A 72,089-nucleotide genomic window follows, 5' to 3' on the forward strand; every position below is an offset into this window, starting at 1 on the left:
ACCCCCTTTGAGCCATAAAAATTATTCTAATATGTCCCTAGGGGTCCTAGGGCCCCTAGGGAGATATGTCATCATTTAATGGGTTAAAGGGGGTAATATGTCAACCTATGACCCCCTTTGACCCATATGAAGCATTCTAATATGTTCCTAGGGGTCCTAAGATCCCTATAGACATATGTTATCAGGTAATGGGTCGAAGGGGGCCATAGGTCACCCTATGACTCCCTTTGACCCATTAGAAAGATTCTAATATGTCCCTAGGGGTCTTATTATTAGGATAAACCACAGACGAAAATAAAAAACTACATCCAGATATAACCAATAACAGAAAATAATAGATCACACAGAAATGAATATAAGGCACCAAGATTTAATGTGGTTCACCAAATCCTTGGGCTACGTCCAGCAAACAACAAGTCCGATCTTATTACAATCCAGTGATTACAACCTAATTACAATCCATAATCCCTTACAGCTAAATATCACCACAAGAACCAATTTCACATCACAACATAATGAAAATACCTAACCCTAAACCCTTTTATACAAGTATTAAACCGCTTTAGGGTTATACCATGTCAGCCATATGTCGGTTATAACATACTATTTATGAAGTATGTGCACTACTTTCCTGATCAGTCACCATAATCTAACAATCTCCCACTTGGGGACTGATCAAGCTCCACACTAAACAACAATCTCCCACTTGGAGACTAATCATGTACCAATATCACTACCACATGGGGCTCCCATTGGATCAAACCACCCTAGACTCTGTTGTTCTTTTATTCATGTTCAGTCTAAAAGACCAACCAAAGCTGAAGAGGAGTTCAGCTTCTCCCTTGTTACAACCTTTGTCAACATATCTATTGGATTGTCATTGGTATGTATCTTCTCTAGCTTTAATTGTCCATCCTCCAAAACTAATCGAATGAAATGGTACCGCAAATGTATGTGTTTAGTCTTAGAATGTAGAGCTAAATTCTTAGCAAGATGAATGGCACTCTGACTATTTGTGAACAAATAATTATCCTTCTGAGGATGTCCTAATTCTTCCAAGAAGAAGTACTTTCCTGATTAGTCACCATAATCTAAAACTTATTACCCTTAGGGTCATATTTTGTCATGTAATGGGTCAAAGGGGGTCATAGGTCAACTTATTACCTCCTTTAATCCATAAGAATGATTCTAATATGTCCTTAGGGGTCCTAGCACCCCTAGGGACAAATGTCATCATTTTATGAGTTGAAGGGGGCATAGGTCAACCTATGATCCCCGTTGATCCATAAGAACAATTCTAATATGTCCCTAGGGGTCCTAGGACCTGTAGGGACATATGTCATCATTTAATGGGTCAAAGGGGGTCATTCGTAAACCTATGACCCCCTTTGACTCATATGAACGATTCTAATATGTCCCTAAGGATCCTAGGACTCTTGGAGACGTATGTCATCATGTAATGGGTCAAACCTCATACGAATGATTCTAATATGTCCCTAGGGATCCTAGGACCCCTGGGGACATATGTCATCATGTAATGGGTCAAAGATTCTAATATGTCCCTAGGGGTCCTAGGATCCCTATGGATATATGTTGTCATTTAATGGGTTAAAGGGGGTCATAGGTCAACCTATGACCCCCTTTGACCCATATGAAGCATTCTAATATGTCCCTAAGGGTCCTAGGACCCCTAGGGACATATGTCATCATGTAATGGGTCAGAGGGGGTTATAGGTCAACTTGTGACCCCTTTTGACCCATAAGAATGATTATAATATGTCCTTAGGGGTCCTAGGACCCCTAGCTATTTATATCATCATTTAATGGGTCAAAGGGGGTCATAGGTCAACCTATGACACCCTTTAATCCATATGAAGCATTCTAATATGTCCCTAGGTGTCCTAGGACCCCTAGGGACATATGTCGTCATGTAATGTGTCGAAGTGGGTCATAAGTCAACCTAAGGACATATGTCATTGTGAAATGTGTCGAAGGTGGTCATAGGTCATCCTATGACCCCTTGCGACCCATATGAATGATTCTAATATGTCCCTAAGGGTCCTAGGACCCCTAGGGACAAATGTTGTCTTGTAATATGTCGAAAGGGTTCATAGGTCATCTTGTGACCCCCTTCGACCCATATAAACTATTCTAATATGTCCCTAGGGGTCTTAGGATCCCTTCGGGACATATGTCATCATGGAATGTGTCAAAAGGAGTCATAAGTCATCCTGTGAGCCCTTTTGACCCATATAAATGACTCCACTAGAAATAATATAGTAAAAATAATAATAATATAGTATAACAATCATATATATATATATATATATATATATATATATATATAGATAATAATAATAATAACATAATATATTATTATATATTAATAGATTATATATTATATCTTTACATATTTCATAACTCAAATTAGTTATATCACTTACAAATTTGTTTTTCCCTCTAATTTTTGTGCCTTTTCCCTCCAATTTTTATGCCGCCAATATCCGATATGAGATCTGATATCCGATCTCATATCGGATATCCTATCTCAAATTGGATATCCGATAAGGCTTGGGCCTTACTTTCTAGGTTTGGTACCTGGATAGGTGAAAAAAAGTCAAAGCAAAATTTGAAGCGCTTTTAGACGTGTTCAAACTCTTTTTTTTTCACATTGCCATTTTTTGGCACACCATGATCCTGCACATACCCTTAAGCATTTGCATGAAGAATAATGTTGGATGACTATCATTATTGGTTGAGTGATAGAGAATCTCAAGTGATTGTAATGACTAAGTTACATAGTGTAAACTTAGTAAGATTGTTTAGTGGTAACCTAGTGATCGAGTGATGACTGAGAAGAATAACATAGTTATGATCAAGTGTTAGCAAACTAATAGTTTGAGAGAGAACTAAGATTTATGGCTGACATAGTTGAATTTTAATAATAATCAAAATGTGTTGATGATAAGGATTAATGAGATGGATTATTTAATGCATGGAAAGATTAGTTAAGCAATCAAAGGCTAAGATTTGAGGGAATTTTTCTAGAAGTTTCAAGAAGGAATAAGAAGAATAGAAGATGGCTAGATCCATTGAATTTTTTGTGTCTAATCATAACCTTAAGATTAGATACTATCATGTTTAAACAACAAAAGATCTAAGCTACCCATGTAAAGAGGCATATGAGATGTTTTGTTGAGAGATTAGACTAGAATTTCTGGAGACAAGTGGAGAACATACTTAGAAAGGAGAAGTGTAAACATTTTGTTGTGGGAGAATACTTGAATATTTTCCATGAAGATCTTAGTTTTTGAGAGAGATGGAGTCTAGTTAATGAATGATGATTTTACTCAATGGAGATCTAAATTTTCATAGTGTGTTGTATGTTATTAGATCAAACCTAGCTATTACTCTCTAATCATTGTTGCACTAGTAAAATCCTTTTGATTAAGGTTGACCTAATAGACATTTGTAAATCCTTTAACAAGGTGACATTCTAAAGGAATGTTCTAAATTCCTCTAATAAAGCCACAACTAATAGGGTGAATAAATCCTTTAACATGGGCATGCCTAATGGTGTATTTAGTAACCTTTAACAATGTTGGCTCCTAGCATAGCTCACTTCAAAAGAATGAAAAGTGGTAGCATGTTACTTGGTGGTTTTTCTCAAATTGGGTATCCATATTAAATTCTTGTGTCAAAAATTTGTGTGGATGTTTTTTTATGTATTTATGCTACTTACTATTTTAAGTTTGAAGTTTATTGTTAACTTTGATATTATTCTACTAGTTAGAACATAATAAACAAAGAGAAAATAAAATGGAATGAGTAAGTTGATTGGTGATGAACTATTTTATTTGATATGTTTTTCACAAGTTTGATTAAGTTTTTTGAGTTGTTAAAAAGTGATTTTATACATATGGACCTAAGGATAATTTATTCAACCCCCCTTCTTAGTTATTCTAAATATTCTAACAATAGATATAGGAACATTGGTGCTTGTGTGAGAGTTTAAAGGACTTAAAACTAAATATCAAGATGTATAAGAAAGAGGTAACCAAGCATAGAAAGGAGAACTTCTCGACATGGAAAAGGTTGACAAAGTTGCATCTATCTAGTATTGGAGATTCTGTACCTTACTATCTAGTTAATGAGTATATTGAAATTCCTAGACCTATGTTAGTTGAGCAAATGAATGAAAACCAAGAGCATAACCGAATGATGATTGAACTCACATCCTCCTTGAGCTATTTTAAACTTGAAGAAGTGAAAGACTATGAGAATGCAAAGAATGTATGGGACAAGTTGACATTGATCCATGGAGGAGACATAATTATGCTAAGAGCCAGGCATAAAGCTTAAAAGGAAATTTTGATGACATGAAGATGAAGGAAGTTGAAAATGTGGCACAATATGTTGGTAGAATCAAAGAAGTGGTGAATGCAATCAGGAGTGTTGGTGGTATCATATCAGAGGAAATAGTTATCAACAAGGTGTTGAGAACTTTATTTCTTATCTATGCTATTAGAGTTTCTGCAATACAAGAACTTAGATGTACACCTGGTAATGATCTAACATTGGATAGTCTAGTTGGTAGGCTCATAGGTTTGTAGTTGGCTAATTTTGAGAATTATACACCTACTAATGCTGAAAATGCTTTCAAAGAAAAACTAGCTCTTTGTGAATCTAGGAAAGAATAAAAGAAAACATGTGAATGGTAAATTAGATGATGAATTTGATGAACTTGAGGCATTATTAGCTAAAAGTCTATGAAGAGGAAAAGAGAAAATACAAACTTAAACTCGTCATTATTTGTTTTACATGTAACAAGGTTCACCATATTGCAATAAGCTTTCTTGACAAAGAAGAAAAGGATGAGAGGAAGGACCCTAAATACCAAGGAAGGAGAGACAACAAATACAACTGAGGAAATAGAGATTACAAGGGAAAAGGTAAGATATCATGTTACATTGCTAAAGAAACTATTGATAGTGACACCGATGAAGAAATTATTTATATTGCCATGAAAGATGAATCTAACGATGAAATGTATGAGAAAACAGTTTTAATCTCACATATAAGCAATAATTATAGATGGATAATTGGTAGTGGATGTTCACATCACATGAATGGTGATGCAAGTAGGTTTGATAAGATGGTACATAAAGTGGAAGTAGTGTCAAGCTTGGAAATGATGCACCATGTTATGTAAGAGGTAAAGGATCAATAATATTGAATGATAGGATCAAATATGACAATTCGTATTGGGTTAAAGGTCTGAAATATAACTTATTGAGTGTGGCAAGTTGATCAATTTAGGTTATAGAGTTGAGTTTTAGAACATGAATTTTTTTATCTAGGATGCTACTAGTGAACTAGTTGGAAGTAGAGAGCAACCAAGAGGTAACTTGTTTTATCTAGACCTATCTATTGTGATGTCGAGCCTAATCAGACTCAAAGGTTTATTCAGCATAGTTTACCCCTAGATTATTTCTATGGGGGTTTTGGGGGGTATTTCCCTTGAAGCCAAAAAATATAGCTTATATTGTAAAAGACATTGGATACTATTTTCTATTGAACATCTTACTCTAGCCCTAATTTTGTAAGTGGAGAAATCTTGTATAAAAAGGCTTAGAGTTAGGGATTTCATTGTGTATGGTGATATTGTAGCTTCCTGCAATGGTATTGAGTTGTAAGGGATTGTGGATTGTAATCATTCTATAATAATAATATTGGACTTGTTGTTGGTGGATGTAGCCTAGGGATTGGGTGAAGCATGTTAAAACTTTGTGTCTTGCATTCTCTTCTATTTGATCTATTATTTTCTAATATTGGTTATATTTGCATGTAACTGTCATTTCTATCTATGGTTAATCTTAACAAGTGGTATTAGAGCCAAAATCTCATCATTTGTTTTAGCCAATCACTTGTCATTTCTTGTTTTAGTTATACTCTGTAGGAAGGTCTCATGGTTGAGTGAGAGTCATCACATATAAGGGTAAGTTGAAGGTTGACAAGTTTAATAGGTAGAACTTTCAGTTATGGAAAATGCAAATGGAGGACTATCTTTATCGGAAGGATTTATGGAAGCCATTGGAAAGAAAATCAAAGGAATAGGGAACTATGATAGAAGATGAATGAGAAATTTTAGATGTAAAGGTACTTGGAAGCATTTGATTAGACCTGACACCATTGGTGACATTTAACATTACAAAAGTGAAGACAATGAAAGAGATGATGTAAATGCTAGCAATGCTCTATGAAAAGCCCTCTTCTCCAAATAAGGTGTTTCTCATGAAAAGTTTATTTAATATAAAGATGGTAGAAGGTGGATCTATTGCAGATCATTTAAATGAGTTTAATATGGTTCCTAGTTAGTTATCTTCTTTGAATATTAATTTTGATGAAGAAATTAGGGCTCTCTTGATTTTGTGTTATTTGCTTGGAAGTTGGAATGGCTTAGTAATGGTTGTGAGTAATTTTGTTTCTAGATCTAATACCCTAAAATTTGATGATGTGATTGGTGTTATTCCAAGTGGGGAAATACATAGGAAAATCTCAGGTGCGTCTACATTAGTAAACTGTGTTTTGAATGCACAAAAAAAAGGTAGAACAACTAAGAGAGGAAATCATTTTGGAAACTGTGGAAAATCAAAGGGGAAGAGGTCTCAATCTAGAAAACCAAGAGATTGTTGGTATTCTGGTAAACTAGGGCATAAGAAGAAAGATTGTAACTCGAAAGAACAATGAAACAATGAAGGAGACAAACAAGATAGGAACAAGGAGGCAAATATGGTAAGTAACAAATCCAAAGAAGATATTTTACTTCTTTCTTTAGAAAGTGTTGATGATTCTTGGGTTTTATATTCCAAGGCTTCATTTTATGCTACACCCCATAGAGGTTATTTAATTAATTATGTCCAAGGGGATTTTGGGTTTGTTTATTTGAAAAATGATAACCCTGTTAGATTTTTGGAAATGGAAAAGTTAAGATTAAGTTGCAGGATGGGAATCATTAATTACTACATGAGGAACTTAATTTTAGAATGCCAACTTGGTGACGAGGGTTGCCTAGTTACTTTTAATAATAAAAATTGGAAGGTTTCAAAAGGTTCCCTTGTAGTAGAAAAAGGTATGGAAGTAGGTACCCTATATCTTTGTACAGGTCATATTGTTCCTTCTACTTTAATTGTTTCAGAAAAAATGAATGTTTAGGAACACTTGTTGTAGTTGAGCAGGGAGAACAAAAAATTGCTATAGATTTTGATATAAAGTTATGGAACAACATAATTGGGCACATGAGTGAGAAAGGTATGAAATTAATTCATTCAAAGAATGTTCTATCAAGTCTAAAATGTGTCAATATGGACTTCTATGAAATTTGTGTATGGAAAACAAAAGAGAGTGAGCTTTGTGAAGAGTGGGAAGGAAAAGAAAAGTGATAGATTAGAGCTTGTGCAAGTATAGATGTATAGGGATCAGATCAGGTATTTTCCCTCACCAGCTTTCATTATTATGATACATTTATTGATGATGCAACTAGAGAAGTATGGGTTTATTTTTGTAGACATAAATATGATGTATTTCAAACTTTTATGAAATGGAAATGTTTGATTAAAAGGTAAGAGATTAAAATATCTCAGATCTGATAATGGTGGTGAGTATTGCAGTCATGATTTGAAGATTATTTCTCGATCAACAATTTTTTTAGTGGTGAATCTTCTCCAATTGACCATTCCATCTCTTTGGAAAATCATGATTTGGCTAATAAAACCTACATATGGGATCAACCATGTCGCTAAGATATTAAATAATTTGGGTCAAAATCCAATGCTAATCGCTCATTAGTTTACGCATAATTGGTCTAAATCCTGGTCCAATCACCAATGTAATCTACATTTATAACATAAATATTTTAAAATTTTTGCTAGCATTTCCCTAATGTTTTCTTATTGGACAATGTTATTTTTCTCTTAAAATAAAATAATATTTTTCCTCAGGTTCAACATCGCCTACTATTTTACTGATGTGTGTCTCTAACTATCCTTGTTTAACCAACTACTTTATGTTTTGATCTTTGGGATACATGTCCTAATTTTGAGAAGATTTAGACTTTATGGTATGTCATTTAAAATTAGACCCAAAATAGAGCTGAAGCCATTGATCTTTATTACATCAACTATCCAAATTAATTCCTTTCACCATAAAAATGATAACATTAAATGTGATGATGATCAAGTTGGAAATAAAAAGGGCACATTTTTAATTGAATCTTAATGGATTGGTATACTACAAGTACATCATATAGTGTACACTTGGCATGTGGGCCATGGACCACTTGCGACTCTATAAATTCACCAAAAAATTAAATAATCTCTCTTTCAAAAATGACATATTATCCAACTATATTAATAGTTTGTGTTATATGAACTAATTAATTCACATCTTACATTACGAAAATGTTTATGAACAACAAAATAAATTGCCTACAATTATTTGCATACCAAAAAAAAAATTAATTCGCCATAGTTATTATTAAATTTTGATATAAAAGAAAAATTTCACCAATACAAAATAATTTTCTCCCTTGCCTCAAATGAAAAAATTGCCCTTCAGTAGAAATTTTTCTTGCATATTTAATGTTGAATTTGCTAGCATTTTACATATTTTTCTTGGGAGGGGTTTCTTAAAGTTAACCCTATTCTCTATTAATGGTATTCATAGATAGAAAATTGTTCCAAAGCCTCCATAGGAAAACATAGTGGTTAAATGCACGAACATCATAATAATGGAGAATGCAAGGAGCATGAGGCTATATGTTGGGCTGCCCTTAAACATGTGGATAAAGGCTATGAATACTAGTGTATATTTGATCCATAAAGATCCATCTATTCCTTTGGGTTGTGATATTCTAGAGGAAGCATGGATTGGTAAGAAGGCGAGTTATTATTTTCTCAGAACCTTTGGTTGTGAAGCATTTGCACATATTGATTGCAAAAATAGAACCAAGCTTGAAGCTAAGTCAAAGAAATGTGTATTTTTTGGATATAGAATTGATGAATTTGGTTATAGGCTTTGAGATTTTGAAAATTGTAAAATTATAAGAAGTAGGCATGTCATATTCAATGAGAAAGTGTTGTACAAAGATCCATTGCAACAACATGAGAAGAAAGAAAATGATTATGTAGTGTTGGATGATACTCCAAAAGATGGTGTTTCGGTAGTTCCTCATGATCTACAACAACCAAAAATACAAATACCACATACCCCATTAAATGTTAGACGGTCAACAAGGCTAAGTAGACCTCCAGAAAGATTTTCTCCCTCTTTGTACTCTATTTTATTAGCTGATGCTGGAGAACTTGAATGTTATGATGAAGTTGTGTAGGTGGATACAAAGATTCAGTGTGAGTTTGCAATAAAAGAAGAAATGGACTATTTGCTGAAAAATAAAAGTTGGGATTTATGTAAGTTGTCTACAAGTAAAAGGTTTTTACAAAATAAATGGGTTTACATATTGAAAGAAGAGGATGGAGGTAAAAAAATATTTAAAACCAAGTTAGTTGTAAAAAGATTTGCATTGTAAAAGGGCATTGATTTTGATAAGATATTCTCTCCTATTGTTAAAATGAGTTCTATTTGCATTGTTTTAAGTATTATAGCTATTGAAGATTTGCATTTGGAGTAGTTTGATGTTAAAATAGCCTTTCCTTATGGTGATTTGGATAAAGATATAAATATGGCACAACCACATGGATTTGAGGTTAAAGATAAGGGGAGCTTAGTGTACAAATTATAGAAAAGTTTATATGGCTTGAAACAAGCACCTTGGAAATGGTATCTTAGATATTTGAGGGGAACATCTAGTAAGTGTTTAGATTTTGGGGGCTCTACTACTAATGTATAGGGTCATGTTGACTCAGATTTGGTAGGGGATATTGATATCAAGCGGAGTACTACAGGTTATGTATTTACTATTGGTGAGACAACATTTCTTAGTTGTAGAAGGTTAATTCTTTATCCACTACAGATATAGAGTATGTTGCTACCACAAAGACAACTGGGGAGATGATATGGCTCCAATTCTTCATGGAAGAATTGGGACACCCATAGGGGGATAATTATTTGTTTACAAATAGCCAGAATGTCATTTATTTTGTGAACAATTCTGCTCTACATTCAAAGACAAAATCCATATAGTTTTGGTACAATTTCATTTGGTTAGTTTTGGATGACATAAAGTTAAAGCTAGAGAAGATACATATAGATGATAATCTAGTAGATATGTTTACCAAGGAAGTAACAAGGGAGAAGTTGAACTCCTCTTCAACTTTGGTTGGTCCTCTAGACTAACTATAATAAAAGAACAACAGAGTTTAGGGTGGTTTGATATTCGAGTGGGAGCTACAAGTTTAGTAGTGCTATGATCAGTTTCAAAGTGGAAGGTTATTATTCTGGAAACTTATCAATCTTGAAGTGGGATATTTTTTTGATGTGGATCTTAACTAGACTCAAAGGTTTAATTAGCATGGTTTCCCCCAAAATTATTTCTATGGGTTTTTTTAGGGGCAACACCCCCATAGCCAAAAAGTGACCTTACATTGTAAAAGATGTCAGTTGCTATTGTTCTATTGTATGACTTATTCTAGCCCTATTTTTGTAAGTGGAAAATTTTTGTATAAAAAGGCTTAGGTTAGGTATTTCATTGTGTATGGTGACATTGTAGCTTCTTGTAGTGGTATTAAGTTGCAAGGGATTGCAGATTGTAATCACTGGATAATAATAATATTGGACTTGTTATTGGTGGACAGAGCCTAGGGATTGGGTGAACCACGTTAAATATTTGTGTTTTGTGTTATCTTTTGTTTGATCTATATCTATTATTGGTTATATTTGCATGTACTTGTTATCTATATATGTGGTTGATCTTAACACTATCTGATGAAACATGTTTATTTCACAATTTGGAGATGTTTTGCTATGGCATAAGGGTTGTGTCATGTGAACTTGATAATCCTACCAAGATTAGTAAGAAGAAGAGAGTAAGAGGATTACCAAAATTGAGTAAGCCTTATAAGGTGACATGCAAAAAATGTTAATTGGGAAAAATGGAAAAGTCTAGTTTAAAGAGAAAAGTTTACTCTTCTAATGATGTTTTGAAATTAGTTCATACTAATTTTTGTGGTCCAATTGGAATGAAAATATACTATTGTGATAAGTACTTTATCTTATTTATTGATGACTACTCTAAGATGTTGAATTTTATTTTTCTTAAAGAAAAATCTAATGCTTTTCAAATGTCCAAGTTTTATTTGGCTAGAGTTGAGAAATAAATAGGTAAGAGTTTGAAATGCTTGAGATCTGATAGAGGAGGAGAATTTATATTTTTATAATTTAACATATTATGGAATGATAGAGGCTTCATAAGGAAGATGTTTGCACTTATAACTCCATGAAAAAATGGTATAGTTGAAAGAAGGAATAGATCTGTCATGGATTGTGCAAGAACGTCGATGATGGAAAAAGAATCTCATAATTTTTTTTGGAGAGAAGCTATAAGTAGTTTTATTTATACCTTGAGTTGAGTACAAGTCAAGAAAATGTTATATTCTAAAAAATACAAGGAAATGTAAACTTGATGCAAAAAGTGATGAAGGCATATTCTTAGGATATTCCACAAAGAGTAAGGCATATAAGTGTTTGAATTCTAATACTAACAAGATCAAGGAAAGTGCGAATATTAGAATTGACATGAATTTTCTAAAAATAATGAAGAGGAAGGAAAGAAGGAATCTAAAGATTACAAAAAAATTCTACATGTCTATAAAGGAGAACTTAGTACCATTCCTAAATGTGGGAGACTCATTGAAGTGATGCAGATTAAGGACATTGTCGACACTCAAAAAAGGATTGTTGTCAAGAAACAACAACTTGTTGATAGAGCATTAGATTGTTGAAGCTAAGCAATAGGAAGAGATTGCTTACCATCAGATGGATGAAGCTGTGATACAACCAGAGATACAATAAGAAGGACATGAAGAGATTGAAAATATAGAACCAACTAAACTACCACAAGAAGTAAGAAGCTATGAACCTATGCTAGAAAAATGTGTAAGAAGACATCATATAGCAGATAAAATTATTAGAGATAAAGATTCACAATTTATGAAAAGGAACATTGAAGAATGATATATATTTTTTGTGTGAGTTTGAACCTAGAACAGTTAAGGATGCACTTGAAAATGAAGTCTGGATAAGAGCTGTGAATGTGAAAATTGATCATATTGAAAAGAACAAGAATGTGATTTTAACAAAGTGGGTATTCAGAAACAAGGTGAATGAAATAGTTGAAGTCACAAAGAATAAAGAAAGACTAGTTTGTAAAGGATATGCACAAGAAGAAGGAATTGACTATGGAGAGACATTTTCTCTAGTTGCAAAATTGGAAGGTGTAAGAACTTTTCTTACATATACTTCCTACAAAGGTTTCATTATCAAATGGATATGAAGTTTTTATTTCTAAATAGAATATTTGAAGAAGTCTACATTGAATACCATAAATGATTTGTTGAAACTAAAAAGAAAAAAATGGTATGTAAGTTATGCAAATCTTTGTATGCTTTGAAGTAAACCCCTAGAGCATGGTATGAAAGGTTACATACTTATTTGGTAAAGATTGGTTTTGCAAGAACTAATGATAATAGAAACCTATACTTGAAGAGTGAATCTAAGAACAAGATATTGCTAGCTCAATTTTTTGCTGATGATATAATATTTGGAGGAAAAGATTCATTGTGTAAAAAAATTTGCAAATGAAATGAAGAAAGAGTTTGAGATGTCAATGTTTGGAGAGATTAAATTCTTTTTTGGTTTACAAGTCTACCAAAAGAAAGGAGGAATATATATTAGAAAATCAAAGTATATCAAGAAGATAATGAAAACCTTTGGTATGGAAAATTCAAGACTAGTTGGAACACCTATGAGCAATGGACATAAACTTTCAAAGAATGATGATTCTACAAAGATAAATTAGACATTGTATAGATCAATGATCAAGGAAAATTGTACCATGTTGTTCATCGATAAAATCAAGTTACATGTTATTGTAGATCTCTTTGTTAGCTATATAACCATATAATATATTTTGAATTCATACTATTTCAAGCCTTTCAACTATAGTTTATTTTGAAAGTATGTCCATTTTCTTTCAAAAACCAACATGTACTAGTTGGGATCTAGATTTTAGCTCCATCATCGAATTTTGCAAGTTAGTTTTTTAAAAACAAGACTACATTCTACACACTTTGAAAAAAAGAAGTTTTGATTTAGGATTAGTTTTCAATAATTTATAGGGGGAGAACATAGATATTTCACATTTTTAGGATGTGTCTACTAACGAAATTTATTAAAAAGAAATACACATTAAAAAATTACCTGAAAAATATGGGATAAACTATATGGTGTTAGTTAAATTTTGACAAAAGTGGTTAAATAATTTCAAAAAAAGAGTTAAAATTTTAGGGGGGCCACACTTTGCACTATGTTATGTTTATTTCTAAAAAATGTTTACCACTTTGAGTGGCCCCCTTTTTTGAGGGCCTAAAACTACACCATTTTAAAAAAAATTAGCAGTTTAGAAACTAGATTCAAAGGACTACTGCTTTTATTTTTGTCATATCTTAAAATTTTGAACCTAACTATCTTCAAATTCTTGTCGAAGTTCAAAAACTCTTCATTTCAAAATAACTAAATAAATAAATAAAATTAAAAATTTAAAAAGTGGCCACTTATACCCCCCTTTTGAAACTTCAACTTTGTGCACTTAGCCAACGCTAACATGAAGTGATGAAAATATATGAATATTCTCTTGAATTTGGAATGTAATTAAGTATGTAGATGCAATAGCCTTGACTCAACTTCAAAGACCCTAGGAAAGGGAATCAAAGTGAAATCAAAACCTTCAAGAATGAATGTTCTTGAAATCCACCTTAAGGAGGAATATAGATCTTGAAGAGGGTGGATGTAGAAAATATAATAAGGGATCTTGAATTTATGAAGTGAGATCTTCAATGTTGAAAATGTAATGGAATATTTAGCATAAACTTCTTCAATAGCCTAAATGCATGAATCCTTGATATTTAATGGAGAGATTTCTTGAATACCTTGAATGCTTGAAGAGTTCTTGAGAACTTGAGAGGTAGTATATGTGTTTGATCATTTAATGCTTGGATGAGAAATGGAACAAATTGATAGGTTTATAAAGGGCTCGAAATTGACTTACTCTCACAGGCTGACCCACCTAAAAGTTAACAACCCAAAACAATATGGACATGAGAACCAAGAAGTAGACCCAAAATAGGGCCCAAGAAGGGATGCATTGTGTCCTTGATTGTCCCAACATGGGTACACTCTATCCTTGATGGGAAAGGGTGTACTCCATCCATGTCAACCAGGGCCCAAAAGCTTTATGATTCCCTCAAGGTCCCAAAATAGGTACTAGATTCTAGAAATTAGGTAAATAACTCAAGATATAGCCATTTCAATTCATAAAAAGAGGCTCTAAGTGATTGGGTGAAGGAAAGAGAGGACCTAAGTGGTTAGATCCTACCTTAAGTGGTTAGATCCTACCTTAATCTTTATGCCATGAAAATAGGAACTTTAAAGAGGATTAATTAGGTCCTACCCCAATTCCTCTAAGGAGAAAGGAAAAGAAATGAGAAGAAGAGAGGATATATGCAAAGAGACAATGATCTTAAATTAAATAGGTTCTAAACCATCATTAGATTGAGGTTCTTCCAATTTAAGATGGTACACTTAGTAATGATCTTAGTAAATTATAATCACTCAACTATAGATTGTCCACAACCTAAAGCATCCACATCCTTGTGTACTAGTATGGAAATTTAAGGTCCCAAGAAGAGTACTATTCTTATTTAGGGTAAAATTGTTGACCCTGCTAATATTATCATCTTTCTTAGAGATAGAAGCAAGGTTTAGTTGTTGCACAGTTAGTTTGTTGGGAGGGATTAAATCAACAACCAGTTCTCACCAATAGGTTTATTTTTACACGCCTCTAGTTAATAATCATTAAGAGATTAAATCTTATCCCTAATTACAAAGTTTGAAACCACCTCAAACTCATCCTTTAAAAGAGGATTAATCAAACCGATAAATTTCTTTTTTATCATTTCCATTATCCATAAGGTTAGAATCAATAACAACCACATTTCTTTAAAGATGTGGGTTTATGTTTGACTACATGATAGACACATTAAAAATACCATATCTTCTTTACTTGAAATATCATTCTCTTTGGCTTTAGGTTTTACACTAAATGTGCATTTTTAAAGGTTCTTAAGAGATGGGCTATCCTTCTTAGCATGCCCATTTAATTTACAATGAAAATATACACCAAAATTACCCAACATGGAAAGCTCCCAAGAAAAGGAATCCTCTTCCAAATTTAGTGAAACAAGTTTTGGAAATTCAACTTTTAGGGATAGGGAAATAAATACCCTAGCATTAGGATGAGAGAGTGTGGCTTTGGACCCCTCAACTTGCATAACCAAACCTATCAATATCAAAATGTCTATGATAAAGGCCAAAGTTTTCATGTTGCAAACTTTTAATTTCAATCAAGTTTAGAGAGGAACGAGCAATAAATTTCTTGATATTTCCTTTTTAGTACCATTGATAAGACCTAAACAATCAATGTCCCACATTTTGAAAACTCTTTTTTAACACTTGCTCTTGCATATTGCGAGTTTTGAAGAAAACTACAAACAAACCCTTTTACACCATTCTACAAAAAGTAAGACAAATTCCCAAATTTCTCCCCAAATGTTAGCAATAATTCGTAAAAAAATTTACAAGATGGTAAAGCTTCTTTATCCATGCAAAAAAATATAAATTAGTAATATTTCTCAATTGAGACTCTTCAATCCTAATAGTGCTAAACATGTCCTTCTTAGGAGAGAGGGATATAGTTTCTAGACCATGAGAGATAGATTTTTCATCTCTACTTCCTTTGGATCCTCTACGGTCGTATGGCTCTATGTCACTGTATCACCTTCCATCAAATTCAAGTGTCTTCCCATTTTGATTGCATTCCTATAATTTTTTTTGTTAAACAATGCTAAAGGAAGACAAAGAGGTAGTAAATGTTTAGAAACCATAGTCTTATATGAAATATTCTCATTAATATCACCCTTCACATCTATATCCTTGAAAAAATTATTAGAATCCTTGCCACTTTCATATTGTAGATTGGGTCTTCATCATTACTCAGCGAGCTCATTCTTAGCATGAGTGAGACAAAGTTGGGGGATGAAAATGTCAAATACTAAGGTCATTCAAATAATAGATAAATCATGACCACTAGAAGAAAAAAAAAACACTCCCACCAAAATAGAGCTAAACAAGGAAGCATGGCATGAAGACACAAAAACCAAAAAAGGCATGAAAATCAAACAAAAAGAATAGAAGACCATGTAGAAGAAAAATGGGACACAACCAAACATAGGGAAGCCAACAATGAGTATAGGCTCCAAGGAAGGTGATAAGGCAACCCTTGAAGGAGCCATATAGGTTGTAGATCTCGATGTCCTTACATTCAAAAGAAACCTATCATCTAGATACATCTTCAACTAGTATTGGTTTAACCATATTGAAAAATAAAATTAAAGACTTCTTTTAGTTGGATGATAAGGGCAACAAAAGGAAGCATGTAATGAAATAAGCCAATTGTACTATAAGAAAGATCATGGGAGGATCGAGATTGAAATATCTAAGATTTCGAGGAATCTCCCTTGTAGCCAAATAGATCTTTAAGGTATGATAAGTTAATGAGTTGTAGAAGGCATCAATTAGGCATAACATGTCCAAAGATATTTCAAAAGAGAGACCTTATTGGTTTGGGTTACTTCTTAGTGATCTCTTTGTTAGGAAATTTCTAGTTAGGAAATCAAGATCAATCGTATTTAAGTTCTTCTGGAAGGCTTGGGAGTCTATGAGGAATCTCATTTCCTAGCATCAAATCATTGATAATAGTGATAGACTATGTGGGGAAATGTCTTTATGGTGGAATCTCAAGCATAAGCCTTGGATAAACTGCTATGTGTATTGGTAATTTTAATAAAGTGACTTAACTAATTAATTAAGAGGTCCTAAAATTCAATCAATTAAAGAAGAGTAAAAATAGGAGATTAAAAATAGCGAGAGAGGTAACTGTCAAATATAAATATCAATGGAAGGAGAGAAGTGGAAATATATAAATCGAAAATAGGTTAGCATAAAAGAAAAAGAAAGAAATATGAAAAAATTTATACGAAAATTGTAAAAAAAAATAAAAATAAAAAGTATTCAAACATAAGACTTGTAATGTCTAAACATAGAAATAACTGAATATGTTGAATAATTAAGTCATTTCATTTTAGTAACTATTTTTTATGTCACATCAAGAGTGTATTCCCTTATAACTATAAATTCTATATTTATGTTTAATATAAATATGTATATCAATAAATTTATAAATAATTATGTTAAAATATATTGGGTATATCACACTAGTATCTTATATATCTTATATCTATATAAAATAATATAATAAATATCCTTCTCGAGGCACCTATTATTAAAATACATGCCTCGAGAAGGATATCTCTTGGGTTATATATAATATGTATAAACTAGTAGTAGTCGACATTGATTAAAAGACATTATTATTGTTTTCTTATTATAGATAATCTATAATAGTAAATTGTAATTATTAATTATTCAAAATATTTATGACAATTAGCAGAGTCTAAATAGATGCTTTTCATTCAATTTATTGGGTGATTGTCCCAACCGTTTACAACTTTGATGAACAATTAAAAAAGGGTTTGGAGCTAACACCACCCAAACAACATTGAATTATAAAACTTTATAAATGGGTAAGTTAAAGATATTAAATATATTTTAAATTTAATAATATCAAGATTTAAAAAGTAATACTTCATTGTAGTGATGTAAGAACATGTCATATTTATTGCTAATAAGAATGGTGTTACAACCTTTATTTTTGCAATGATCATGACATACTTCTTTCATGAAACATAGAAATGTAACGGCTTTTGTATATTTCACTAAATAAATTTTTCGATAATATTTTTCATTTTCAATATTTTGAACTCTTCAATGTAATCAATTGCTTTGGTTATGCTTTTTAGCTCTTGAAGGATTTTGTGACAATAATCTATAATAGATCTTTCACACTTGTCAATATGTGGTTTGAAAAATTAATTTGAGTTAATAGAGCAATCTAGGCTTGGAATAATGACTTTTGATTCATTCTCTGAAATATCTATATTTTAAATTTTTTGATGAACAAGATAAAAAAATGGTTAGTGTTAAAAAGACCATGTAACCAAATCAAATTTAAATTGAAGAATAATTGAATTAAGTAATCAAAAGAGTGCATGAAAAAGAAAAAGACATAATAAGAGAAGAATTTTTAAAATAATTTAATCAATCATGTAATTCAATAGTAATTAAAGAAAAAATATCCATTATATTTTCTAACAGTAAGTCCACATTGAAATAGTATTGAAGATAAAAAGTGAAATACAAAAGATGGCTTTCTCATCAAAAAATGTGAATTCGTCTGTGAAATTTAAAAATCAAAATTCCTTCTTTGGGAAACAAGGTTCAATCTGTCTCAAAGCCTGATTGTGACTATGAACAAATTTGAGGTTTCAAGCAGTGTCTCTAAGCGACCTGACTCAAATACTATTGCGGCTATAAAATTGAAGACCTTCCCCTATGATACTATGACCAAAATAATCCATAAATCTCTGAATTTTGGGTAAATTTCAAAGTGAATGCTCAAGTCAAGAATCAATTATGCATGTATGCAAAAACAAATTATCCATTTTTAGCTACCTTTTTAACATTTGATTCTTACAAAGAAAATAAGTAGTTGGAATTTTTTACCTCATTGCAAGAAAAGGAAACTTGTTCATATAATCCCTAGTTTGATTGTGGATCATTACCCAAATGATCTAGTCTCTAATGAGTGGAAAGTTGTTCATAGTCGAAAGCAAAAGAGATTACCTCTAGAAATCCGTAATAATAGTGCCCCTAAATTCATAAAGGTTCTCTATCCTAATTTTTTATCGTAGGCAAACAATATCTCCTTTGGGATGAGAAGGCTCAACACCATCTATTTCAAGCTACCCATAAGGGCAATCTTACCTTAAAGGCTCTAGATAACACCGAGTCTCCTCCTCAAATTAAAGCCCTAACCATTGAATAATCAAATAGGGATGATGAAAGAGGAGGGTCAAACACATCTCCCAAACCTTTTGCTCCCTTTGATTCTTAGTAAACTCTAGAACTACCCTATTATTCTAAAGGATTGTTGGTGGCTCTTCTTCTATTTATATGCTCAAACTGCCTTTACTATTAAAGAGGACTAGAAGATCATATGTTGATAAAATTAATTAGTTATATTATTAACAAAGAATCTAGTTGATTCAAGTGCTACAATTATTCCAATGTATCTTATTATTGATTTCTTATGATTACAAGGATTTGGCAAATTCTCACACATATATAGATAAAAAATAAAAGATGTGCACATTAAACTTGAATAGTTGTTGCATCTCATTCAATTGGCCTAGTATAATAACAAAATTATTATGTATTAGCTATATAATAGAAAGTATCCATGGAAAATATCTATTGTTGAATTAGTTAGCCGTCTATATCAATAAGTTTCTATTTTAAAATGAATTTCAGAAGGCTTTTCAAAAATCCGTGCTCAATCATTATGGATGAACTTGATTTAAGACATGTTTTTATCAAACTTAGCTCCCTACTACAAATCGAAAATAGATCTTATTTCAATTTTGGTTCTCTAATTATTAGGGCAATGACTAGCATTATTTTTTATTCTTTTTTAATAGGCAAATTCGGCATTATATGAAAAAAGAAGAACAAAAATTTGCAACACAATCAATTACCACAAACTTTTCCAAGAAACAAGAATTCTCATTGTTCAAGAGTCCTGACTTTCCATCAAGAATAGTTGTACATGTTCCACTTATTCAACAACACAAAATATATTAGATAGTCATTACACTAAATGCTCCTTTCATTTCAATAATCACTTAGACTATATATTCTATAAAAAGGAGTTATTAATGACATTTCCTTGTACATCTTCATTTATAACAAGATCAAATGCAAGTGCCACTAGCATTGCTGTTACATACCACTTCATAACACAAATTAGTTGTGCAAGAAAGCAATTAGGACAATCTTTCAAGCCTCTAGACAACAGATAAACATTGTTGTCCTATGATCATAATTTGTAAATAAATCCATGCAACAACAAAACTGAAACTTCTATGGTGGGTTCCATCTACTATGCTATAATTCTTTTTATATCATTTTTATACATGAATATCTGGATTACAGAAAGACATCTCCATCACTTGTTAAAACACTAAAGACATCTCCATCACTTGTTAAAACACTGAAACTTTAGGGAATGGCTTAAACACCACAAACTAAACTTAATTCTTAAAACAAAAAGTGTAAAATAGTCAAAGTTGACTTTTTTTTCCAAACTTAATTCTTCCATTAGTGTGTGATATTTAAGGATGGCCGAATTTCAGACAACACAGCAATCAATAGATCTCAGCTCTCTGAAATCCAACATGAACGGTAGTCAAGCCTGCAACGAACATCTCAGCTCATAGTAAAATAAGAAACCCGCCCACTGAAAAAACCAAACAATACTGTCAATAATAAAAGGACAAAGCTCTGTTCTGAAAACAGAGCGCTCTGTTTTCAACGGAATTGGAATTTTTATTGCAATCTCAAAGATGAAATGAATTACATGACAGCTTAAATTATATAGATCCTGTTTATTTATTAACTTCACAACTTACAATATAACAGATAAAAATTACAGATAAAATTATGTTTTATATATTTTCTTAATCAAAACTACTGTCTAAATGAAGCTAATAAACCTACAAAACTCAAATAAAACTACAAAAGCTCCAACTTACACGAAGATCAAAGCATCAACAATCTATACACAGGCAGTCTGACACAAAATCAAATTTCTATTAAGTCCCATAAGCGGCATTAATTTTGCATAACTGCTGGATCTTCTCCCGTCACCATGAATCCTCTCTCCACTTCACCTTTGCCTTCACTTTCGTTTAAGACACCCAACTTGTACCTCTTTGATGCTTGCCACCCTGTGAAGATGTCGATCCATACCCATTTCCCCTCCTCCACCTCTGTTTCAATTATTGCATCATCCCATCCTTCCTTCTCTACGGTCAATGACATACGTGAAGTAAAACAATTGATAACAAAACATACAATAGTGCCATTCCCACTGGTGATCCTCTTCTTTACCAATTTAGCTGACTGGCTCTTATCAATTTTCAGGTTGCTGCAGGAGTCGACGACACAGAGAGAAGGGAAGGTCGAGGGGTTTACAAGCGAAGCTAAGGAGCTTACAAGTGAGGCCGCATTTTGGACTGCCCGCATACGTACTATTGTTTCGCCAGGCAATTTCTGCAAATAATTTGCACATGAAACGTTCAATCCAAAAGTACAATCACATGAAAATAATTACAACTCTAACTTTCTAGAAACTTTTTTTACCTGTGTGCTTTGGATGCAACCTTCAACAACTGGTTTCCTCATTGCTTGAAGATGCAGAGTACTCAACCTTTCCATTCGCTCCAAACTTGGTATATCTGGCACCTCCAGCCATGTGTATGCTTTCAACACCTTCAATCCTGTGCAATGTTCTAAACCTTGGACCTTCCTAGCTTGGTAGCAGCTTCTAAGTTCAATTTCTCGGAGAGAAGGTAATTGTGCAAAATTGGGAAGGGCATACAACTTATGGCAATGGATTATTTACAGTCTTTGGAGGTTTAGCAGACCAACAATAGCCCTTTCGTCTCTGATTGTACCTGGTAGGACTTCTATCTCCATTAATCGGTCATTTTCTTTAACTATGAGAATCTCAAGGCTGGGGCAACGGTCTCCTGAGATGGAAATCTTGTACAATTGGGTTCCTTGTAGATGAACTAACCAGATCCAATTCTCTGATTGGGCAAGCCAATATCTCTAGTGTTTTTAGGTTGCTTAGCTGAGAAACTGGCAATGGTATAGATTTCACTCCTGAAGCAACTATAGTTAATCTCTCTAAAAGATTAAGACGCCCCATGGAATCTGGTAAGCATTCCAGCATAGGACACCTAATAATGCGAAGTTCAGTCAGGGAAGACAAATCTCCAAGAGAATCTGGCAAGATACTCAATCTGTCACTCCCGATATCCAATATTTGCAGCTTGCTCAGTTGACCGATCTTCATTGGTACCCCTCTTAACGGCTTCATACCTTTTAAATACAGCCCTCTCAAAGATCGCTGATTTAGGATGTCACGAGGCAACTCTTTCACTTGCTCGCAATTTGAGAAATTCAGATACTCCAATTTTGACATGTTTTCCATCATCTCCAACTGAAAGGTGACATTAGAACAATCCTGTGCGTCCAGATGTTGCAGGAGTGTCAACTCCTTAAATGAATTTGGCAACCCCTTCAATTTCCTGCACTGGCTCAAATCCAGATGCCGCAGATTTGTCAAACTGCCCATACTTTCCGGTAGCGATGATAGCTCATAGCAACGACATAAATCCAGATGCCGCGAATTTGTCAGACTGCCCATACTTTCCGGCAGCCAGGACAGCTCATAGCAACCACATAAATCCAGGTGCTCCAGCGATTGGAGAAGGCACAATTCTCCTGGAAGACTCTCCAACTTTTTGGAAATCAGGATTATTGTTTTCAAATGCTTGAGATGTTGTACAGACTTCGGAAATCTTTGCAATGCGTGGCACTCAGAAATGACCAACTTCCTTAACAGCAAAGGAGGCTGCAATATATTTTCGAAAATATGAAACTTGTTGTCTATCACATTAAAAGGAAAATTTGAAAAATATAAACTTCAAACAGTTGGGATCTGATACTTACATCGTACTCGTCCGCCCAAAGTTCTCGTAAGTGCTGATTTCCCCATCTCTCATAGAGTTCTAAAACCCTCAAATATTTCAAAGAAGTTTGAGACCGAAGATTTCTCTGCCCGCAATCAAACCAGCGAAGCCAGAGCAGATCTTTTGATGATTTAATAACTTCATATAAATTAGGTCCTCGAGTCACCATAATTTTAAGTCCAAAACTAGAAGACGCCAGAGCCCGACTTCCTCCGTTTGTCTGAAACGTGAGATTCCCCTGTTCTATCTCCCAATCACCATCCTCTATTTCGGCTACCTGTATAAGGAAAACAATTAAAATCAAAATGATTTCAGGAAAGAAAACAATTGATATCGTTAAAACGAATCAGAAAAACAAAGGACGCAGACAAACAAACCGCATCGCTGTGCACTGCATTGGCAGTCATAATTCCTCGAATGCCTAACTTTATCTGATTCCAAATAAAACAAAACAGTTCAATTACTGTGAATGACAGGGAATTTTCCAGATGTAAACACACAAACCGAAACAGAGATAACAATGATGAGTGAGAATTAAAAGTATTAGTCTTACCAGTTCACTATGTATTTCTATAATTTGCCTGTGATGCCAAATGCGGTGAGGTGATTGATGAATTGCAATTTCTCTTCCCAAATCCCTCAAGTGATTATGCATTTTTATACAATTCTTCTCGTCTATTTCAATGAGACATTTGTTCACCAACATTTCTAAACTGTACATACCATCCCACCCTGATCCGTTCCATATTTCAATTGCCAAATTGCTTTCTTCTCCAATGAAGAAACATGCTGCATCCAAAAATGCCTCTCTCTCTTCGTTGTTTAAGGCATCATAACTCGTTTTAAGCAATTTCTTGAAGTCGTGGGGTAACGTCCTAGATATCTTATGTAATTGAGTTGTCCAGTAATCTTTGCTCAAGCTTCCGTAAAGCTGTCCACCAAAGATTTTGAGAGAGAGCGGCAACCCCATACACATTTCAACAAATTTGTCCACGAGCTCCTCAAATCCATCCCTTGGACACAGTTGTAAAAATGCATGCCAACAAAAAAGTTGCCTGGAATGAAAAGGATGCAGTCCTCTCATCTTATATATGCTACAGATGTCCCAGCGTCGAAGGATATCAAGATCCCTGGTGGTAATGACAATCAAACTTGCAGGTCCCAGGCTGTCCTTATTGGGCATTAGAGCGTCTAATTGGTCAACACGATCCACGTCATCGAGAACAATAAATACATCAACATATTTCAAGCGGCTCGCAAGAATTGCCTCGCACTCTTCTATACTGTCAACTGCTACATCTCCAAGAGCTGTTTCTGCTTGTTAACCAACAAGTTTTTGCTAGCTGCATCCCTCACATCTAATATAAAGCTACACTTGTTCATAGAGGTACACATTTTATTATGGAAACATTTCGCAAGAGTGGTTTTGCCGGACCCACCCATTCCCCATATCCCCACAATTTTCACACTATGATGATCCATTGGACCCGTAACGAATTCAAAGTCTTCTAAAGTTTCATCTAAACCCACGAGATGTTCTGTTGCCATGAAATGTAACTTTCTAAATTCTTTTGCTACAGAATTAACAACACTCTTCAGCATCAGGTCCTCGTCTCTGTAGAGATATATACAACAACAAATGAAACGGATTAAACCGTAGTACTTCAAAAGTTAATATTAAATATATATAAAATGAAGTATATTGGACTAAGCAAAAACGAGAAAGTGAATGCATTGAGAAGGAAAGGATAAATGGAGCTACTTGTTAAGAAGTATGTGACCGATATTATGTGAAACACTTTGGAGCGCACTCGTCCACTCCCGAGACATTTGTGTGCACTCCTCCATTCTTCCACTTCTGAGCGCAGTCTTGGCTTCCTTGTGGCTAATTACACGAGCGTAGTCTCCTTCTGGATTTCGGACATCTTCAGGTTTAACATTGTAGAAACAGGGGATAATTTTAGTGCCTGTTTGCAGCATAAACAACAGCTCTCGCAAACACCACCGGGATTGTGCATAGTTCTCTGACAGTATGGCTATATGGAGCTTGGCACTCTTCATTACCTTTTCTAGTACACTAGGAGAGTGATCTCCAATTGCAAGCTCTTCCGAATCAAGAAAAACCTTCAGTCCCATGCCTTTGAGCACTCTATAGATAGCTATTGCTAGCGTATGTTTGACGTCAGGGCCACGATGATTAATAAATACATCGTAGGGGCGGTTTTCGTCAAGCATCGTGGATCCGCTAGAATTAGATGCAGATTGTGCAAATTCTTCAACTTGTTGGTGGTTCCTTGAACTCGTGTTTGCTGATGCGATTTCTTCCACCATTAATGATGATTTTTTATCTCCTTTCGCTACACGATCAGCAATATTCTTCAGCAGCGTGTCCTCGTCACTAGAGATATTGAATAAACATCAGCTTTTAAAGTAAAAGATTTTATGATCCATAAAAGACGCCTATAGACCTAAAACTATGTTGAAACAACAAAATTCAAAGAACTCAGGATAAAAGATGTAACCACTGCCCTTGCAAAACAAATGTCACATCAGCAATTTTCGTAATATGCAAAAAAATCAACGAGAGTCAAAGTCTTTTGAATATAAACGAGTCAACATTAGTCGATTAACTATCATTAATTTTAATTAAATTGATACGTATACATATATGCTCAAATTTTAAAAAAACTATAAATTCATTACCAGATTACTAATACCAGATACTAGATATTAGGTGGTATAACCATGACGACCAAGTTGAAAAGAGCTCCAGAACCTGTCTAAGAACACAAGGGTGAGAATATTGTAGGAGTGCTTTAGCACCCTACCACGAAGCTGTTATGCTTCCTCGGAATCTTTTCTGACATGAAAGATATCCAGCTCGGCATCGAGGAAGACTAAACAAGAAAAACTAAGAAAGGTTATGGAATTATGTAGTAAACAAGAGTCATATTTTAACTATTATACTACACAGTCACTCACAAATCACATATCAGGGCAGTATCCATCTACCTTATTAATGAATTTATCCTTAATTCCAATTCACATCATAACCATCATATATGCATGTGAAACATGTAAGATAAGCATCATAAACAATTCAAAATATGACATCCTCAACATGCCATTTAGACCATCACATAAACACTTTACGACTTTATCAATCATCATGGAATTGAACACCATATTCAAAGGTTAATTAGTAGTTAATCTATAAATAAGTGTGAGACCGTGACATTTATCCAATGACTTAGACCTACACATCGTACATCATCTAATGTACATGATTCAAATATAGTTATTCACTATTCAAGATGAATAGATACTTCAACTTCAAGTAAATATTTAAGACATCACTTTCTATTGTCAATCATACAAACATCTCTCTCAGAGACAAAGAACAATGGAATTCTTATAACTATTTGAGTCAATGGATTAGTAATCTAGAGTTTGCTTGCACATAGTTTTGATTAATTCCATAACTCTCGAATACAAATAATAAGTATTAATAAATATCTTCTTGCAATGTCCTAAATAGATAACCTCTATATGTATTTTTCAATGCTAAGAATGGTATCTCTCTTAAGCAGCAATTTAGGGTAGAGATGAAATTAAGTGTTCTTAGTTGTACGATTATATAGAAATCCAAGCATCAACCTATCTAAATAAGATGATAACATTCAAAACAACAATATACCGAGCTTAAGATTAAATGGTTTAATCAAATGGTAAAATCTGATTGGTGAGATTTTTAAAAGTGAAGATACTTAACTAGGAAGAGCTCAAAGAACAGACCTAACATTTACAGCACTAATGCTACCATGAATTTTCATATCAACCTGAATAACAATTGGCTAGCATGGACTAGTTTTTGCTATAGAAATTTCATTGTAACATGTACAGAGGACTCTATAAAGAAAAGTTGAGGAAAAGTTTATGATTGATTGAGACATCTTGTCAATATTTACCACATTTTCTCCCTGATCCCATATTTCAAGAAGCCACATTTTCTTTCAACTCAGCTTATTGTCCACCATTCAACATCTAGAAAAAATAAATAAAACATATATAAACTCCTATACTGACCCAAGTTTAACCACTCCCTTGGGTTATTACACCGACCATGCCAGAAAGAAAATGGGATGCAATTTACACCAATTAATTAGGCAAAGTAGGACCGTGCCCTTCAACTAGATCTGTTACAAATGATTGTTTACTAGACTCAATCATTTTACAGTCGTAGAAAGTAAAGTCTAAGAGTCACTTTGCTACTTCCTAACAGGGTCTCCTAACACACAATCATTACATCTAGTCCATTTCAAAATTTAAAATAAGCCTTGTCTGATTGGGCAGAATGTAAGATTTGACAATTTTCAAAAGAACTTCCTTAACCAAAAAAAAGAAATTAAAGAAGTCTACACTGGAACTGTAAAACTCAATTTATGTCTAATTGACATGCAGGCAGAGAAATATTTAACCATATTTCATTCTTACGCTAAAACTAATATTAATGAATGAAGTATTGAAAGGAACCTGGAGACAGTGAAGAACTGGTTGGTTGATTGAAATGGCCTAACTCCCAGCCTCCTTTCCTGATTGCTTCTTCTCAGTCTAGCTCGGTGTTCACAGAATCCCAAAGGTCTAATAATTTTACTGATTGATATGCATTGTTCATATGTATCCTAGAGCTTCACAGTATATAACCTTAGGGCTGCTGGAGTAAGGATCCAACGGCTGCTCTCGTAGCTTCAGATGAAGCGTATCCCCCTGAAGAAAAGATAAGGTGAGGGATCTTGAAGAGGGTATGTCCGAAGAACTTCATAGTCTGCAAGGTGGGTATCCAATCCAGAGTAAACGTAGTCTGCAGTGGTGAAGTTCTCTGGAGTGCCGATCACATGGGGCTCCACTGTGAGCTTCTTCAGATGCTTTGCTATGGAATCTTTACTTGCCGAGTTCAAAAAAAGTTTGTGGTAATGATCCAGATCATCGGCAGCAGCCTGGATAGTTCTATTGGAAGATTGTATGGCGTTTGAGGCCAGAGCCAAGGCTGTAGTGATCACCCAAAAGCACATACAGAACAGAGTTTCCAAAAAAGATGAGAAATGAGAGATCTGAGAGTGAGAATATACAAAGAGTCTGTAGAAAGCAGAGAGAAAGAGCAGAGAATAATCAAACTAGAGGGCGTAGAAAAAGACGTGTAAAAAGGAGGATAGAGGCATCCCGTTCAAATAACCGTCCTCCCCATTCTTTGTTAGCGCAACTGTATTTGCATGCCCACCCGAGATGACCTCTCCAAAACTAAAATGATAACTGATCCAATCCACCATCTTTAAAATTAACGATAACCAATTCTAATCATTAATTATAATTATAAAATTGTTTCATTTTGTCATCCACGTGGAAATGTGATGCCGATTTATTCGTTAGAAGGGGAAATGGGTTATGACAAAAGAAGTGTGCGAGGTGGAGAGATTGGTTCTTACTCTTTGCTATTAACGATGAAACCTATATTATGTGAAACACTGTAAAGCGCTTTCTTCCACATGAACAGCTTTTCTGAATCGTGTTTACCCTTCTTTTCGTACTGTTGAAATGCATCAGCATAGACTCCTTTTGCATATCGTACATCATCATGTTTAACATGGTAGAAAATGGGCAAGATTTTTATGCTTTTTTGTCTAGTGCACATTATTGAGATCTCTTCCAAAGACCGTCTGGAATGTGCGTAGTCCTCTGAAAGTATAGCAAGATAAAACGAAGCACTCTTTATTGCGGCTTCTAGTTGTTGATCCCTCAAATCAAGAGCTTGTGGAAAAACTTTGAGTCCTAAGGCATCAAGCTTTTCATAAATGGCTTTGCTTAGCGGGTGTTGAGCATTACTAATATAAACATCATACTGGGGCTCTTTCACAGACAATGTGGATCCAACAGATGTAGATGGTGGAAATTCCCCAGCCTTTGTAAGGCTGCTACTGCTAGAAGTAGATGCCATGAAATTATATTTAATTGACCTGAACTCAACGAAAGAACACAAAAAAGACCAAAGAACAAAGGGTTCTTGTTGTGGAAGTGAAATGCAAAACATATAAAAGAGGCGAGGAATAGGTAGCGACACAGAGAAAATTGAAGCTGAAAACATACTAGAAATTTCAGTCTGCTTGAAATCCTCCTTCCTTTAACTTTCATTTGTCCTTCCGCCCTTTGCGAAATCCTTTTCCTTTTGACTTTCTTTTAAACATTGCTTTGGCCTGCTTTTGCGTAGGAAACAACACGGAAGAAACGCAGAAGCAACCATGATTATTCTGGTCACATAACAATGTCTTTCCCCAACTTTGTAATGGGCGATTTGATGCCCAAGTATGACAGGAAAGACACCTTTCGAAGCAGCATGCGACAGATGGTGCGAAGGCCGGTTACTTAAATCTCTATGGGGAATAAAAATCGGGCCCAATTGAAGTTGCTTGGAAAGCAATTTCGTCCTCTGAAACAGTCAACATTATTATGGCTTCATCCAGTCGGATGTCTGTCGACACTGTATGTGACAAATCCTCTCCTACAAAGTAATTCGACATTGTGGTGATTCTTATTATTATTATTATTAAATTAATAAAAGAGGCAAACGCGTGTTTACTTTTGTACCTTCTGGCCTTTCTCGGCCTGCCATTAACCGCAATAGAACCGACACGGACAATTGGAATCTAACGTTCCTAATTTTTTTTAACACTACACAATCTTAATTTTATCTCTTTTCGGGCTGGAGCCTCACATTCAGCTCTTTTAAAACCTTTCAACTTTACCCACAGATCAAAGGTCCGTTGACATAGAAGTCATGTTTTTGATGGTCACTCTTCATTTGCCCTCTTGTATAGCCATCACAATGATATGCACCATTTTTTAATCAAATGATTAATGCATTTCATACTTAATTGAATGATCTATACATTTCATTTAAATTTTTAACATTATTATATAAATTTATTTAAAGAAAATATTTTTCAATAAATAAATTCATTTAACTTTTTAAAATTAGAATATAATTATATTTTACTTAATAGAAAAGGTGAGTGATTTTATCTTTTATCTTTTTATGAATAAAATAGTTGTATCAAATTATATTAACTTATAAACAAATAGTTGTACCAAATTCTATTAAAAATTTTAAAATATTTTTTTGTCTAACCAATAAAAAATAAGCAAAAAATATTATCTAAGTTTGTTATTCGTTCCACACACCGCATCTCAATCAAATGACCTTAGAGTAATTAAGTTCTAAACGAAACCCCAAATATTTCAGGTTTTGATTCTCAATATCTTAAAACAAGTCATCGCAGGGATTTATTCACAACTATTTTAAACAGAAAAATCAACGATTGTTCTGACTTTAACCTCAACTTTTCTCTGTAAATCACTGTAAATGATTTGATTTGATCAAACTATTCCACAATTTGCAGAATGCCATAATACTTGAAGACCTAGATCAGACGACTTAGGTAATTCGATCAAATTTACTTTTCCCGCAGATTAACAGACTTCTTAACAGATCTTGTATATAGGAGAAAAGAGTATCTTCGATTAAGCGGCAGTAAGGGACTAGGATGAATTATGAATTGGCTTCAGTCTGAAAACAGTCTAGTTAATAAAAGCATTAATTTTGACTAAATTATGACGGTTATTAAAATATGATTAAAATCTGATATATCTTCTGTAACACCACCAGGGAAATGGTCGCTTGGTAATGTTTTCTTCATTTTCACGATATATTATTATTTAGCGAGCATTATAGTAGTACATGCAATTTTTTAAGGGTCCAAACTCAGAGATAATACACTTAAGAATGTTCTAAGTCTAAATGAGGGTTTTTCCGTAGCATAGCTGTTGTATTACACTTAAGAATGTTCCAAGTCTAAATAAGGTTTCTAAGTGGAAAAGCATTGCCCCCAATCCTTCATGACGGGTGTTGTGCCTGTCATTCTGGCTTACTGCTGTCTCCATTCTAAGTTAGGTTTTTAAGAGGAGTTTGAGATTTACTTTTAAGAAGAGGAGGTCGGGCGAAAAAAAAATTGTTTAGCTACTGAATTACTTAGAAAATTGGAGCTCTTACATTCAAGCACTGCATATTTGAGTGGATAAAAGGGGTGGAGCTAGAAATTGCTCCACTCACTTGAAAAGCTCCTATTAATGTAGGAGTTTATGGGAGGAGCTTAAGTTCTATTTTAAAAGAACAGAAGGTCTCATAAGAATTTCTATCAGACAAGAGCCTCTACTTTTGAGAAATTGCTCCACCCACTAGCGCAGGAGTCCATGGGAGGAGCTTAAGCTCAGAAGGTCTCATTAGAATTTATTTTAGGCTATCAAGCAGGAGACTCTACTTTTGAAATATCAGAATATGAGCAGGGGATAAAGACTGGGTTTGGAAAAAGTCCCACCTACTTAGGAGATAAGCGGGTGAGAAGAGTGTGGTTGGAAATTGTCCCAACTACTTAGAACAATCTTCTGGTAAGTGCAAATTTTTTGAGAATATAAATAGTATAAATTTAACAATCTTCAGACGTTGAACATTTCTGAGAATATAAATAGTATAAATTTACAATAATGAGTAGCAGCCAAGGCCTAGTAGTGAAGCAGGTTCTATTCAAGCCTCCATGTATTCGAGACAACAGAATCGAATAGAATTAACGAAAAAATAAAACATTAAAACAGGGTTCAAGGCATATAGAATCTACAAATCTCAACAAGAGCTTTAAGAACGGGAACTAAACTTTGCACGCTTTGCAAAGGAGGAAAAACCAAAACAAGCTTGTCTCACAAAATTTTCCAAGAGGAGATCCAAACAAATTTCCGCCACAAAATTTTGCAAAACTTTGTATAGGGGTACAAACCCAAACTAACTTAGGAACAATTCTCAACTCCAGAAAAACCCAAACAAACTTAGAAAATTGATCAGCTAAAAATATATACCCAAAATTCGCTACGCAATATACATAGGAAAATCTCCAACCCGAACTCAGTGTGGAAGGAAATTTTAGCGTTGATTTTACCTTTTTATTATGATTATTAGGACATTCACCAATTCCAGCTGGAGCATTAATGCAGCATTTAAAAATATTACAAAACACGCACTTGCAAGTTTTAACTGGCTTAAAACTTATCTGCATGCTGTCGTCTTATGTCAAATTTTAATTCTGGCATGAGTTTTGTACAGGGCATAAATGTTAGTTAATATTATTTAAATTTCCACAATGCATGCTCATTCCCTAATTTTTTTGTTTTCAATTTATAAATAAATAAATAAAATTTAAACCTACGAAAATTACTGTTAACCAATTGAGAATTAGCAAAAGTTTAAATATTTTCTTTTTTTAAGCACTTTTGACCTAGAGCTATGAACTAGTGAGGCCACAAACGGGGGACCTCATCTCCATTAGATTTGAACCTTGATGGCAAAGATAACAGTGCAACAACTTAACCATCATAACATGCCACTATTGACTAAAATAGTTAAACGTTACAAACTGTTATGTTACAGAATTATTTAGGAAGGCAAATTTAATTTGTTTTAAGCTCTGTGTCTTTACGGCCTGGGGACTACTAAATACTTATTTTATCTCACTGAAAGCATCCCCCTTGTGTTTAAGAGAGGCAAAGTACTACTGGAGTTGCAATGGACTACCGTCACCGTCCTCTTCACAAATACTTCGCATAGATAAGAAATATTCTTCATCAGCATGTCCTCGTCTCTGTACAGCAACAAAAGGAAACAGAATTGACGTTATGTTCAACAGTTGTAGATATACTTGCCAGATATATAACAAATCATGAAATGGACTAATCAGATCAGCAGCGGACACCATGCTTGATAATAATAAGAAGATAAGTGCTTGATGTGGAGTAATCAGTACTTACTCCTTGCTATCAATGCTGAAACCAATATTATGTGAAACGTCGTAAAGCGCTTCCTTCCACTCCCACAGCTCTTCTGGAGAGTACCTTTTAGTCTCTTCGTAGTGGTCGAATGCAGGCAGAAGATCTCCTATTGCATATCGAACATCTCCAACCTTGCAGTGGTAAAAGATAGGAATAATTCTAGCACTTGTTTTATAATGCATAAATGCCAACTCTCGCAAACACCATTGGGATTGTGCATAGTTCTTTGAGAATATAGCTATATGAAGCTTAGCATTCTTCATTACTTTATCTAGTACGCTAGGCACGTGATCCCCCCATCTAAGTTCTTCTGAATCTAGAAAAGGTTTCAAGCCTATGTCCTTCAGCCTTTTATACACAGCTTTAGCCAGTGTAAGTTTGACGTCAGGACCGCGGTGATTAATAAATGCATGATAGGTAAGATCTCTTTCAGGGATTATAGATGGTGCAGATTGAACGCGTGAAACAATATTCCTCAGCAGCGTGTCCTCGCCTCTAGACATATTGAATAAAAAAGAAAAGAAAAAAGAATGAACTCCACATTTTTAACATAGTTATAACAGATGTCTGTCAGTCTAAAAATTAGGATAGAGCAAATGCAGAGAAAGCATCGATAAGACAATGACGAGTAAAGAGGTGGAGCGATCGGTACTTACTCCTCGTTTTTTACGATGGGACCGAAAATATATGAAACATCGCAAAGCGCTTTTTTCCACCTCGCTATCTTTTCTGAGGTGTATCTACCCTCCAATCTATCGAATGCATTAGCATAGGCTCCAGTTGAAGATCGCAGATCTTCAGGGCTGACACCAACGAAAACTGGAATAATTGTAGCTTTTGTTTTGAGCATAAGCTCCAGCTCATCCAAACAGAAAGCTGATTCTGCATAGCGCTTTGAGAATAAAGCTATTTGAACCTTGGCGCTATTTATTGCATGTTCTTGTACGCTAGGAATGTGATCACCCAATCTAAGCTCTTCTGAATCCAGAAAGCTCTTCAATCCAATGCCCTTTAGCATTTTATAGAGAGTTGTGGCTAATGTCGTTTTCGTGTCAGGACCGCGATGGTTAATAAATACATCATAGGCCAGGTCACTAGCCGTCAGCTTTCTCGATTTTATCTGTTGATGAATGCTTGAACTGGTACTAGTGTTAGATGAAGCGAATTCCACAGGAATTCTTTCCAGCAGCCTTTCTTCGTCCCTGGACATACTCAACAACAAAAGAAACGTTATAAACATCATAATTTAAAAGTCTACGCTATATCGATGAAAAATAGCCAATAAGCTCCAAAATTCGGCGAGAATGAAAGGCAGAGATTTCATCGATGAGACAAAGAAAGTGCCTGAAGCGGAGCGATTGGAACTTACTCCTTGCTCTTAACAACGTGACCCATGTAATCTGAAACGCTTGAAAACGCCTTCTTCCACTCTTCCAGCTTTTCCGAAGGGTGTTCGTCATTGTTTTTGTATCGGTCGAATGCAGCAGCCTAGGCTCCTTTTATGTACCGTGCATCCTCAGGCTTAACATGGTAGAAAATGGGAACAAGTTTAGCGTCTTCTCGTCTTCTATGCATAAACAACAGCTCTTCTAAACACCGGCTGGATTGTGCATGATCCTCTGAAAGTATAAGAATATAAATCGAAGAACTCTTGATTGCTGCTTCTACTTCTTCATCCCCCAATTCAAGCTCTTTTGAGTTCAGAAAACACTTTAATCCCATGGCATTAAGCATTTCACCGATATCTCTAGCCAGCGGACTTTTGGCATGACTAATAAATACATCACAGCCCTGCTCTTTCACAGACATTGTGGATCCACCAGAATTAAATGTAGATGGGGCAATTTCTTCGAACTCTTGGCCACTGCTAGTGTTGGAAGTAGATGCCATGAAATCAGATTTGATGAAGCAAGACAACAGAAACAGAACTGACAGACAAAACTAGAAGGGTTCGTCTTCTTGTTGAGATAAGATGGACCAAATAAAAAAGTTGAGGGGAAAAAAATACGCGAAAGAAGTGCTCTAAATGTAATGTGGAGTCGAACGCGTCGATTGCGCGGCTGCCAACCTTGATTGGGAAGGAAACCGCGCGGGAGAAACGCAGAAGCATCTCCGAACAGAAGCAGAAGGCGCCCAAGAAATTTCGTCTGTGGAATCCCATTTTGTAGTTGTTGGCGTCTCGCTTTTTAATCCAACCAATTTACACCGAGTGGCTAAATGGAAACGCGTTTGCTAAATTATTAGTCCCTGCCTTTTAATTGTTTTTTTTAACCCCACTCTATTAAATTTTTTTTACAGACAAGTCTGATGGTCTAAAGTTACTCCAAAGTTTAGAATGTAAAATTTTATAAATCAATTATATGGAAAAAAATTATATGAAAAAAAATTAATTTTTGATTGGTCCAAGACCAATTTCCTAGGCATATATTGTATTTTCCAATTGAAAAAATCATAGAAAAGAATAAAGCGATAAGAACGAATTTATTACCATGACAACGTGTCCTGTATATAATGCCACTTCTTTTCCCATGGTGCTGAGATTAACGTCAGCATTTGCGAAACCTACAAGTACATCCCACTATTCGTTAGTTAACATCAACACGTGCACCGATTGAAAATATTTTGTATAAATTATAATCTTTATTTGCGATGAAGATAATGAATTGGCCTTTTATTATGCTCTTTTATCACAACACAAGTAGAATTTTCAAACACACCTAAATGAACTCAAAAGATATCATCGTTAATAGTCAGTTCAACAAGTCTTAGTTTTTGAGTTTTTAGTTGGGCAATTCAATTTTCCAAAGATGACCTTGCATTTGCGGACACAGCATACAATCAAAATCTCTAGAGGATCGGTTATTTCTGCATCATTGTATAAATAAAGATGTAATTTTTTTTTTTTCTTATGCTAACACGGGTATCCTTGGTTATAATCTAAATGTTATATTGAATTGCAATGTTTTGCATAATCTTTATATCTTCAAATTTCTTGGAACAGATAGTTTTATGTTTGTGAAGATTTGTTATATTTTAATTTAAATTATATTTATAATAAAATTTTGTTCACATATATTGATATTTTCCTAACTTATAATTTTATGTAGATATAATTGTAATTACAATTATATAATTTTTAATTAGATTATCGTTAATTTGAATATATATATAATTTAAGAAACAATCAATTTTTAAGTCAATATTTTGTATTTATTAAAATTAATTTAAATATAACTATAAGATATTAAAATTCATTTATTTATTATTATTTATGATATCAAATATTCCCCTGTCAGAAATTATACTTTTAATTCTTACTTCAATTTATATATTACAATAAATTTCAACCTTTCTTCTTTCTTAAGTGTGAAATGGATATTCTATAGAGACATTAGAAGTCAGTTGTCATAATATCTAGAGTTTAGGATTATAATTATTATTGGAGATAAGATTTAAATGATTGTGAATATCAATATTAGTGTTATGGTCTACAATTATGATTATAATAGTTGTTTTGGGACCTTTTTTCTATCATTGACTATTTGATTTGCCAACACATATCAAAATGAAAGCCAAACTCACTTCATTCATTATATGCTTACATTTATTCAATGATATTTTATTTACTCATTGCATGGGGCAGGGACTCAAGCTCTTCTAGAGCTCTTGTGCTGTTTGTGTATTATTTTAATTTCAATTATCTTTAGTCAAATCAAGTGCAAATACGTTGCTTCATGGACAGCCTTTTAATTCGTTCGGTACACTAAAAAATTCATCGACGGTGGGAAAAAAGAAGTAAATTTCATTTAGGACTATAATCTAGATAGGTATCTGCCACAACTGACGGTGATGAAACATGTGAGTGTACGAATTCAATCTGCCCATTGTTTGAGTGACGTTTACACAAACCACTGACACATTCATTGACCATTGCACACTGACAAGAGTCATGACGACTGAATCGATGCAGAAATTAATGACAACTCGCAAGTTTAAATCAAATAGCAGAAAGATGCAGAGAAGATGTGATTGAATTGAACATTAATAATGATGAAAGAAGAGACCGAACTGTAAAGAAAAGTAAGTACGGTGGTGAGGAGCGAAGAAACATATTTTGTCTCGTTCGTGGAGTTTGTCCATGATGTCTATGTTAGGAAGATGCGGAGAAGATGTAAGATGGGGAGAAGACGTAATTGAATTGAATTGTAAGCGTTAAATTCCTCCTGCCTTTCGTTGAATGAGATCTTAGTTTTGCTTTTGGTTGAATGAGATTTTGGTTTTGTCGAGAAAAATTTCAGTGGGAAGCAGTTGGGAAGTTAGGAATTTTAAAATATTTCATGGGTGGTATGAAATTTTGAAATGAGCAATAAACAAGATCAGATCTTTTATTAGCTTGGACAAATGTGTAGATGGGAATTCTTATTGAACATTTTATTGTTGAATAATGGAGTCTAATTTAAAAATATATAAGAAAATGAGTCGAAAGAAATAGCTTTTCGAATTTGGAACCAAATTGTATTTGTGAACGAGTATAAAGCTTCACTTTACACAATTGTATCCGACCAAATTTTAGTATATTACTTCTACCCTCGTAAATTTGACAAATCCAAATGACAAAGGTCATATATAGTTTTACTTACGAGAAAATATCACCACAAACTAATTAGTAGACAAAAACAAAGGATTTCAATATATAAATGTCATGGAAAAGGTAGTAACCAAGACTATTTAGTTGCCATGTGTATCAAAAAGTAAATATAATTTTATCATTTAATTACAAAAGCGCTATTAATATAGAGAAAAGGGACTTCATTAAATAATTATTCATAGACAATCATCAAACAGGAAACAAACAATATATAAGTTATATAGAATTACGCTCTTAAGTTAAAACTATATCTTATAAACAAACCAAAATTTGCAAGACCAAGAACTTACAGTAGAACATAGAAGATTGAAATGTTGAAAATTGAAAATTGAAAAGTTAATGTGCTAAACAGACCAATAGTTACATGACCAAGAACTTGCAATAGAACACACAAGGTTGAAATACTGAAAACACAAAAGTTTATTCAGACTTGATAGAAATTCTTTAAGCAAATATGAGATTTGAATAAATACTGTAAATGTAGTAGTCAAATTTTGAGTGTGGTAGAAGACAACCTGCAATAGTACAATTGAAAGAAAATAAGGTGATGACTTAAGATTGGATACTTAATAGTTCAAGTGGTACAGGTAACTTGTATGCAAAGGAAGTCATTCAAGTTTTCCATGTGCTATAGGTAACTGGTGTGAGTGTTGGAAGTTTTTCAAGTTGGAGTTACAAAGACTATGTACATAAATAGAAGGACAACGAAGTTGATGATCAATATGCAGAAAGCAAGACAAATGTCATGTTCCCTTCTCCACACTAATGTTTTGGCCCCAGATTAATCTATCTCCACATCCAGATAGATTAATAGCATTAGCTATCAGGATGCCTACCATTCATATCAAAGATGTTATATTATGCACTTCAGTTATTTTAGTAAAGTGTGTGCAAGTAAAGTCACTTTATGTTGTAAAGTCATATATTTTATAAAGTGACTTAAGTGACTGTAGGACAAAATTGTGTTTTATCCCACATTCCTTATTTCATTATTGTTTTCCTCACTTCAAGGTTATAAAAGAAGGAGCTTGCATTGGGATTTACACACAAGAATTTAAAAAAGAGAAATATTGAAGTTCTAGTTGCTTTAATGTGGCTGGTCTGAATATTGAGGATGAAAACCCTTGAGACGTTAGAAATTGAACATAGTCTCAGTCTTCTTATCGGAGTCTACAATAGATCATTCAAAGGTTATTGGATATCCAAGATTTCCTGTGGGTTATCAAGTTAGCACAATAAAGTTTTGAACATATATAGGTTAGTATGATATATAGAATGTTTTTATAACATTTGCATTTGTTGGAGTTCATGTGGGTGATTTGAGTATATCATTTTGCAAGAGAAACACAATGAGAGGCTTTTCTGAGAAAGGATGCTATTACACATTACAGATAGTTTGGAGTAAGTAGCGACATGTTGAAATCGTATATTTCTCAAAGCTCAATTGTCTCTGCAAATATTCTCACTCCCAGCTGTGGCCTTCGTTATTGGTGGTCCTCCCACAGTGGCAAGAGAAGAGTCAGTCACCATGGCAAGAGAGTCGGTTCAAATGGGAGCTCACTGCATCAGCTTTCTTGAGCGCAACGTGGACGGGTTAGTGACTCATAGTTTCAATAGGGGGTCACAATGCAGTGAGATATTGTTCTTCCTTACTAGGAAAGTGTTCCCCAATTCACAAGAAATATAAAGGATGAGAAGGGAAGTCGACTAACTAGAAGATGTTGAAGAATAGGCAACACGAGTTCCTGTAGCAACAATTAGCTTTTTGGCATACACCAGGGATACAGGTCTGTATCTATCTGCTTCTTATCTCAGCATATTTGCATATATCTTGTTGATGTTTGAAAACGCTGGAGGGTTTTCAATTATCCCAATGAGAATATGACATATCTAAGGGCAGCTAACTCCCATCTTGAACATATCAATTTAGACACCGGGCCAACTATAAGGCTAGACCCTTCTTCTACTTTAGGCTATGCTAAACCTAGGCGGGTGGACCTGAGATTCAATTGATATTGTACCGGTGCAAAAACATATCCTTGAATCTATTAAGCAAATGAAAACCCTTATATCTCCTAATTACTCATGTAATAACACAGATCTACAGTAGCAAATTGCAAATCCTATGATATTCACAAGCTGAGTGAGGGCATCACATTTAGGTTCTTCAGCATGAAAGGGAAAGAACATTTGATTAATAATGTTGAATTGAACAAACCCTTAGATATGCAGCAGTAAGACTTCAATGATCCTGTAATTGATCAGTGCCTTAACCATTGGGCAAATCCATGAGTCATTAACATACATATGAATATCTAAGCCATATGTGTATCTTCAGATATCTGATCTATCTATTCAACTTGTAAATAGATATCTATGTTTAGTTTAAATCTTATTTTTACTTGATATCCTCCTCAATAAATCTGTAACCCTGTTGATTTCTATGAAGCATTTACATAATTCCTTGAATTATCAGCAACAATGAAACAACATACAACCTTAAGGGACTACAACTATGACCTAGGCTCTTTGTTCAAAGGTCATAAAACATTACAACTCACTGAGAATGGAGACAAGATTCAACTGAAACTCAATCATCTGCTGCTCTTTGTGTTATTTCCTTGAAATTATACAGTCACATGCATGAAATGAAAAACATGAAACAACCTAACAGATCTGAACTATCTATATATTCCTTCCTACTGCTATTCATACAAGAGAGAATATGTTGAAGAATGAAGGTGGAATCACAGTTCTGGATCCAAAGAAGTGGTCTCACAGAATGATTGAAATTTTCCTACCAATAATGGTCTCATAGTGAAAAACTGGAACCCCTACAATGGAAGAAAGAAAGAAAGATATAGACTAGATGAATTTCCGGATCTAATTTCAGAATGACATGTGTTTCACTTGGAATTCAATCTTTTTCAGTTGAATCACCTCTCTCTTCTCTCTACCATTTTGATCTAATTTCTATTTTCATCATTACTTTGCAACAAATTTGAAAATATCTTCTATTCAATGATGAAAACCCTTTTGCTTGCCAAAATATCTGATATCTTCATGAAATGCTGAAGGAATCAGAATTTAATTGATTTGAAAGTAAACCAATTTGACCCCAACTGCATTTTCACTGTCTTTTATGCATATTCAGGTCATTACCTTGCCAAAAATCAATTCTGAACTTCCTCACCTGAATAAAGTTGCACAATTGGAATTTGGAAGAAAACCTCCTATAGCATGAACTAGTGGCATTCTCTGCAAAAAATGACCCCAGAATCAAAAATTTCACTCTCTCCTAATTTCGACAATATATAATATCGCATATCTAGCCTCTCAGAAACCCCTTAAAAGCCAGTTTGAAAAATGCCCTCCTAGTATAAAAACTCAAGTCTGCACATTTTTGAAATTCAAAATTTCAAAAATTTAAAATTAGTTCTAAAGTTCAAAACTTTATAAATAGGCTCATTTGAATTTAAAAATAAATTTGCATGTCCATATTTTGAAAACAATTTTAAGATAAAATTTTAAAATCATTTTTTTTCTATATTGCCCCTCGGGTCAACCTTCCTTTGACCGGGCCCTGTGTCGATCCGTGATTGGTCGACCCCTACATTTAGCGCCATGTGGCAGCTTTTCATTCACTACTCGAACTGCCACATCATCTCACGCTGGGACCCGCCTCATCATATCTCATGCTGACCCAACGCGTCACCTCACCATGCACCCCAGGTCCATTGCCACATGGCGCCTGGGGGCATTCCCGCATTACTTAACATTCACGCAACTCCATATTGCAGGCGTGCGGCGTCCACAGGATGCGCCACATGGCGACATCCTATGCATTGGTCTCCACATCAACGCATTGATTATTTCGTTTAAAATTTTTGTAGGGCGTCTCCAGCTGTCATCCATGTTTTAAGCTTGCCATGGGGCCCCACGCGGGCTTTGCTTCCCAAATGAGCATGTCTTTAAAACATTCCTACTATTGAATGCTTTGGTATTTAAAAGACAAAATATCCCTTTATGGCATGAATGTGGGATAATTGGTGTTTTATGGCTTCCACAACTGGCGTGCATTTGCTTTGACCTTTACTGAAGAATTGAAGGCAAAATGGCTTGGATTATGCTTGTTATTAGAAAATCCACGTTTTTTGTTTTTCTTTCTTGTCTGCTCTCTCCTTTTTCTTTACAGAAGATCTTGATTTACGGCCTCTATGAGCCTTGTGTGATTGCTCCATTACGCACTACAGTCTATAAACCAATTTTTGGTTTCTATCTTGCAACAAGGTCTCCTGCAAATTTAAAACAAGACTGATAAAACTCCTCCTCCCCATTACCTTCCTTTGTGCATTCTTGAGGATAAGGGTTCAACATCAGTAATATACTTAACCTCATTGATTTCCCGCTGTAAAAAATGTGACTGCACTTTCTAACATTTGATGGCTTTGTCTTCTTGCTTGCTCTGTATTCATTTCATGTCGTTACCTTTGATCAGCGTATTGGACAGCTGCTTGGGCGTTGACTCTCCTTTAATTAGCATGAGTTTCTTTTAAAAAATGTGGCTCCTCCCTCTATCTTATCGCGTTGAACTCCCCTGTTCTAATACTCGTGGCGCTCTTCCAAAGTCCCCTGCTGATGCAGAGCGGATAAACAACCCATTCAAATCTGCATATCTCATACAATCTTTCTAACATCTGCATTTCAAACATCCTTAAATCTACATATCTCATAGGCCCACTTTGTTTACCACCTGATGCAGAGGAATCAACAAGTGATTCAAAACTGCATCTATCTCTTATAACCTTTCTGAAAGTAACTTTAAAACATTCTGAATGTCTGCAACACACTTCTTGGGACACCATTTCTATTATTATAGCATAGTAGCATAGCAAATCATGATTCAATCCTTCGATCCTCCTTAGCAAGGTTTAAAAAACATATACAACTTCAATATATCTGAAAATGAAAATTAATCACCAAGATCTCAATGGATACGATTTTTCCTTCGAGCTTAACCTTCGATGACACCTCTGCAAATATGTTACTCACGGGTCCCTTAGAGTACAATATGTCTCCTTCACAAACTATCAAAATACGAGCATAAACCAGATTTAAAAAATAAAACCAGATTTTCTCAAGCACTAATTGCCATTTCGCACCAGGTGCATGTTCTGGCAACAGATTCCCATGATGACATCGAAGATTTGAATTGTCCAGAGAGATGTATGTCAAATTATCAGCCCAATGGTGAAGCCGATATGTTGAGATCCAAAAATATGGTTCATCAAGTGAATTTACAGGTGCTTCAGAAAGAATTGATCTTACTTCACTTTTGCACTCTGTAACTTTATATAATAACACATCTTTCTTCAATATGTACTCCTCACAAATAGTGTCATATTGTGTGTTCAATTCCTCTACCTCTTGACAAAAAAATGTTTTGGCATAGATGAAATTACACTTCCATCAATTGCCATTGGTTCATCTTTTGAAGCAGATAAGTTGTGTAATTTTACACCCTCTGTCAATCTTCTCTGACTATATATAAGCATATATGCATCGACAAAAGAAAAAGTACTTGTATTATTAGATTCAGTAGCACCTTGTAATAATTGTTGATTTGCCAGAGACTCTTCTACAACACCATTCGGAATGGATGATTTCGAATCAGCATCCTTCACAGGAGGACCATCCACATATTGGAATTTTGACACTGTAACCTCTTCCAATGCTTCCACTCACCGTCCATCTATTTTCTTTTGCATCAAGAGTCAGGTACAATATGGTCTTTACCTTGGTCAAACTCATCCTAGACATATCATCCATCTCATCTATGCTCTAGTTTGGTATCCCATTCATCCTAAAGTTGTCTTAGGATCTCGAATGGCGATAGTTGAATCATTTCCAATTTTCTTGTACACTCAAGAGTGTTATGATGTATTTCAAATACACCTAATCCTATCAGTTTGATGAATTTAGTCGGGCCCCAAAGTGGGTCCGACTAAAAAACGATTTCGTTTTCGGACAACTAACAATTGTAACTAATCCATTTATCACCTGAAACTAATTAGAACCAAGTTTGACCACTGATTAATCAACTGAAACCCATTTTACCACTTATCTGCAGACTGTCATTTTTGCACCAGGAGGTCCGTTGACAGGCCTTAAAAAATGACCAGAACACCTGATCGAGTTCTGAAAACTGACACACTGATTCTTTGTTCCATATACTTTTACCCCATCAAATCTCGTCTCATGACGAATTCTCAGTCAAAAGATATTGACTGTCAAAGTTGACTTCTTAAAATCACTTGCAAGTAAACATATCAATAAACACTAAACTGGGTCCAGAATCGGCTTCAAAAACTTGGTAAACTGACACTTGGGAAGACAAAAACTAGGGTATTGGTTCTGTGTCATGAGGACATTATAAATCTGTGATTTGGGCTCATGAAAAATAACAGTGCACAAATGGTGAACAGTCAAAGTAGGTTACTTGGATTTTGCAAACTAGAAGCACTGACAAAAAAACAATTTTTGCAAATGGAATTGACTTAGAAAAGTGACGGATTCGTCATGACTTGCAAATTGACATGCTTGGAGTATTTTCTGAGTACAACACAATGGTATAATCAGTTTAGGCTTACCAATCATGAGATCAAAGTTATAACGTGTCGAACAGGGGTACGAATCAATCTGGATACCTTAGTCGTAACAAAACAATGCAAACTGGGTTTTTAATCATGTTATCAAATTGATCAAATGGATTCGTCATGACGTCAAAATTTGAACATATGAAGTATCTGACCCCTAGAACATAGTGCAAAAATAATTTCTTCATTTGGGTCAATTGAGTCAAAGATATCATTGGTCGAACAGGGCTTCCCAGAATTGTGAACAACTACACAAATGTACAAAATAGTAAATGACCAACTTTGAGGGGTTTGAAACCTAGTCAAACGAATTCGAAACAACTTGAAACTTGGAACATAGGTTCTCTAGTATGCATACAAAACATCCACAAGGTGGAGGGTCATGGAACATTCTTGGGTAAAAGATATTCAAAGACAAACTGGGCCTCCTGTCGCTATTTGACACTTAGGCAGAATTGCGAATTTTGACACTAGCTCAAAATGGCACTTCACCGAATGATTCAGGATGGAAAAATAACATTGTGGATCACATGCATATGTCAAATGAAAGGTGTTAAGCCACTCAAACACCATCTAAGCCTCAAACTGACAACTAGCTACATATGCATAAAAAACACTTTAGGGCATTGATTCTCCAAAATTTTCAATATGTGACTAAAATTTGACCATGCAATTTTTAGTCCCAACATATCTGATGTTATGTTAAACTATACTGCATTCATATAAGAATGTTTTGCACTCCTAATGCTGAGAAGACTAGTTGGGGCAAGTTGACTTTTGAATTTCCCCCCAACTTCCAAGTGGAAAACCCTAAAGACATCTCGGAGGTCATTATGGTCTTTCCTAAATAGGGTTTTTTGGTCATGTCTTGACATTCTCCATAATATGTCTTATTTTGTAACAATTTAGTGCTACATTATCGGGATGTAGTAGATGTAATTAAGTTTTTCACATTATCTTGTTAAATTTTGTAACAGGGTTTATAGATATTATTCGAATGTGGGTAGCTACTTTTATCCATTTAATATGTTGATGCAATTAGGCATATGAACATATCAATACAATCTATTATTAGCTCTATGTGATGGCTTTATTTTCATCTTAACGACTAGATTTGATTTGCCTTTTCACTTTCTAGAGTATGCTTGATAATTTGGTTGTTTAGCATGATAGTTTAGCAGCATTCTTTGAGAAGGTTTTTTTCGAGCTGGTTAAGCATATGGTATTTATTAATTGGTTTTAAAGAGTTTGATATGGCATTCAACCACTATTGAGATAGAGAGTGCAGTACGTATGTTTTAGCTTCCGTTTCATAAGCAAATTGTTAAGAGTAAGAAAAGATTTTGACTGCAGTAGTCTGGGAGGCATAGCGTTCTTGTTGGGCAACAAATGTTTAACCAAGTTGTAGAATCATATTATCTTTCTCCTTTGGCTCTGCTTTCGTATAAGCCAGAGGGCTAATGCATCATAAGACAAATGTTTGGCTGTGAATAATAAGGGCTTTGGTTTGATTTGTTCCAAAACTTTCTCTGGTGTGATATTTTTATAGCTCCTAAAAAGATTTAGCTTAGCCTCAGGATTAGATTTTTCTTGCTTTGTACCTGGTGTTAGTTTTTACTCAACAAGAGTCAGGGTCATTTTTCTTCATTGGATGGACTGAGAGCTTTTAGTACATATGATGAGCTAACTATTTCTTTCTTCTCATGGATAGTAGTATAATTGGTGGTTAGTTTATTCTCATAGATATGGATTTAAGGTTATTTTCTTTGACATTTTATTTATCTTTGGTAATTTCAACTTGTTGTGTCTGTGGTTTATTGTGTTTTATCTAAGTTAGGATTATGAGCCCCTTCGTATGACATTGGATTTTATCCTCTATGTTTAAAAGTTACTAACCATGTTGATTGGTAAGATTATATAAAGGGATATCCGATTTATCCAATATGGGAAGAGGATCAATGTAAGGTGAAGCAGCTTTCTCAAGCTACTTATTTAGATCCAGTTTCAAATGAAACAAAGCTGTAATTTCTATCTAATGTAATTTCTTGGGGTAGTCCCCTTAGTTGTTGTAATTGAAATAAGTTGTAATGGATGTATCTGATTGACTGGGGTATGCCCCTTTTAAGAGTTTTAATAATAAAGGACATATGTCCTGGGCTAGACTGGAGATTTTCTTCTTCGTTCTTTCCTACCAGTGCCCATTTGAATGGAGAAATCTATTGTAATTTTCTTTTATTAATAAAATTATCAAGGCCTTGGCATTTTACTGATCAAAATAAAAATAAAAACAAAAATATTTAATTTTAATTACCAATAATCTATTTTATGTATTATTTTCAATATTACTTATATTAGCACAATACTACCATAATAGGACATCACTATATTATGAAATATTATTATTAGAACTATTGAGTAAAACATCTCTTTAGTAATCTAAATATTTTAGGTTATTAATTTCATATTAGTTTAAATAATTTATGAATTTAATAAAATTTACCCAATGGTTGACATATGGTAAAAAATTTAAGCCATTAAATAATTAGATATATTTTTAAATTTTTGTTAGAATGCATATATGTTTCTTTAGAAAGATATTATATTACTTTTTTCATAGAAATAATTTTACCCTAAATTGATAATAACACCACAATTTATGTTGAAATTGACAAAAGATCAACCCCACATCTCCCAGGAATCACTTGCATGCAAACACCTATCATAGAAAGAGAGGAGAAAAATTTATGAAAGCTTAAATTATTAAATCCACATATGAGACTTTCTTGATGGGAAAGAAGAAGAAGAAATTGTTATTATAAAAAATGAATGAATAATTACAAAGAGGTCAATCCTTATAAAAAGAGATCAAAACCCTAAAAGGTAAAACCTAATTTGCATGATAATATTTAATAAATGAATTAACTATTATATGCCTAAAGTTTAAATTAAGTAAAATAATGTTAATTAGAAAATATCTAATTACTATAACAATATAGTTATCTCATTGTAATAATTATGTTTTGAGTTTATGTTAATTGAATATATATATATATATATATATATATATATATATATATTCAATTAACATAAACTCAAAACATAATTATTACAATGAGATAACTATATTATAAAATTGTTCATTACATTAGTTCAAATGATAAAATAAAAGATGAGATTAAACACCAAAGTAAAATGTTGACAAAAAAATATTTTTGATTCAAAGGCTTGAATGGGCAAGGTGAGAAGCAATCTAAATATTCAACAATATAAACAAAATTCAAATAACCATGCTCACTAAAATAACTAAAGGCAAGTAGTTAGTCACTCAAGTGGCACTTGTGTTTATTGGTCATCGTAAAAAATGAGGTATAAAACTTTTTAATTCAATTATGAAAAGTATTATTTTAAGATGAAATTCCTACAAACATTATAATCAAATGTGTTTATTGAGGTTGGTAGTGGTAACAATGAGAACATCATAACTTATTTGCACAAAAGCATATTAATGGATATGCATAAAAAAGAATAATATTTCTCTTACTCTTGAACAAATTCCAACATTAGAGAACAATATTCTAAATACTAATTTCATACATCATACTAGTTAGTTAATACAAGTAAGGTACTCTCTACAAATAAATATTCTAGAACATATCTAATATAATATGACAATTGAAACAAATTGAACTTACTATTAAAGTGTTATGTTTATTTTGAAATTTCTATGTGTATTTTGTTCAAATACGACCAATATTTATATTAACTATAAAAGTATTGATGTTCTTTAGATAGCTTATATTAACTTTAAAATTATTGATGTTCTTCAAACAATCTCTCATAACAATGTGATATTATTATGATTTCTTTTATATCATCCACAAGTTCATTTTTCTACTCTGTATAAGAGCACCAGTTGATCCAAACAACCCCTTAGTGGAGAGTAGTATGCATTCCAACAAAGTCTTTTAAAATATCCTTTCAATAGTATCTCTTTTATGATACTATTGGATATGCCAATCTTGACAGATCATGTAATTACTAGTACTTGTCATAGGCTAAATACTATTGTGATATTATTTTGAGTTGTTTACATTAAAGATTTTTTTTTTTTTTTTTTTTTTACTAGCAGTTGCACACATTTGTGCTTGCAACAATAAGTTGATAGGTGTTTGATAATAATTTTTTAAAAATATATAATCTTATGTGAACAAATTAGATTCTTAATAATTTTCAATTTAAATAACATATTTTTTACTAAAATATATTAAATAGATTAATAAATATTATTTATTTAAATTTAATTCATCAAATACGAAAAAAAATATTTTAAAAAAAATCATCAAAAAATCTATTATAAAAAATTAATAAGAGAAATATTTTTTTTTTTTGAAAAATAGAGATGTCTCTAACAAAAATTCTATTGACTAAACAAATTATAGAAACCTAAAAACAATATTTAAAGAAAAAACTAAACAAATATTTTGAAAAAAAAATTAATAAAAATAATTTAGAAGCTAAAACCTAAATCAATTTTAAAAATCAAAAGTTAAATAAATAGAGATCACATCATGAGCTAATGTGGTGATCACAAGTAATTATTTTTAAAAATAAATAGGAAAATAAAATAACAGCTAAAAGTGGAGATTTAAAATGTAATCTTATGTGAACAAATTAGATTATTAATAATTTTCAATCTAAATAAAAGTAATATTTACTAGAATATTTTAAATAGATTAATAAATATTATTTATTTAAATTCAATTTATCAAATATGAAAAAAAATCATTATAAAAACTCCAAAAAATCTATTATGAAAATTAATAAGAGAAATAAAAATAATAATATGAAAAAATAACAAAGTCTCTAAAAAATATTCTATTGACTAAATAAATTATAGAAACTAAAAAATAATATTTCAAGAAAAAACTAGAATAATATAAATAAAAAAATTGAAATAAGTTAAAAACTAAAATCTAAATCAATTTAAAAATCTAAATGTTAAATAAATAGGGTTCATAATGAGAGATCACAAGTAATTTTTTAAAAATAAATAGAAAAAGAAAAAAATAGTTAAAAGTAAAGATAACAAGTATCAAAATAAGAGATAAAGTGGAGTTAGACAAAAAAGTGGTTGGCTAGTTAAAATGAGTTCTAATACAATAGTTAAAACTGGAGATAACCAGTATCAAAATAAGAGATAAAGTGGAGTGAGATAAAAAAGTGGCTAGTTAGTTAAAATGAGTTCTAATACATGAATCAAATTAATTTTATTTGTTTGTTTTATATAAATATTACGTTTCTAAAAACTACATGAAAATTTTAAAACTTTATAAATTTCCTAAATTAATTTTCTATCTATTAACTTGTTGATTGAATTCAAGTTTAATATGCCAAATATAATTTTTATTATTACATTATTATATTATAAAATATTATTTTAAATTTACTATATTTTATCATTGTTGTTTTTGAAGTGATCTTTTGCTTTTAATTTTATAGTTTTTTAGAATATAAATTTTATCACTTAATCAAAATATTAAAAGATTATATATATACTAAATCCCAAAAACCCTTACATCAATGTTTCAAGAGGAGAAAACTAATTAAAAAAATCACAAAACCATAATTTATTTATAATATAATACTACTATATGATATGCAATATAAATTATACATTAATAATTATATTTACAAATAAAATTAAAATTAATTAGACTTGACTACTTGTGATGTGAATATTAGGATTTAACTGTGTGATTTTTGAGTCAAACTCGATGACCCATGTTTCATGAGTAGTGATTCAACATGAATCCATCTCTCATGAGAATAAATGGAACACTTAGCACTCATTGGATCTAGGTGATGCTCACAGGGGTGAAGCACCAGGACTTCTCGGGAGGTCACCCATCCCAGTACTACTCCAGCCTGAGCGCGCTTAATTACGGAGTTTCCTCCACACTTAAACCCAAAGCTTGCAACCCCATTTGCAAAACCTTCACCAAGTGTTGTGTCTTACGAACCATTCATTAGAAAGCCCCTTAAGCTCATCAATTGATAAGTAGGAGATGATTTCCATAGCTAGTCAAATTGTGATGTGAATATCAGGATTTAACTGTGTGATTTTTGAGTCAAACTCGATGACCCATGTTTCATGAGTAGTGATTCAACATGAATCCATCTCTCATGAGAATAAATGGAACACTTAGCACTCATTGGATCTAGGTGATGCTCACAGGGGTGAAGCACCGGGACTTCCCGGGAGGTCACCCATCCCAGTACTACTCCAGCCTGAGCACGCTTAACTACGGAGTTTCCTCCACACTTAAACCCAAAGCTTGCAACCCCATTTGCAAAACCTTCACCAAGTGTTGTGCCTTATGAACCATTCATTAGAAAGCCCCTTAAGCTCATCAATTGATAAGTAGGAGATGATTTCCACAACTAGTCAAATTGTGATGTGAATATCAGGATTTAACTGTGTGATTTTTGAGTCAAACTCGATGACCCATGTTTCATGAGTAGTGATTCAACATGAATCCATCTCTCATGAGAATAAATGGAACACTTAGCACTCATTGGATCTGGGTGATGCTCACAGGGGTGAAGCACCAGGACTTCCCGGGAGGTCACCCATCCCAGTACTACTCCAGCCTGAGCGCGCTTAACTACGGAGTTTCCTCCACAGTTAAACCCAAAGCTTGCAACCCCATTTGCAAAACCTTCACCAAGTGTTGTGCCTTATGAACCATTCATTAGAAAGCCCCTTAAGCTCATCAATTGATAAGTAGGAGATGATTTCCACAGCTAGCCAAATTGTGATGTGAATATCAAGATTTAACTGTGTGATTTTTGAGTCAAACTCGATGACCCATGTTTCATGAGTAGTGATTCAACATGAATCCATTTCTCATGAGAATAAATGGAACACTTAGCACTCATTGGATCTAGGTGATGCTCACAGGGGTGAAGCACCGAGACTTCCCGAGAGGTCACCCATCCCAGTACTACTCTAGCCTGAGCGCGCTTAACTACGGAGTTTCCTCCATAGTTAAACCCAAAGCTTGCAACCCCATTTGCAAAACCTTCACCAAGTGTTGTGCCTTATGAACCATTCATTAGAAAGCCTCTTAAGCTCATCAATTGATAAGTAGGAGATGATTTCCAGAGGTAGTCAAATCGTGATGTGAATATCAGGATTTAACTGTGTGATTTTTGAGTCAAACTCGATGACCCATGTTTCATGAGTAGTGATTCAACATGAATCCATCTCTCATGAGAATAAATGGAACACTTAGCACTCATTGGATCTAGGTGACTAAGTGTTCCAATGAGTGCTAAGTGTTCCATTTATTCTCATGAGAGATAGATTCATGTTGAATCACTACTCATGAAACATGGGTCATCGAGTTTGACTCAAAAATCACACAGTTAAATCCTGATATTCACATCACAATTTGACTAGCCGTGGAAATCATCTCCTACTTATCACTTGTCTACTTGTAAATTTATTTCAATTTTGAAATTTTGAAAAATGCACCAGATCAAACAAATTTCAAATACTGGCATTTTGATTGATCAGAAACGGGGGTTTCGTGACAGGAAACCCACTTCGTCTGTTGAAATGGGAAACGAGACTTTCCGTCATATTTCTGGCAACTATAAGTGTGTAATGACAAAGAGTTGGTCCCGGGTATTCTCATTCATAGAAATTGTCTAGATACAGAATTTTTGTATGCATTGGTGGCTTTACTTTGTCGGTCTCTGAGTATTAGTCTTTCAATTTTGCTTTTACGTTAAGACATCGTTTGCTGGGGAAGGGGATGATCTGTTTAGATTTTTTTTTGCTTTGTTTTAACATATTGATCAAATGTTACAAATAAATTTAGAACTCCCTTCGAGATTATGAAACAATCAATGGTAAATGATGGAGATTGACTCTTCCAGAAATTTATCATTCAGTTTTAAAAAAAATATCGGCAGTTGCGCGAGGCTCTTTAACTTTTGTCAAGACCCCAATTTTCCAAATCATTTCTTATTAAATTCTTAAATTGCAAGGTGTTATTTTTTTTCATTTCCCGAATTCATATCTTTCTGCTCAGATTCATCTGCCTCAAAGCAAGCAATGAGATAAAATAGATCGACATTGCAATGCTTTTACCCTTGCTGGATTACCTTTCATAGATAGGGCATGACTCGTGAGTACATCATTCTATAAAATTGACATTAATATTTTATATTTTTGTGCCTAATTTTCTTTCCATATAGACATGGGATTATTTTCAACATAAAAATAAAAACCATAGCTATTTATGAGACCAAAATTAGGGACAACAGTATAATCCCAGAACTTGAAAGAAATTAAATACAAACATTACTTATCGATTTTGTAGTACTGGCATATCTAATCTTTGTGATTGTAGATGGAGCCTCACCATTACATACAAACTGCTCGTTCCCACAGTATTTTAAATCTGTTAAAAACTTGGTTAAATAGTCTTACGTGATGGAGTTGCTCATGCATGGCATATGGCGTTACATTTTGGAATAGGCGTTTGATCAACATTATTTCTAGGGCCTTGTTTGATTTGCAGGGTCATATGTATTTTAAGGGCAGCTCATTTTAAAGGTTTATAGAGTGGACCATTGCAATACACTGGCATTCCTTTTTTTCATTCCCTACTTTTTACTGATCAGATCTAAGATTTTATTTTTATCAATTCATAGCCAAAACAGGAAAATCTATCTAATTAGCAAAGCTATAATTGGATTTGATAATTGAATCCATCTAATTAGCAAAATTATTATTAGATTTGATAATTGATTTACGTGTAAAGTGTGCCAAACTCTGGTGTAGTGCAATGCAGAAGCTATGCTCGAAGGAAGTTTTGAAATCTTCAATCAAATAGAATGGGAATGGTTCAAGCCATATTGCGCAACTTAAATGCTACACGTATGATGACGAAAACTTTGATAGGCTGAATTGATATTTGTCAAAGCACTTTTACCGTTGGCATTCACTAAAATGATGACATTAAGTAGAAGCTCTCTCTAATGAATTTGCGGCTTACACCTTTTGGGAATATTCATGCTCAAATATCACATCTTAACAATCTCAACTCAGGATTAGTCCATGATCATCACACATCAGAAGGTTTTTCTATAAATAAGTTAATCCTCCCATTTTTTACAAGGTGTTCATTATTTATATGATAACATCTTCCAACATCACTCTCTTCCAATCTAAATTGTCTATATGATAGCATCTTCCAAAATCACTTTCTCCTAAACCAAAAACTATCTATATGATAACGTCTTCCAAAATCACTCTCTTAAATCAAAGAAAAGCTCTCTTTACAATAGCTTCATTTGAGCTTAAGTCTCTGCCTTTCTCAAAGAGTTAAAAGTATATATTTTTAAAAAAGTAGTCATTGGAAACATAGATTGACAAGTTTGGGTTTATGTCCCAAACTTGAGCCAAAAGTGAAAAAATATTTTTAAAGAAAAGTAATTACTAGAAAGTAGATTGATGGTGGCTAAAAAAGAAGGATGTTCAAATTTATATCTAAGTAAACAGACTTGATTTGATTAACAAAGAAGAGAGGGAGACGCCTCTAGCAATATCAAATGAGTGCACATATTTGCATATATTTCTTTCAAGATTTAAGATATAACAGGAACATTTTTGAAAATTTTAGATGCAATTTACATAGTACATATATATTCAATTTTTTCTCAAAATGATGTTCAAGAGTAGATTTTCTACTTTTAATTGTAGACACATGACTAGAGATTTTTGCAAATGAATATGAGAACAATAACGTTTATAGATTTAGCAAAATAGAAGGGTTATGTATTTGAATAAAGGTAAAGTTCAAAATCATATAAAACATCATCAATAATTATGGCAACTATAAGATATATTATAATACATAAGATAGTGTTACAAGCTAGAGTTGTTGTTGCACCAAAATATTGACCTGTCAATGTCAGATGCAACCACTAGACTTATAGAACACAAGAGGCGGTTAAGCCATGTCAAGAATCCTAAAGGGGAACATTGGTGGTTAGTCCAACAATCCCCCCCTCATCATTACCCAAGGAGATTCGAACTTGTGACCAAGCTTTGATACCACTTGTTACTTGAAGCTAGAGTTGTTGTTGCACCAAAAGATCGACATGTCAATGCCCAATACAACCATTAGACTTATAGAACACAAGAGGTGGTTAAGGCATGCCATGAATCCTGAAGGGGAATATTGGCGGTTAGTCCAACAGATAATAGATGACAAAATATGATGAATTCTTTGATATTCTTGAATAGTTCAAGAGTAGACTTTATACTTCAAATAGTAGACACATGACTAGAGATTTGTGCATATGAATATGAGAGCAGTAATGTTCATAGATTTAGCAAAGTAGAAGGGAATTGTATTTGAATAAAGGTAAAGTGGAAAGTCAATTAAAATGTATCATCAATTTAATAATAGGAACTATGAGATATATTAGAATGAATAAGATAGTAGATGAAAAAATATGAAGAACTCTTTCATATTCTTGAATAGTTCAAAATCAATAAAGTGTATCTTTTTATATTAAAAATATACTGAACTATTTTCAATGTATTGTTGTCTTGATCTTCCTTTATTTAATTGTAATCTTCAAAGGTCTTCATTGGACTAACTATCACATTATAATGATTCACTCTAAAATCAAGAGAATTCCTCAAGAACTTTTGGTTTCATACAATTCTCCAACAAAATAAGGAAAAAAAAAAACAAATTTATTTGAAAGTATACTTTGAAAAAATTGATTAAAAAAAGAGCCAATTAAAGATGATTAATCTAATCTAAATAAACTTACCAATATGATATTCAAACTTTAGAAAAAAATCTAACAAACAAGAGTCAAAACTACGTATTTGCACAAGAATTTAAACTCTTGTTTTCTACTTAATATTTAAAAATCTAAAAGTATACATAAGGCAAGTGTAACACCCTGCTAGGGAACCCAAAATAAATTAACCTAAAGTTTCACTAAGTTTGTCAAACATTTTTTTTAAAGATAAAGATAACAACTTAACAACATTAGATATAATTACAGAAGCAATAAGAACAAGAGATAAAATATAGTGAAAGCATTAACTTACATACATAACAACCAGCATAAACATATTACAAATCTTAAGGGTCCGATGATATTGAATCACATTTAAGTTTAGTTAATATTAAATCCAATACACTCATAACCACATCAAAGAATAATCATAAGTACAAATCCATTTAAACAATCTACAATTATATAAGATGTCACTTGGAAATAATCATAAATGCTTAATCATCCGTTGTACAAGTCATGGGGTATGATAAGCACAAAGAATATACATCATCAATAATATACAACATCTCATACGATTAATGAATTAAAATACAATACAATACGTATAGTCATCCATTACAAAAATACAAGATCAGAAAGAAAGAAGCATCTGCACAAACACATCCAACAACTACATCCAATAGTCGAATCTCAATGGTATAAGAAAATGCACTACCACCTGACCTTGTGAAACCCAAAAAGGTCCACTCCCACTGTGCTGAGGAGATAAGCTCAAGTCCCAAACATGATAAAAAGCTCAAAGTTCAAAACAAACATCTAGGTTCAAGGAATTACCTTAAAGCAAACTATCTCAAAGGGTACCAAGACACAAGTATCAACTAAACCTAGAGGCAACATAGACACATAGGAAATCTACTATGTAAGTGGGCAAGTGTCATTGCATGAGCCAACTCTAAGGTTACCTCGCAGTCTTTTAATTTAATACTCTACCCCCTAGTGTCTTTATGCAACATCAATATCCTTTCGTATAGACAAGGCATGCTAAAAAGTCACCTCTAGGATTATCTTGGTAGTCTTTTAATACTCCACCCTCCTAGTGACTTTCTGTGGTACCAATATCTTATTAATTCATTTTGAACCCATTAATGAAATGTTATCACTTATTAAAATAACCTACAATGAGTTACCTATCAACCTCTTTAGGGCCTTGGTCTCCATTGCAAGACACTTTCCAACATGAAATACATAAAACCTATCCTAAGCTCAGCAAAAGAAAAAGATCTCAAATGACTATAAACCACACATCACTTCTTAAACAAGTAACTGGAAAGTACTAAAATATCACTTATCATAATCACAAATTCTACCAATATGATCATCCTAACTGGATTGGTCCATAATCAAGTACACATAAACCAAATCCATGTCACAATATGACATCACCAAAACAAATCATTTAATCACCTCAGTCCTATACAAGCAACTGGGGAGCAACCATAGATAATTGATCGAAGACTTAAAAGGTGATACCAGAAAAATCACACCATTCACTTTAGTTCTACACAAGACATACAAGAAAACAATAACAACCATCTGAATAGATTCCTCATAGAACACACATAATACATTACCATGTTCGGGTATAAAAGATCATAACCAAAGCATCATCATGACATCATAGGACAAACCTCCCAAGCCTCTGGTAATACAACCTAATTGGTCAAAGCTAAGTGAACCCCAAAACTCAACATTAGTAAACCACACATCATAAAGAGTACACACAAAATTCATTTTCATAATTCATAAGGTTTTGAAAACAAAAAGGTTTAATTTTCACTTATAGGTTTCAAGTTCTCATTTTAATTTTCAAGTATTACAATTCATAATATTTTTGATCTCAATTAGGGTTTTAGTTTCCATTTCTCTAGTTGCTAGATTCATTATGGTTTCCAAGTTCACTATAATCCCAAATGATTCAACAATTTATATAAAGTCATTTAAACATTATTTAATAGTTCAATTCGTTATCAAAACATAAGAGTTCAAGTTTTCATTTCTAATTTTTTGAATTTATAAAGTTTATAAATTTTCCCTATAATAGAACCCATTTCTACTTTTAAATTTGACCACTCAATTACCATTAATTTCTAAAAATAATGCCTCTATTAAATATTATAAAATAATTTAAATAATCATTATTAAATTATTAACAATAATAATTATCAATTTATTAATAAAATAATATGATTATTAATAAACATAATTAGTAATTAATAATATAATAAAAATTGATTCAAATTCATTAAATAACATTTAATATTAATTTCATTAATTAATAATAATTATCAAACAATATTATTTACCATTTAATAATCCTTGATTTAAAATAACTTTAAATATTTAATTAATTATAAATATTTAAAATAATTATAAACATATTAAATTTATTAATAAAAACTAAATTTAATAAATTTAATAAGTTTATTTTAAAAAATACAAGCATATTTTAAGGCCCGTCGACTTGTTGTCCATGGCAGCTACCATAGGAAGCTCTGCTATGACCGCAACATAGTACTATTACATCAGTAACAATACTTGCTACATGTGCAGCAGGCTATTGCCAACCCACATGGCATGTAAGGCAACAGGGGGGTGGGGGGGGCAATTTCGTGACCCTTCCCCCAATAATTATCATTATATATATATATATATATATATATATATATATATATATATATATATATATATATATATATATATATATATATATATATATATATATATATATATATATAAGACTGTGAACAATACTTTGATAGGGAAACCCAGAAAAAACATTCAAATTTACATTCTAGAATTCACTTTTTAATCCAAACCCCATTTGATTAAAATTTAAAAGAGCGAGGATTTCAAAAAACTCCATTTCTCAAACATAGATTACTTCAAAATGAAAAGAAACCAAGATTCACAATAGGGTTTTATCAATGAAATCAAACAAATCAAAAATTATCCGAGAACAATCTATCCAGACACGAAGCAGATAAAAAATTGGAAAATTGAAACTGTTGTGAAATTAAACACTAGATTCTACCTGAATCTGTTGCTAACCCTCAAACATGCAAACACACAATCACATGAAGAACACAAGAAATCTCTTTTCTCTAAAACATTTCTTCCCTAAAAATCTCTTCTCAAAAATCTCAATCCCTACAAAATGAGCTCTAGATCTCTGATAAAGAGTTCTCCCCTAAATTTGGAGCTCTGATTGTGTAATCACACAAGGGATCTCACTGATCAATTATCTTTTACATTTTCATGCAAAAACTTTTAGATATTTAATTACAAAATATCTTTATTTAAATAATTAGCTTTCTCTCTTTATTTAAATTTTGAAACATTTTTTATAAAAATATTTATTAACTTAATTAATAATAATATTTAGCATTTATTTAAAAATGATCTCCTAAATATATTGTTATTAAATTAAATGAATATTATTATGCTCCAAAATTAGAACTATAACTCTATTTTTGAATTTCACTATTTTATTTAATTAATTCACGAGACATTTTTAATAATATATTTATTAACTTACTTAGTAACATTATTTAGAGTTTACTATTAAAATAAAACTCCTATATAATCATCATTAAAATTAAATAAATATAAAATATGTCAAAAATAGAACTTTAATATAATCTTTTAAATTTAATTCTCTTATTTAATTAATTTCTCAATTAATTAAATATAATTAAATATTGAATTTTCTTTATTAAAATTTCATTAAATCAAATCAATAAATTATCTTTTAATTTGATTTAATTATAACTAACAATCATCACACACCCACAAAACTAAATATGACAATTTAACTAAGAACAAAGAACATAATCAAACTCCAGTGTCAAAACCATGTATTCATGTCACTTGATGAATTCAGATGGGTAAACTAACTTAGATACATGTCCTACTTTCTAGGACAATTGGCTTAGGGTTAGGATTTGGACTCAAGATTTATCTCCCCATTTATACCATTAAAATAATGTGATAGGGTACACTCATCTTGACAATTCAAAGAAGTTGATACTTGGTACTTGTAATCTATATAAAATCCATGCATGCACATACTCATATATTCTGAACTAAACAAGCAATGGCAAGAAGTGGTGCATCATGTAGGTCCTAACTAGTAGGTGACTATGACTCCCTCAACCACATCATAAATGTCATACATAAAGTAAAACAAATGGGTACACCATATACATGCAAGTATGGGGTAAGTAACCATAGAACTGCATATAAATAATCTATCTACTAATCATCATAAGATAACTAAAATTACTGAATGAACATACATATATCATCACCGAAAGAATAAACATAAACATAAAATAGGCCTAAAAGAATCTAACAAACAACAAGAAAAGTCAACTAGGGGTAGGCATTACATCGACTCCCCCTAGATTTAGGCTTACTTCTGGAAGCCTACAAGAAAAATAAAACTAAACTAAGGGTAGGCATCACATCCACTCCCCCTAGACTTGTGCTTACTCTTGGAAGCCTATTACAATGAATAGGATAACTAAAAGTTAAAGAGTATTATCTATAATGTCAAACAAAGAGCTCATTTAAGAGACTAATATAAATAAGTTAACTATGTATACACTTTCAATCACTTAAAGCAATATAATTCTAGTTTAATAATAAATTGAATACCATATTGATCCAACATTCATCTTTTTAACAAATAATACAATAGATCTCCTAAAACACTCCAAGCAAAAGATCGACATCTTTAAAAACAAAGCACTCACTGTGTGAGTCCCATTGAACCCTTTCCCCCTGTAGGAGGATAAGACTTCACTTAAATCACTAAAAAAAGAACAACAAAAATTCTCAGAAAGTCAATCAAAGGCATACCACCCTAAAGTACAACCATAAGAAAACATGTCTGAAATCCAACTTAATAGTGATACAAGTTTTTTATTTTCTATGTTTCAAGTCTAAAGTTTTCAAGTTTCAAGTGTTCAAGTTTGAAGCTTCCAAGTGTTAAAGTTACAAAAGATACATAACATTGTTTAAGTTTCATTTTTGGTTTAACTAGTTTGACTATTCAAGTTTGTAATAGATATATATAATGGTTTAAGTTTCTTTTTTGTTCAACAAGTTAACAACTAGTGGCATCCCAATATACCCAGAGCTTCTAATGTAGAAACTCGGGCTCTGATACTAGATGTAATGCCCCACCAGAGAACCCAAAAGAAATTAACCTAAAGTTTCACTAAGTTTTTCAAACATTTTTTTTTTGAAAGATAAAGATAATAACTTAAGGGTAAGCACACCAAGTTGTGGTGCTAAAAGGGGAGTATAAGTGGCCACATTTTTTCTAAAATAAACAATTTCTGAACTTCGACAAGAATTTGGAGATAGTTACGCTCAAAATTTTAAAATATGACAAAAACAAAACTAGTAGTCCTTTGAATATAGTTTTTAATCTACTAAATATTTTTCAAAATGGTTTAGTTTTAGTTCCTCAGAAAAGGGAGTCACAAAAAGTGGTACTATTTATTCAAAAAAAACATAACACAGTACAAACTGTAGCCCCCCTAAAATTTTAACTTTTTAAAAAAAATTATTTAATTGCTTTGGTCAAAAGTTACCTAACAATGTGCAGTTTATCCCACATTTTTTGGGTAATTTTATAATGTGTATTTTTTTTAATGAATTATTTGCTTGGACACATCCCAAAAACATGAAATATCTATGTGCCCTCCCTAGAAATAATTGAAAACTAATCTAAAATCAAAACTTCTTTTTTTTTCAAAGTGTGTAGAATGGAGTCTAGTTTCTAAAAGCCTAAGTTGTTGTAAAATTCGATGAATGAGCTAAAATCTACAGCCTAATTAGTACATGTTGGTTTTTGACACAAAATGGACATACGTTCAAAAGAAATTATAGTTGAAAGTCTTGAAATAGTTTAAATAAAAAATAATCTATATGGTTATATAGATAGCACAGAGACCTACAATGGCATGTAACTTGATTTTATTGATGCGTAACTACAAGGAAACTTGAAGGAGAGCACTCAAGAAAAATCAATCATTTTTTAATGTTTGTAGCAAAATACATCTCAGACTAGTTTAGAGACTCTAAACCTTTGGGTTGGAACCCCAAGGAAAAACCAAGGCTTAGGTTTGGTAGAATCTAAAGCTTTAAATAGCACGTGCATGCTATAGTGCACACACACTATTTAAAGAATTTTTTAATTTAGGCTTTCATAGCGCATGTGTGCTTTAGTGCACACACACTTTTCAAGCCTAAATTTCAAAAGAGAGGAAAGGAGAGAGGCATAGAGGGTAGAGAATGAGAGAGATTAGATGATGACAAGAGAGTAGGAGGTGGGATAGGGAGAGAGGGAGGGAGAAATAAAGTGAGAGCGAGAGAGAGAGAGAGAGAGAGAGAGAGAGAGAGAGATTGTGATAGAGAGAGAGTAGGTGGTGGGAGAGGGAGAGTGAGATAGAGAAAGAGAGGGAGAGAGAGGGGGTGGGAGTGTACGTGTGTGTGAGAGAGAGAGTAGGGGATGGGAGAAAGTGAGATTGAGAGAGAGATAGTAGGGGGTGGGACAATGAGAGAGAGTAGGGGATGATAGAGAGAGTGAGAGAGAGTAGGCGATGGGAGAGGATAGAGAGAGAGTAGGGGATGAGAGAGAGAGAGAGAGAGAGAGAGAGAGAGAGATAGTAGGGAGAGAGGGAGAGTAGAGGATGTGAGAGAGAGTAGAGGACAGGAGAGAGAGAGAGTAGGCAGTGGGAGAGGGAGTGGGAGAAGGGGAGAGAGAGGGAGAGAGAGGGGATAGAGAGAAGAGTAGGGGGAATGGGACTATGTGTGAGAGAGAGACATAGAGAGAGTAGGGGGTGAGAGAGAGAGTAGGGGATGGGAGAGAGAGAGACTGAGTGACAGAGTGAGTAGGAGGTGGGAGAATGAGAGAGAGAGTAGGGGATGGGGGGAGAGAGAGAGAGTAGGTAGTGGGAGAGGGAGAATGAGAGAGAGAGAGAGAGAGAGAGAGAGAGAGAGAGAGAGAGGTATGGGTGTGTGAGAGAGAGAGAGTAGGGGATGTGAGAGGAGAGAGAGAGTGAGTAGGGGATGGGAGAGAGAGAGCAGGGGATGGTAGAGAGAGAGTAGGTAGTGGGAGAGGGAGAGAGAGGGGGATGGGAGTGTGTTAGAGAGAGTAGGAAAAGGGAGAGGAGAGAGAGTAGAGAGAGGGGGATGGGAGTGTATAAGAGAGAGTAGGAAAAGGGAGAGGAGAGAGAGAGTAGAGAGAGAGTGAGGGATGGGAGTGTGTAAGAGAGAATGAGAGAGAGTAGGCAGTGGGAGAGAGAAAGTAAGAGAGAGTAGGGAGTGGGGAAAGAGAGAGAGAGAGAGTAGGGAATGGGGAGAGAGAGTGTGTGTGAGTCAGTGAGAGAGTAGGTAGTGTGAGAGGGAGTGGGAGAGGGAAAGTGAGAGAGAGAGAGAGAGAGAGAGAGAGAGTGAGGGGATGGGAGTGAGAGAGAGAGAGAGAGTAGGGGATGGAAAAGAGAGAGAATAGGGGGTGGGAGAGAGAGTGGGGGATGGGAGAGAGAGAGAGTAGGGGGTGGGAGAATGAGAGAGAGTAGGAGATGGGAGAGGAGAGAGAGTGAGAGAGTAGGGGATGTGTTTGTGAGAGAGAGAGGGTGAGGGAGAGAGAGTGGGGGGATGGGAGTATGTGTATGTGAGAGAGTAGGGGGTGAGAGAGAGAGAGAGAGAGAGAGAGGGAGGGATGGGAGTGTGTATGCATGAGAGAGAGAGAGATAGGGGGCATGGGAGTGTGTGTGTGTGTGTGTGTGTGTGAGTGAGAGAGAGAGAGAGAGGGGGGAATGGGAGTGTGTGTGTGTGTGTGTGTGTGTGTGTGTGTGTGAGAGAGAGAGAGAGAGAGAGAGAGAAGGGGGTGGGAGAATGTGAGAGAGAGAGAGAGTAGGGGATGTGTATGTATGAGAGAGAGAGAGAGAGCGATAGGGATGAGATTGTATTTGAGAGAGAGAGAGAGTAGGGATGGGGGAGAGAGAGAGTAGGGGATGGGAGAGTGAGAGTGAGAGAGAGAGTAGGTGGTGGGAGAGGGAGAGAGAGAGAGAGTAGGGGGTGGGAGAATGAGAGAGAGAGAGTAGGGGATGGGAGAGAGAGAGTAGGGGATGGAGAGGGTGGGATAGGGAGAGATAGATTTTTCATATAGTGCATATACACTATAGTGTGCATGCACTTTAGAGGGTGAACGCTCTATAGTGCGTATGCACTATATGAAAACACCAAAAAATGGTTATAATGAAAGATTGGGTGCCTACTAATCCATTTTTAAAATTTTCTTTTTGTCTATTGTGTGTTACATTGTTTCGACAGAAAACATGGGTTTCATGTTGTTGGAATTTAGTAAACACCATATTCAATCATTGGATACACTATTTGAAGGCTCTTTGAATATTCTTTCTATAGAAAAGTTATATTCTTTGTTACTATATAGAGACAAATTTGATTATATTTTGACAAGTTGTTTAATATATAGTGAATTCATTGAAATTTGTATGTTTGAATGAATTCTTATTTGGAAATGGTTAGAAATTTGACAAGTTGTTTAATATATGTTGTGTATTCATTGAAATAATTGTAATTTGTATATGTATTTGAATGATTTGTAATTTACAAATTGCAAGTAATTCAGATGTTTGAATAATTTGACATATAGAAATCTTCATCATGCCAAGAAAGAAATCAAAAACTCAAACAACAGAAGAGAGGGAGAGAGATTTTGCAATTAAAAGAGATAAAATGAAACTACTACATGAACAAAGAAAGTTGCAAAACAATAATGAATAATTGTCTTTCCAAGAGGAACAAGAACCACCAATAGAAAGAAACAAAGAGGAAAAATTGGAAAGACAGAGAATGAATGAGACTGTTACGCTCAAGAAGACAATTGAATTGTGAAGCTACACCATCTTCCAATGTTGGAGTCATATCATCATCTCATGTTTAAGAGATGCTAATTTGTATATCCAACAATGTTCACACTCCATCATGTCATGTTGAAGGCACACCATTAACATATCAAGTAGGTGATATTCCATCTTTTGCATCTTATTGCCAAGGCACATCATCTTTGGTTCAAGGTACGTAAAACACTCAACCTTATGTTGATGTTCAAAATGTTGAGGGAATGGAAGAGATTGTAGCACCTTCAAGAATTCGTTTTAGAAAACCAAATTATTTGATTGATATTGGTACTAACATTTTGAAATCAATGCCTGGCAAGATTACCAAGCGTACTTGTCAAAGAAAAGTTAATCGTATGTGGAGATTATTCTTTGAAAAATTAAATATTACAATTCAATGCAAATTATTTTTTAAAATGATGAGGAATTTGAAATTTAGGCCTATCATGAAGATTCTTGAGCTAAGAAAAATGGACAATTCAAATTAAAAAAGTATTGTAAAGAATCTAATGAGTGCTTATGACAAAGTGGGTTCTAAATCATGTACCAAAGATAGAAATATCACAAGATGAGTACTTACATTGATAATAGTAACTACCCAAATGAAGAAAGTGTAATGCCCCGCCAAGGGATCCAAAGAATTAACCTAAAATTTCACTAAGTTTGGTAGCATTTTAAAAAAAAAAAAGTAACTACCACATATAACTTTTGCACAATAACGAAAGCAATAGCATTGTCCATCTAATAGTGAACATAACATACATAATAGATTACTTTCTTTAAGATCCCTTAATGTTGGATTACATCTACAAACATCTAACATACATGAATCCATCTAGTACAACATCCACATGAAATAATAATGATAAGTCCATGTTTATACATTACATTTCAAATACTCAATCATCCACTGTACATGTCATAGGGTATGACAAGCTCAAAAGAATATACATACATAGAATAAGGTACATCATCCTATTCTAATCCATGATACATCAAAGTAAAGATAATCACATGATAAACATGATATATCATCATAGAAGACATATACATCCATCATAAAGATCAAACATAATAAACTAAGTGCACGGTTCCTTCCAACCATTAATAGTATCATTAGACCATCGTGGATCCTAGCCATCCCTCCGTGCGTAACATTTCAAAATATCGAAGAGATCATCGGTACTGACATAGTAGGAATGTCACTTCTAACATATATAACATCATATGTAGAAAGTAATCTAACATGCAAATATAAGCATAAGATAACATCATCTAACATATGCTAATCATCAATGAAAAGGATACATATCCACCATCATGAAGGATGCATCAGCCATGATGTCTCAAAGAATTTCAAATGATAAGAGTGGAAAATACACTACCACCTGACTGCGTGGTACCTAAGTGGTCCACTCCCACTGTGCTGAGGAGATAATCTCAAGTCCCAAACAGGCTAACAAAATCACATAACACAAAACTCTATAAGTCCAGGAATCCTAAAAGTATACTAACTCAAAGGTTCCAAGCACAAAATATGACATCTAATCCCCAAGAGGCACATAATGACATGTAGGAACCTACTATGCAAGCGGGATAGTGTCATCGCATTTATCACGTACAAGTTGCCCTGGCAGTTAGCTAAACTCCACGGGTCCATATTGATCTCATGCGGCCACTAGTATCCTCTCATACTGACGAGGCATACTACGGAATGCAAGGTCACAACCATGCATCTCACTACTCCCATCCTAGCCTGTACAAGCACTCAAGGCATGGGCGAGAACAAAATACTTATCTTTTTAGGTTCATTTAGTTAGTATTAGGTGTGAATGTTATCACTTATTAATCCAACTTATAATGAGTTACCCTGGCAGCCTCTTAGGGCCCCGACCCCCATTGCAAGCCACTTCCTATCACTACATGCAGATATCCTACACTAATGCTCATGGAATCATAAATCTCAAAATCACAAAAGATAATCCATAATAAAATCATCAAATATGCATAAAAGCATCAAATCTCCATGAGAAAACATCCATAGAAAATCATGAACACAACAGCTCCCTATTGGCAACTGAAGTATCACTGATAATCAAAGTATCCAATGGTTCTCAACAACCAAAATATATCTCAATCATACTGATCGAAGACTCCAAAAATGGTTGAGTCAAAACATGTCACAACATGACATCATCAAGAATAAATCCACATCACAGTCCCATCATGGCGACTAAAAAATAACCAAGGATAACTGATCGATGACCAAAAATAATGGTTAAGTCAAGTGTCTCATACATAAGAATCTCAACCATAACAATCAGTAATGACATCCAATACATAGAGCATTCCATCACATAACCATGGTTGGGTTTATAAAGGTCGAGATTAAAACATCATCATGATATCACAGTCACATAACTGCTAAGCCTCTAGTAGACGTCCTATAACTGGTCAACACTAGTCAACCCAAAACCCAAAACAATAGCATAAAGAATACACAATGCAAACACATGTTTTGGTTTTGCTAAATTTACAATTTGAATTTAAATGCAAAAGTCTCGGTTTACGTTTCCAAGTTTAGAGAAAGAATTTGGAGGAACATTTATACATTTTGAATGAATACAAATCCATTCTATAATTTTAATCCAAACGTCCCCCAACAATCTAACAATCAAATTTAATATATTTAATAAAATAATTAATTTAAACCATGAACCTTTGATGTAAATTAATTATCAATTATACAATTATTAATAATCATATTCATATATTATATACATACTTATATATATATTTTATTAAAATATATACATATAAATACATATATGAATATATAAATTATTTTATCATTTAACAAAATTGAATTAAAAAATTTGATTAATGCCAAAAATTAAAATCGAATATGGCAAACATTTTTTTAAAAACACATATTTATATAACATAACTGCCAGTACGCAAGACCCTGCAGTCACAGGGCCTGCGACGTCAGTGGTACTGCGTACCACTACCGTCGCAGTACCTACGACGGTGGTACACTGCGACCGTAGTGGGGGGTGTGGGTCTCGTCCCCCCCTGACTTAATGTATAAAATGTTTATGATTTTCTTTAAAATCGCTTACGTGATTCCCATTTGCGATTTGTTTTAAAATGTTTCTTAAAACGTTTTTGCCCATGGGTATGTTATCCAATTTTTTTTTACAAACATATATTATATATACATATATATATATATATATATATATATATATATATATATATATATATATATATATATATATATATATATATATATATATATATAGGTATAGGTGTATATATATATATATGTATATATAAAAATATCACTATATATGAACATATATACATATATATATATATATACATACATATATACATATATACATATATACATACATACATATATATATACATATATACATATATACATATATATATACATATATACATATATATATACATATATATATACATATATACATATATGTATATATGTATATATGTATGTATATATATATATATATATATATATATAATTGCATATATATATATATATATATATATATATATATGTATGTATAAGCAAATTGACAATATATGAATATAAACAAAATTCCTCCATAGACCTCTGATTTTCAAAATTTCCAATAATTAATCTAATGGGTTTGACTATGAATCTCAACCCTAGCCCCGTGTTCTTTTCAGATCTATGCATGTGAAATTTTCAAATAAATTAATCTATCCATATTGAGAATGCACAATAAAATATGAAATTCTTCAGAAGACATATGGAAGACACGAAGAAGACAGGGAATGCATGATGCGAAAATAGCATAAGTAAAATCACAAGAATCTACCCGGATCTTGATGCTAAATCGCTCTTCCTCAGAAAACTTGCAGAGCAAGCTCCTCCCTTCTTCAGAGTTTTCGAGTCCTCCAATGCTCCAATTGTACTCCCAACGCTATGTCTAAGCTTCTAGGAATGCCTGAATATAAAGAGCTTTCAGGAAACATCCAGAATGCTTCTAGAAATAGCTGGAAGGTGTCAACAACTAAGCATGGGTCTTTTCCAACCTTCAAGATGAGCCATAGGGTTGTAGACACCATCTGCTTAATTGATGCACTAACCCCCGTGTTGTTGACACATGAGAAATAGAAAAGTGTGTTAACTCCTATGCAAACTTATAACTCCAATTCGTTTTTTATATAATTTCTATTTAAATATTTATAACTTTTATTTTAATTTTTATAACTTTTATTATTATTATTTATTTATTACTTTATTATTATTTTATTATTATTATTAATTTTAATTTCTAATTTTCTTTTATTTATTTCTTTTTCTTCAATTAATTCCCATTTAATTAATTATAATCAAAATATCAAATAACATGATATTTTATATTAATTTTCTCAAATAATTAATTTATTAATTAAATCTATTTATTAAGACTTAATTAACAAGAAATTCACCATAGACCTCCAAGATAAAATATGAAAACCCATCATAGAGAAAATCACTCAAAATCAGTCTAAAGGGTTAAAAATCACGAATTATGTCATCTGACACATTCGGTGGGTAAAATATCCATATACTTGTCCTACCTCACTAGGACAATTGGCTTAAGGGTTTGGTATTTGGACTTGAGAATTTATCTCCCTTCTCTTATCATTGAAATAGTATAATAGGGTACACTCATCCTAGCAATTTAGGGAAGTAGATACCCAGTATTTGCAACCTGCAGAAAAACCATGCATGTACATACAATATATATAATGCTAAGCTAAATAGACAATGGTAGGAAGTAGTGCATCGTGTAGATCCCGACTAAGTAGGTGACTACGACTCCCTTCCTTAACCACATCAGAAACAGCATACAATAAGAAAACACGCACACCATACACATGCAAGTATGGGGTAAGTATCCATAATAAAAACACACGAGATAATAACCATCAAATAATCATCAATAATATCTGAAAAGAATATAATGATCATCATGTATGCATGAAATGTAAAGTCTAAATGATCTGATCACACAACCACTGAATCCATAACATAATGTCCGATAGTGTCAAAACATTACCACTAATCCATCAACACAAAGCTAATCTAACATAGTCCGATAATAACAACAATAATGTCCAGAAAAGATGTGAATGAGGGTAGGCACTATAGAAAGCTTGACTCATGAGAAAGACAAGAAAAACATTAAAAATTGGTAGAGGTAATCTAAGGAGAGCCATGCTAACGCATGAGAGATTGGCAACAAAAAATGAGTTATGGACATTTAGAAGTAGACTATTGTGAAAGGATAAATAAATTAGTGAAGCTTTAAAATCATTGATCAAAGATTTTTGGAAAAATAACACATGGGTTTCCCCTAATCAAAGAGATATTGTAAGAAGTAGGATTGGTAACCAAAATCGCGACCCACATGTGAAACATTTTTTGGACTCAACTCAGACATAATTTTCTGCAAAATTTATTGGTATGTATCATCAAATTTGAATAATTCAAAGTTTTCTTGAGATGGGTAAACCTTATTATGTGAAGATAAATCACACACGAACAACTTATTTTTGTAGGATACATATTGAATTTTCCAACCATTTTGATGATTTAAAGCACATATATGTGTTTTTGCATTCCAAGTTTATTTTGCAAGATTGTGACATGAATGAGCCACCTAGATCTTCAAGGGAATTTATATCCAACATTTTATGTGAAATAGGAGATGACCAACAATTTTACAAGAATTTTACAAGACACCATGCTTGGATGGTATACGCTTATTTTGTGGTTCTTTGCAACTTTTATCAACTTGTAAAAATATGGATAATACACATGCAATTGGAAAAGAGAGTAGATTACGAAAATATAAGACAGTGACATATGCTCTAAAAGATGAAAAATAGGGTCAAAGAAGTGATTTAGTCATTGAAAAGATTCCAATGTATGAGTTCATGAAGATTTTTCATGAAAATATTATTTGTGAGTATGCAAGGTATATACATAGAGATTGATGGTTGGATTTGTAATTCAAGTTGTGCAAGGATATATTTCCACTAGATACCATTGTTTCGATAGTAGACTTTGTAGAGAACTACACATTACAACCACAAAATGAGTTGTAAGAAAAGTATTATACTTCTGAACAGGTTTCCATATTTGTTCACATAACATTCATGCATTCACCTACAAGTATAGAGGATGGAAGGAAGATTTTATGGGAGTACCATTTTTACATTAGTGATGATCAATCACATCCTATGGAGTTTGTATATAGTTGTTTTCAACTATTTTATTGAGATTTGGCTAATAGGTACATACCATATCGTTAGCACATTATTTGGTCAGACAATTGTACATCTCAATTCAAGAATGCACAGATGTTCTATTAGTTGAGGAGGATGAATAGGTTGTCTAGAATTCAATATATGTGGAATTTCATAGATGTTGGTTATGGAAAGGGAGAGCATGATGATGCAGGTGTATGGATCAAAAGAGCCCTAGCTTATGAAGAACTAAAGTATAAAGATGGAGCAATATTGATAGATGAAAAATTCATCATCCAGTGGTGTAATGCTACAATGGGTCCAGGTAAGGAAGGTGAGGCTATGGTTCATAGATTTTTTTTGGTTGATATTGCACATAATCTTCACTACAACAGCATGGAAGCTTCCCAATTTTGATAGTTATATTCTTTAGTCCCAAAAAATGGACATTACAAATATTGCCCACTAATCCTTTATAATAGAAAATGGTTACAAAAAATGGAATGTACTTGTATGAGGACATTATATAGTATAGAAATCCCAACACCAAAGCAGCATGCTAGCCACTCAAAAAATAGTAAATAGAATGCAAGTGGGATGATAAAGATACCTTAATAAACTAGTATCCCCTTTACTCAAGAAACATCTTGGTTATCTACTTGATTGGGACATGTTTGGGAACTGACAATCTCTATTTAAACTGAAGTCCCCATTTAAAGGAGGCAAAGAACTTTTTATTGTTTTGTTAAGATCATTAATATATTTCGATGAGAACTTTGAGGGATCATGCCTAGCTTGAGTGTCTTGGCTTCAAAAGTCCTATAAATATAACATCATTGATGAATAGGCATTTCCAATTTAAACATTTGTGGTGTTGTAATGAATTGTGTGATTAGATTCTTTGCCTACTAATGAGACAATTTGAGGCTTTACTTCACATTGCTCTATGGATAATTATATAGCACTTGTTACTTCTCTATCTGAAAATGTTGTATCTGTGTACATGTGCACTCTTTCCCAATAGATGTAGGTTTTATCTCTTTGACCTAAGTAATTGGCATACCCTGGATGGCACCAAGATAACTATTTTCTTCTAAAATGTCCTTTTCTGTCAGATTAATATCTCTATTAAGCATGTTTTCTATATTTTCCTTTGTATATTTAATAGATGTAGCTACAATTCCTTTGTATATTAAGCTTTCCTCCATAGGAATGAGAAGGCATGGAGAGTCAGGAAACTATTGGTCACTATGTTAAAAAGATATTTCTTTTCCATGCCACTAATGGGAATCATTTCAATCTTATTTTCATAATCAATATTTTATTCGTCTTGAAAGAATAATATATATTGTTTTTCAATGTCTTTGAAATATCTGTAGCTGGTAGCCAATTTCTTATTCATCACCTTTAAATAGTCATGGAAAAATAAGGTATTTGGTTACCTAATAGGTCCTAGGAATCTTAACTGGGGTCCTAGAATAGTCCTAGACGGACCCATTTGACCTAAATATGTAAAGAGCAAAAATTGCTCAAAAGTTGCAATGTTGCTCAAAACGTTGCATGAGCAACTTTTGCAAAAAGTTACAAATGGAATTTTGGGAAGTTGTAACTATCCATGCTTGGGTATATGAGTATGGAAAACATATTTTTGAAGGTTAGAAGG

The 72,089-nt window shown here is 33.3% G+C and overlaps 4 protein-coding genes and 1 pseudogene across 5 annotated transcripts; all 5 read right to left on the reverse strand.

The window, feature by feature from the left end:
* Positions 1 to 21,098: 21,098 nt before the first annotated feature.
* LOC149544115 (disease resistance protein Roq1-like) lies at positions 21,099 to 25,484 on the reverse strand (annotated as a pseudogene). The gene is made up of 6 exons (XR_016355752.1): positions 24,829 to 25,484; positions 23,620 to 24,681; positions 23,444 to 23,497; positions 23,047 to 23,343; positions 21,670 to 22,948; positions 21,099 to 21,579 (listed from the first exon to the last, which is right to left on the reverse strand). The product of XR_016355752.1 is annotated as a disease resistance protein Roq1-like (transcript).
* Positions 25,485 to 28,204: 2,720 nt separating this feature from the next.
* Positions 28,205 to 29,140, reverse strand: LOC149544116 (toll/interleukin-1 receptor-like protein). Its single transcript, XM_089798698.1, has 2 exons — positions 28,550 to 29,140; positions 28,205 to 28,376 (listed from the first exon to the last, which is right to left on the reverse strand). The coding sequence occupies exons 1-2, from the start codon at positions 29,056 to 29,058 to the stop codon at positions 28,241 to 28,243; spliced, it is 645 nt and encodes a 214-aa protein (XP_089654824.1). The 5' UTR covers positions 29,059 to 29,140; the 3' UTR covers positions 28,205 to 28,240.
* A 3,411-nt stretch (positions 29,141 to 32,551) lies between these two features.
* LOC149544117 (putative 2' cyclic ADP-D-ribose synthase BdTIR) lies at positions 32,552 to 33,622 on the reverse strand. The gene is made up of 2 exons (XM_089798697.1): positions 32,970 to 33,622; positions 32,552 to 32,803 (listed from the first exon to the last, which is right to left on the reverse strand). The coding sequence occupies exons 1-2, from the start codon at positions 33,491 to 33,493 to the stop codon at positions 32,668 to 32,670; spliced, it is 660 nt and encodes a 219-aa protein (XP_089654823.1). The 5' UTR covers positions 33,494 to 33,622; the 3' UTR covers positions 32,552 to 32,667.
* Positions 33,519 to 34,495, reverse strand: LOC149544118 (toll/interleukin-1 receptor-like protein). Its single transcript, XM_089798699.1, has 2 exons — positions 34,360 to 34,495; positions 33,519 to 34,192 (listed from the first exon to the last, which is right to left on the reverse strand). Exons 1-2 carry the CDS (start codon positions 34,383 to 34,385, stop codon positions 33,643 to 33,645), a joined length of 576 nt encoding a protein of 191 aa, XP_089654825.1. The 5' UTR covers positions 34,386 to 34,495; the 3' UTR covers positions 33,519 to 33,642.
* On the reverse strand, positions 34,479 to 34,880 carry LOC149544119 (toll/interleukin-1 receptor-like protein). The gene has a single exon (XM_089795888.1). It carries the CDS (start codon positions 34,878 to 34,880, stop codon positions 34,479 to 34,481), a length of 402 nt encoding a protein of 133 aa, XP_089652014.1.
* Positions 34,881 to 72,089: the final 37,209 nt, after the last annotated feature.

This window comes from Cupressus sempervirens, chromosome 8 (assembly GCF_028749045.1).
Source record: "Cupressus sempervirens isolate cs-2001-9-10 chromosome 8, ASM2874904v1, whole genome shotgun sequence".
Lineage (NCBI taxonomy): Eukaryota > Viridiplantae > Streptophyta > Pinopsida > Cupressales > Cupressaceae > Cupressus > Cupressus sempervirens.

Coding starts and splice junctions, on each gene's coding strand:
- LOC149544116 (XM_089798698.1), bottom strand. CDS start 29,058: ATGGCATCTACTTCTAGCAGTAGCAGCCTTACAAAGGCTGGGGAATTT. Junction 28,377..28,549: donor TTCATCGTTAATAGCAAAGA/GTAAGAACCAAT, acceptor GGATTGGATCAG/TTATCATTTTAGTTTTGGAG.
- LOC149544117 (XM_089798697.1), bottom strand. CDS start 33,493: ATGTCTAGAGGCGAGGACACGCTGCTGAGGAATATTGTTTCACGCGTT. Junction 32,804..32,969: donor TTCAGCATTGATAGCAAGGA/GTAAGTACTGAT, acceptor GTTGCTGTACAG/AGACGAGGACATGCTGATGA.
- LOC149544118 (XM_089798699.1), bottom strand. CDS start 34,385: ATGGGTCACGTTGTTAAGAGCAAGGA. Junction 34,193..34,359: donor CACGTTGTTAAGAGCAAGGA/GTAAGTTCCAAT, acceptor GAGTATGTCCAG/GGACGAAGAAAGGCTGCTGG.
- LOC149544119 (XM_089795888.1), bottom strand. CDS start 34,880: ATGGCATCTACTTCCAACACTAGCAGTGGCCAAGAGTTCGAAGAAATT.